Source organism: Anabas testudineus, chromosome 19 (assembly GCF_900324465.2).
Source record: "Anabas testudineus chromosome 19, fAnaTes1.2, whole genome shotgun sequence".
NCBI lineage: Eukaryota > Metazoa > Chordata > Actinopteri > Anabantiformes > Anabantidae > Anabas > Anabas testudineus.
Window position 1 is genome coordinate 12,264 of NC_046628.1, and position 70,424 is coordinate 82,687.

At 44.3% G+C, this 70,424-nt stretch overlaps 26 non-coding genes across 26 annotated transcripts; 8 read left to right on the top strand and 18 right to left on the bottom strand.

Moving 5' to 3' along the window:
* Window positions 1-16,524: 16,524 nt before the first annotated feature.
* trnav-aac lies at window positions 16,525-16,597 on the bottom strand. Its single transcript has one exon. It is a non-coding gene; the product is annotated as a tRNA-Val (tRNA).
* Window positions 16,598-16,902: 305 nt separating this feature from the next.
* trnav-cac lies at window positions 16,903-16,975 on the bottom strand. The gene has a single exon. It is a non-coding gene; the product is annotated as a tRNA-Val (tRNA).
* A 795-nt stretch (window positions 16,976-17,770) lies between these two features.
* trnaf-gaa lies at window positions 17,771-17,843 on the top strand. Its single transcript has one exon. It is a non-coding gene; the product is annotated as a tRNA-Phe (tRNA).
* Window positions 17,844-19,000: 1,157 nt separating this feature from the next.
* trnav-aac lies at window positions 19,001-19,073 on the bottom strand. The gene has a single exon. It is a non-coding gene; the product is annotated as a tRNA-Val (tRNA).
* Window positions 19,074-19,378: 305 nt separating this feature from the next.
* On the bottom strand, window positions 19,379-19,451 carry trnav-cac. The gene has a single exon. It is a non-coding gene; the product is annotated as a tRNA-Val (tRNA).
* A 791-nt stretch (window positions 19,452-20,242) lies between these two features.
* trnaf-gaa lies at window positions 20,243-20,315 on the top strand. The gene has a single exon. It is a non-coding gene; the product is annotated as a tRNA-Phe (tRNA).
* A 1,157-nt stretch (window positions 20,316-21,472) lies between these two features.
* trnav-aac lies at window positions 21,473-21,545 on the bottom strand. The gene has a single exon. It is a non-coding gene; the product is annotated as a tRNA-Val (tRNA).
* Window positions 21,546-21,849: 304 nt separating this feature from the next.
* On the bottom strand, window positions 21,850-21,922 carry trnav-cac. Its single transcript has one exon. It is a non-coding gene; the product is annotated as a tRNA-Val (tRNA).
* A 794-nt stretch (window positions 21,923-22,716) lies between these two features.
* Window positions 22,717-22,789, top strand: trnaf-gaa. Its single transcript has one exon. It is a non-coding gene; the product is annotated as a tRNA-Phe (tRNA).
* A 1,157-nt stretch (window positions 22,790-23,946) lies between these two features.
* On the bottom strand, window positions 23,947-24,019 carry trnav-aac. Its single transcript has one exon. It is a non-coding gene; the product is annotated as a tRNA-Val (tRNA).
* A 305-nt stretch (window positions 24,020-24,324) lies between these two features.
* On the bottom strand, window positions 24,325-24,397 carry trnav-cac. Its single transcript has one exon. It is a non-coding gene; the product is annotated as a tRNA-Val (tRNA).
* A 785-nt stretch (window positions 24,398-25,182) lies between these two features.
* On the top strand, window positions 25,183-25,255 carry trnaf-gaa. The gene has a single exon. It is a non-coding gene; the product is annotated as a tRNA-Phe (tRNA).
* A 1,157-nt stretch (window positions 25,256-26,412) lies between these two features.
* trnav-aac lies at window positions 26,413-26,485 on the bottom strand. Its single transcript has one exon. It is a non-coding gene; the product is annotated as a tRNA-Val (tRNA).
* A 306-nt stretch (window positions 26,486-26,791) lies between these two features.
* On the bottom strand, window positions 26,792-26,864 carry trnav-cac. The gene has a single exon. It is a non-coding gene; the product is annotated as a tRNA-Val (tRNA).
* Window positions 26,865-27,648: 784 nt separating this feature from the next.
* On the top strand, window positions 27,649-27,721 carry trnaf-gaa. Its single transcript has one exon. It is a non-coding gene; the product is annotated as a tRNA-Phe (tRNA).
* Window positions 27,722-28,878: 1,157 nt separating this feature from the next.
* trnav-aac lies at window positions 28,879-28,951 on the bottom strand. Its single transcript has one exon. It is a non-coding gene; the product is annotated as a tRNA-Val (tRNA).
* Window positions 28,952-29,257: 306 nt separating this feature from the next.
* On the bottom strand, window positions 29,258-29,330 carry trnav-cac. The gene has a single exon. It is a non-coding gene; the product is annotated as a tRNA-Val (tRNA).
* Window positions 29,331-30,116: 786 nt separating this feature from the next.
* Window positions 30,117-30,189, top strand: trnaf-gaa. The gene has a single exon. It is a non-coding gene; the product is annotated as a tRNA-Phe (tRNA).
* A 1,157-nt stretch (window positions 30,190-31,346) lies between these two features.
* trnav-aac lies at window positions 31,347-31,419 on the bottom strand. Its single transcript has one exon. It is a non-coding gene; the product is annotated as a tRNA-Val (tRNA).
* A 306-nt stretch (window positions 31,420-31,725) lies between these two features.
* On the bottom strand, window positions 31,726-31,798 carry trnav-cac. The gene has a single exon. It is a non-coding gene; the product is annotated as a tRNA-Val (tRNA).
* A 787-nt stretch (window positions 31,799-32,585) lies between these two features.
* Window positions 32,586-32,658, top strand: trnaf-gaa. The gene has a single exon. It is a non-coding gene; the product is annotated as a tRNA-Phe (tRNA).
* Window positions 32,659-33,815: 1,157 nt separating this feature from the next.
* On the bottom strand, window positions 33,816-33,888 carry trnav-aac. The gene has a single exon. It is a non-coding gene; the product is annotated as a tRNA-Val (tRNA).
* Window positions 33,889-34,194: 306 nt separating this feature from the next.
* On the bottom strand, window positions 34,195-34,267 carry trnav-cac. The gene has a single exon. It is a non-coding gene; the product is annotated as a tRNA-Val (tRNA).
* A 784-nt stretch (window positions 34,268-35,051) lies between these two features.
* Window positions 35,052-35,124, top strand: trnaf-gaa. The gene has a single exon. It is a non-coding gene; the product is annotated as a tRNA-Phe (tRNA).
* Window positions 35,125-36,281: 1,157 nt separating this feature from the next.
* On the bottom strand, window positions 36,282-36,354 carry trnav-aac. The gene has a single exon. It is a non-coding gene; the product is annotated as a tRNA-Val (tRNA).
* Window positions 36,355-36,659: 305 nt separating this feature from the next.
* Window positions 36,660-36,732, bottom strand: trnav-cac. The gene has a single exon. It is a non-coding gene; the product is annotated as a tRNA-Val (tRNA).
* Between the last annotated feature and the right edge of the window lie 33,692 nt (window positions 36,733-70,424).

The window sequence follows — 70,424 nt, forward strand, 5'->3', positions numbered from 1 at the left end:
GTCGCGGGCCGAACAGGATAAACATTTATTGAACACACTAAAACTTTTAAAACTTATCTTTTTTTAACATAAACCTTAAATAACTTATACTATTTTGCTCTCTATAAAAATATAGCCTGTCTAAATTATACAAGTTAGACATAAAGTAAACATTAAAAGAACAAACATTCAAATTTCTTTAATCTTATGTCATTTTATATAAAAAATAAACTTACATTTTAAATATCCCAAAAGATTTCACTCTCCATAAAAATATATCTTGTCAAAATTATACAAATTCAAAACATGAACATGTTGCATAACAAAACCTGGAAATATAAATAAAATTGGTGCTTTTCAATCGAATCCTTCAGTCTTTGCTCTTAAGTCATTTTATCAGAGCTGCATCTGTTTTTTTCAACAGGTTCGTTTATATTTGGTGTGAGGTTCTGTGTTGTGGAGATTCTCAGGATGGACTGTAGGTTCTCACCAGTGAGACGACTCCTGTGTGCTGTTTTGTTAGTCTTCATCACTGAGAAGAGCTTCTCACTAAGATTTGTGCTACTAAACATAAACAAGGTTCGAGCCGCATTTGGACGGAGCTGGGACATTTCTGCGGGAATGGAGTGAATAAACTGTGCAGGTCCTGCAGTGTCCTACTTTACCTTCAGTCATTACACTGCAGCTAAATCAGCTCCATCTGAATCTGCACAGGTGCAGTTTCCAAATCGACGGCAAAATGATTTTCTTGTTCGTCAAAGTCACCAAAGCTCCATGAGAACTCAGTTTATCAGCAAAGTGCGTATTTCTGAACACCGCTGTAACGATATGGTTCAACATTACTTGGCATCGTCAGGACTAGCTTCATAATAACCTGCAGAATGCGGAATGTTTTCGGCAAGGCAGCTGAAGCGCTGCATTATGGGATCTGTAGTTTATTGTGTTACCAGCGCTTCATATCGCCGGGCCATTAATAACAATAATATAGAAATGATCTCGCGGGCCGGATATAATTACACGCCGGGCCGGATGTGGCCCGCGGGCCTTGACTTTGACATATGGGGTTTAGAGGAATTAATTACTGAAATTAATTCAGAATGATCTACGGGGAGGAAGCAGTCTAAGTACGAGCATGGTCTTGCAGATGAATCTAGAGTTGTTGTACAGTCCATGCTATATGCAGGGAGGATCTGATCAATTTTTTCTCTAATAGTTATGATTTTATTTGTAAAGAAATTCATGAAATCATTGCTGCTGAGAGTTGACGGAATACTAGGCTCAACCAAGCTATGACTCTTTGTCAGCCTGGCTAAAGTGCTGAAAAGAAACCTAGGGTTGTTCTTATTTGCCTCTATTAATGAGGAGTAATATGAAGTTCTAGCTTTACGGAGGGCTTTTTTATATATTATTAAACTATCTTTCCAGGCTAGGCAATATTCATCTAAATTGGTGGAACGCCACCTCCTTTCCAGCTTACGTGATTTCTGCTTTACGGATTTGTGAATTGTACCATGGAGCTAACTTCCTCTGACTCACTAGCTTCTTTTTCAGAGGAGCAACAGTATTAAGTATTGTTCCAAGTGAAGCACCATTACTATTAACAAGATAGTCCACTTGTGCTGGAGTAACATTGAAATAACTGCCTTCCTCTGTGTTGGTACATGGCTCTGAAATAAAAGATGGAATCAGTTCCTGAAATTTGTCAACAACATTTTCACATAAACATCTACTGTAGTGAATCTTATCAGTAGGTTTACTAAAGTTTGGTAGTGTAAATTCAAATGTTGTTAAGAAATGGTCAGATAAAAGAGGGTTTTTGGGAAAAACTATTAACTGATCAACTTCCACACAGTATGTCAGAATAAGATCAAGGGTGTGGTTAAAACAGTGAGTGGGCTTATTTACATTTTGGGAAAAAGCAATGGAGTCTAATAGTGAATTAAATGCAGTGTTGAGGCAGTTATCATCAACATCTACATGGATATTAAAGTCACCCACTATAATGACTTTATCTGCACTAAGAACCAAGTCAGATAGAAACTCTGAGAATTCAGTTAAAAACTCAGATGAATTAAAACTATGTTTAGGTCTGGGGTTGATTAACAAACTTGAGTGGAAGATTGCTGCTACTCCTCCAGCCCGACCTGTGCTTCTAGGAACATGATAATTAACATGACTTGAGGGGGTCAACTCATTCAGAGAGACATATTCATCCTGCTGCAGCCAGGTTTCAGTAAGACAGAATAAGTCTATTTGATAGTCAATTATCAAATCATTCATTAACAGGGATTTAGACAAGAGAGATCTGATATTTAACAGTCCACATTTGATTGTTGTCTTTTTATTTTGTTCTGAGAGAGGTGTCGTCTTTATTTTTATTAGGTTTTTATGAATAACTCCTCTTGTGTTAGTTTTAGATATAAATAATTTAGGTACTCAGGGAGCAGACACTGTCTCTATGGGGTTATAGTAGTTTTGGGGGGGTGATGGCTGTAAGGAAGCTGCAGAGAGGTGTGTAAGACTGTGTAACTGCGTCCTGGGCTCCACTCTGACATGTCAGGGTTTAGGTCGTCTAATAAACTCTGCCATATTCCTAGAGAGTTGAGACGCACCATCTAAAGTTGGATGGATGCCGTCTCTTCTTTCCTCTGTGGCAGTGCACCATGACTGGTAAGCAAAACTGGCGCTGCGGGATAAACCGAACGCCGGGTTAAGGCGCCCGATGCCAACGCTCATCAGACCCCAGAAAAGGTGTTGGTCAATATAGAGCAAGACAGTGGCCATGGAAGTCCGCTAAGGAGTGTGTAACAAGTCACCTGCCAAATCAACTAGCCCTGAAAAGGGATGACACTGGAGTGCCAGGCCTATACCCGGCCGTCGCTGGCAACAGGAGCCACTAGGGATACACCGCGACAAGTAGGAGGGCCTCTGCGGTGAGCACGGAAGCCTAGGGCGCTGGCCTGGGTGGACCTTCGGGATAAAGGATTGGCTCTAAGAGCTGGGTTGGTCGGGCTGGGGTGCGAAGCAGGGTTGGGCTCAAGCCACAGCTGGGGAAATAGTTGCCCCATCGCCCTCCTCTCTCCGCCGCCGGAAGTGCAGTGCACGGCCCGTCCGCTGCGCCTCGTGAGAAGCCGGGCGGGGGTTTTCACGGGGCGGAGTCCAAAGCCGTGTGGAAAGCGGGCTGGTGGAGGGGATGGCGTTTGGCAGCTTGACTCTTGGTTGAAATCACTGTAAGTGCTGATCGTCCATGTGCTGAAGGCAGCTGCGCCAGGTGTGACCATGCCTGCCATTGTTTCAAGTGTCACTAAAGTGTCAAAAGCCTTCACATATTCAAATGTCAAGGCCTTAAGTTGCTTCAACACCTTAATTCGTTTGCTTTGGTCCGAATCAGTTGATGACTTTGTAACATTGTATCAGTTTCTCCTCCGTTTGGTTTCTTTTCACACTGAGTAAAAATCCAAACGAACCAAAACACGTAACTTCAAACTACGTGAGAACGTCCTCACTGCTTATTGGTCAGATGTTTCTGCCGCGGGAACAAAAAAGGTAAATACAGGAAGAAGGTGAAGTGTTGTTCTACTGTACGTTTGTGTGACAGGAGAGAGATGATTTTTAACTATAAATGTTAACACAGATTGGTCCTTGATCCCGTTGATTGTTTTTTACGTTACATCGCTTGCAGAGTCATCAGACCTGGTGTCTGTGAGACACTTCACCTCCTCACGTCTCCACATTTGTCCTCCATTAATCAGACAGCATGTTTTTGGTGGACAAACAAAAAAGAGGAAAATCTACACACTACACAGAGTCCTCAAATCATACGATTCATAGCGTTTGGTCCCGTTTTGGTTCGGTACGCGTTCTCACCAGGAGGACCGCACCAGAGTTCGCTAGATGATGCGGATCGAGACCACCTCATTTTGGGGGTCTCGGTGCGGTTGTTTTGGTGCGCACTTGAGTGCGATTGCCGTGTTCACACCGGACAAAACGAACTGCACTAAGAGGGAAAACGAACTTGAGTCAGATTCAATCGAACTAAATCCTGTAGGTGTGAAAGCACACTTAGTCTCATTTCATCTCTCATGCATAACTGTAACTGTATCATGAATTTTAATAAAGTCGTCCTCCGTGTTGCAGTATCAGTAACTTCAGTCACCTCAATGCTGTATTAACAATAGATCCTTATATTTGCCAAAAATAAAGAGTGAGCTTTTTTTCATTTGCTTTGTTTCCCTTTAGGCTGTCGAATTTACAGTTTATTTGGACACATTGCATTGTTTTATTTTTTCCTGTACACTGGTGCTGTCATTTTTAACAATCATATATAAAGGTTGAATTTTCAAAATCAAAACAAATATCTGCTTCGGTTGTGCTTGGCAAGCTTTTAGTCTCTGGTTGTCACAAAAAAACGCAACAGATATTTCACATTCTCCCCTCTGCTGACTATACTCTTTTTCATTTGTCTGTTTGGCACTTTTCCCAAACAAATCAAATTTTCCAGCATGTTCAAGAGTTTTATTACAGTTCTAGATATACAAAAACATTTCCTTTTACATTTTCTCCACTTGTAAGCAGCTCACTGTGTGATGACATTGCCTGCCATACCACAAAAGTGGATTAAAATTCCTTCCCCACAAAATTACTTTCTATTCACCCATACACAAACATTTCAATTCCTCATCTACTGCCTCATCTATGTCCTTTGCAGCTCCCAGGAGGAAAGTGTCCGTTTCTCCCTCAGGAAACTTCATCTTGTAATGGCTTGGGATTTTTCCTGGAGTGGTTCAGTTTCCTCCCAGATGTCTCCATGGAGGGGTGGCACTTGCATGGGTGAGTTTGTGCATCATCTATCCCATTTGTTCTGCCGTTCTCGCCAGGATTCTCCTGCCCTCTTCTGCTGTGATTAGCTCGCCATGGTAATCACATGTAATGGACCCTTTGGCAAAGGGTCTGACGGTTACAACTCCTGTACAGAGAAGAGAACAGTTTTTTCTTTATTATATACTTGTCCAAATCAGATAGAATCACAGGGATTAACCCACCTCATCCATATAAGGATGGGTTCCCTGTTGAGTCAAGGTTTCTTCCTATTGCCTTCTCAGGGAAGTCTGCCATGTCTGCCCAGGGGATTAAACTCGGTGCGTGACCTCATCCCAACAGTCTGGGTCGGCTTGGAAAGGCTGATCGCTGGCGGCTCCGGCCATTGCATATAATTTTTAATCCGTTAAGTCATTAGTATATATACTTACACTGTTACATTTCCCTCCTCCGTTCAGCTAAGGCAGTGTTGCCAGAAGTCTCTGCATTTTTGTTTTTTCCTGTTTGTGTTTTCCCCGACATGTCTCCGCTGGTTTGAGTGGCAGCACGTGTGTGTTTTTTTAGCAGGTGTTTTGTATTTGTCATTACTGTGTTTTGTATTTAAGTTGGTGTGTGCTCTTTGTGCTTTGCTAGTGTGTCAACTGTCTTCCTCGTTTGCTTCCTGTTCCCTCCATTCACCTTATCCCAGACTTCTGGCTTTTCATTCACGGTTTGTGAGTTTCAGTACAATTAGTTTGTTTGTTAGTGTAGATTTACGTAGCTTCTTGTTCCGGCGTTTGATGCTATTTAGTTTTCTAATCTGTTTGTTTCAGCATTTAGCTGCATTTTCTTTTCTTGTTAGTTCGAGCTTTGGCTGTCTTGTTTGTTAAGTAATCCCAGCATTCGCTGTGGTTTTGTTTTCCAGTTTGTATTACGATTACTGTGTTTTTCTTTGTGATTAGTGAGTATCTAGTTTTCCTGCATTATGCAGCGTACCTTTAGTTGTTTTCCTCCTTTTGAGGTTTTTGTTTGTTCCTTTTTGTTTTACATTACATTACATCTGTTCTATATTTTTTGGTAGGTATTTTGTTAACAAAACTTGTTGGGAAATCTCACTCTGTTTGTCGTCATCTGCTACTGGGTTCGCTTGTTAGCCCGTTCGTAACAGAACACACTAGCCAACATGGACCCAGCAGAGAGGCAGCAGTTACAGACTGCGATCCAGTCCCAGGGGGCCAGGGAGAAATGTTAGGTCACCTACAGAACCAGACTGATGCTAATATTTTGACCCTGTTAGTGCGGTTGCGGACCAGGCGCTGTTCCTGGCTAGTTCTCTCTCTGCTGAGTGCAAATTGGCTCCTCCTGAACGTTTTTTCAGGGGTGCTACCAAGTGGCTGGGCTAAGACTTTTGTTTGAGCTTCAGCCAAATTCATTTGCTACCGAGCGGCACGGGTAGCCTTCACACTTTCTCTCCTCGGTGGAAGAGCACATGATTGGGGAATAGCTGAATGGGAGAAACAGAATGAGTGCTGTTCCTCTTTCGATAAATTTGCAGAGGAACTGACCTCAAAATTCAATCCGTCTGCCCATTGCTGAGTGGTTGCAGCAAGGCTGTTCCACCTCTCCCAGGGTGCTCGGTCCATCATAGACTATACCATTGAGTTTCACACCCTGGCGGCCCAGAGTCATATTATACATGTTACTCAGCGTAAGACTGTTCCCACTAGGTTGTTGGTGTCAGGAAACCACCAGGAGTTTTTGGAGCTAATATAGGCTGACTGTTTATATCATAAATTCCCACTACAGGTCTGTGTTTTTCACTTGTGACCTTGTGACCCAGAACCCATCACCTACCCATGTCCTATCTGTGAACGCTTGTCCTGTCTATCTCTTGCCTTCTTTCAGTCACACATGCCTCTCCTGTTAAGTTTAATGTTAGGCATATACCCCCAGTTTTTGCTAAGAGGTAGTCAAGAGCCATCTCGTGCTTTAGTAATGTTAATCTGTGTGATTTATCATTAGCAGCCAAATAATGGAATGGCTTCATTTGCAAAAGCTGACATTGAATATGTGATGTTATGAATGTGATCAGCTAAAAATGTAACCCCGTGCCACGGAAATAGACCAATGCCCCATTTTTCACCCAAAGAAACATGCTAATGATATGATTCAATGTTCGCAAATTGTGCCATTTCAGTGGTCTTGTTTCCAATTCAAACATTCAATGCCAATTTGCAGGTGGTCCTTGGTTGACTAATACATTGGAATTCGGTCCATACAACTTAGTTTTCTGCCATTGAATGTTGAAACACCAACTATGAGCACGGATAAAACTTTCAGATAGCGTTTCTGCATCAAACCCCCAGGGTTACCAGTCAGTGTTGTCAAATAGTTGTCTCTTTTGTCGTAATAGATTCTTTCTTTTTGGTGTTGTACTGTCACCTGTTCCTGGTGTCACCTGACCCTGTATGGGTGACATGGCGCTGTCACTTCTTCCTTCTGGTTTCCTGATTTTATCTCTCGATGCAGGTGTTTAGTAGTTGCTGTCCTTTCCTTGATTGCTTGCTTTGTCGTTCCCTTTGACTGATAACCCCCATTGTTATCATACCAATGAGGAAAACTGCTGTCACTATCCTCCAGCACAGCCTCCTTTCAGCTCCCGGCCACCATTGTGGCATTTGGAAATGGTTTGCAGTGAGATGCATGGATCCAAGTATCTCTTTCTGCTTCCCGGACCACAGTTGGCGTGGTCAGCAACACTTGATATGGTCCTTTCCACCGAGGCTGGTGCCAGTGCTTCCTTCTCAGGTCTTTCACTACAATCCAGTCCCCTGGCTGGATGTTGTGGAGTTGGCCCACTGCAGGCTCAGGAAGGGCAGCTTTGACCTTAGGATATATAAGCTTTAGAGTACGGTCATGCGCACAACAGTAGTTTACCATCTCCTCATCCATGCCTGCCAATGTCAACCTATTTTGTGGAGACGGTGTATGAGTCATTCTCATTGGTCGACTGGTGAATATTTCATATGGAGAAAGTCCTATTGCTTTATGTGGGCGACCCCTCATAAACATTAATGCCAAAAGGTAAAACTTTAATCCATGACAACTGTGTTTCAGCCATCAGTTTCTTCAGTTTGGTTTTAACACTAGAAGTACGATAGATGGGTCAAATGACAATATGCCTAGGAGCCCAGCAGTGTGGTCAAATGACCACCTGGCTATCACAAATTAAGGAGGGGAACGAGGCAGGTCTGAACCGGAACAGGATTTATTAAGCCACACTACAAAAACTAAGGGGGGTGTCAACTGACACTACAAAACAGGCGGGAAAACACGATTACAAAGTGACAACGTAAAACTAACAAAATGGCTGAAAACAAAGTGACAAATCAGGATATCAAAGTACAAAACAAAACCACTTCTCAAAGGCAGGAAAACACTCACGGGAAACACAGGTAATAATATCAAGAATTCAGAGGGGGGAACGAAGTCCAGGGAATCCAGGGGGGAAGCAGACAGGGCTGAGGAGGACGGGCAGGAACAGGCAGATTTAACAACAGGCATGGAAAACAGGCTGGAAACAGGTTGGGAGCGACGACGAACTGACAGAGGGGAAAAGGGCTGAGGAGAGTTTTGTAGGGGAAAGTGGGCACAGGTGAGTCCAATGTTCAGCTGATTGCTGTGAGCAGAGGGAGAGAATGGGCTGGTGGGCGGAGTCCAGAGGGAGAGTGAGGTGGAGAAGTGAGGGAAATCCTCAGCTTGGCCTGATGCCAGGCCGAAACGGTGACACTGGCCACCTGTGGACAGCTGTTTTATTATGTTAAGACAGTCGTTACCGGCACACGTCGGGGTGGGGGCAGATGGGGGGAGGGTTGTCGCTGACTCACAAGAGGAAAGGAGGCACGCTGAAGCTCTGGCTCACCAAGCCATCTTATGGAGAGATCCACACACGTCTTCTTCTTCCTTCTCCAAAGTGGGATGACAAGTCGTCTTTGGTGCTTTATCCGTTGGTCACATAACACATACATAGAACTAACGAACGCATCCACACAGTGTGACACGGAGCGGGACTGGACACCGTAATACGCCGTCGAAGCAGTTCTCCAAAGCGGGACGACAAGTTGTCTTTGCCGCTAAACTGGGTGCAGTTCTCCAGTGCAGTGTTATGATGCCAATGTTAGAGTGATGACATTCTTTCATGCACCAGAGAACTGTTGCACATTTCCCACTTCTGAATGGTGAATGGCCCGCCTGATTTGGGCCATCAGGTGGGCCATTCAACCCATGGGTCAGTGGCCCTACAAAAATTATCAGCAAAAACTGAAAAACCGGGTGCATACCACAGTCTATATATCCAATATCCATCATCCCCCCTTTTGACACATTGTCAGGACCTTGAGTCAACTTTGCTAAGAAAGGGAAAATGGATCTCGGTAGTACTGGGAGACCCTGTGGATTCACCCAGACACCTGAGGAAAGTTTTTTGCAACCCTTCCTTGTCCAAGAAGCTTGTTCGCCAGCATCAGTCCCTGCTTGCAACAAATTTGACATCATAAAGGGTAAAAACATCCTAGACAGAAACGGGCATTTGCAGAATTGGGGAGACAGGAGAGAGTGAAGCTGCTTTTGCTGCTGCATCCACCGCAGCATTCAACTCTAAGCAGCAATGATTTCATGAATTTCTTTACAAATAAAATCATAACTATTAGAGAAAAAATTGATCAGATCCTCCCTGCATATGTTATGGATTGTACAACAACTCTAGATTCATTTGTAAGACCATCCTCGTACTTAGACTGCTTCCTCCCTGTAGATCATTCTGAATAAATTTCAATAATTAATTTCGTCTCTTAGACCCAATCCTAGACTCCTTAAAAATGTCTTACCTTTGATCAGCACGTCCATACTAGATCAGATTAATCTATCTTTACAAATAGGCTACATACCACAGGCTTTTATTTGCTGTAGTCAAGCCCCTACTCAAAAAGCCCACTATGGACTCAGGGGTTTTAGTGAATTGAAAAGGTGGTTTCTAAGCAATTGTATGACCACCTGCGCAGCAATAACTTGTATGAAGATTTCCAGTCAGGAATTAGAGTACATCATAGCACAGAAACAGCACTGGTAAAGGTCACTAATGATCTTCTATTAGCATCAGACAATGGTCTACTCTCGATACTCAAAATGATACACAGCTATACCTATTTATGAAACCAGGAGAAACTAATCAATTAGTCAAACTTGAAGCATGCTTAAAGAAAAATAAAGGCCTGGATGTCCTCCAATTTCATTCTCCTAAATCCAGACAAGATGGAGTTTTTTTTATTTGGACCTAAAAATCTCAGAGACACTATGTCTAATCACATTCTCACCCTTGGTGACTTTTGACAAGTTTGTTTGATGCAAAATGTTCAGCTAAAATGTTAATAATTATGTGTATAGTAATATTAAAATGTTTCTGTTAACATAAATCGCTAATTTGATAAGTTTAAATAATCTTGCGATATGTGTAACCTTACTTCCGGTTTTGCGGGAAATCACGTTAGTAATTTCTTGTTTACTACGGTATACGGGAGAAACTAGGCACATGCAGGCGCCATGTGAATCCAATGCCATCTGCTAAGAAATACCATAGACGCAATGCTGTAAGTTTGTATTTTTGTTGGTTGACACTACAAACGTTATATTTGCATATGTATTGTGTTAAAAATGAGAGAGCATACAATGTTGTATTTGATTGATATTCAGTTCAAGTTTCGGTGCTAGCATTCATAGACTGAATGCTTTCCTTTGTATTGTGTTTTTATAGTTTTTACCACACATGACCATATAAACACGCGCACTTTCCTGTGAAGAGAACACATTAAAACTGCACTTTAATGAAGTGAATCTTCTTCATTTGACGTCTGATTAGCTCCGTGTTTAGTCAGAGTTTCAACACCCTGTACGAGAACACTAGAGTAAAAAGGCATAAACTTCATGTATTTCTACAAGCAACAAAATGGCTAGCAGACGAAGCAAGTCATCAGCATCAAGCATCAAGAGTGGCAAGACGTCTTCATCAACAGCAAGTGCAGCTGCCATCGCTAGAGCTAAAGCAGAAACTGCCAAAGTACGAGCATCATACTCTAGCAAAGAAGCTAAGCTAAAAATGGAAAAGGCTGCCAGAGAGGCGGAAAGCCTCACAAGAGAGGCAGAAAGCCTCAAAAGAGACGCACAGTATCAGCTGGAAAGGGTAAGGATTGACGCAGAGTTAGAAGTGCTGAATCTACAAAAAGAGGCTGATGCAGCTATAGCAGAAGCAGATGTATTAGAGAATGCTGTAGGACTGCTGGTCTTAGATAAAACTGAAGAATCTGTCTCAGAAAGAGTTGAGGAGGAATGCATAAAGGAATATGTGGATTCACAAAACAACCTTCAACGACAATCCTCCAAACCTCAAATCCCACCTCACACAGATGTAAAGGAAAACCATATAAAATTGCACTTACCTGCAAAAGGGGACTTAAATCCTACACATGAATTAAGGACTCACAATGGCAACAGCTTAGATGAGAAGTTATCAAGCCCCATCATGAATGCGGATGCATCGCCATACACACCACAGTATATTCCATCGTCTGCCAGACAGCTTTTGCGAGAGCGGAGTGGGACTGGTGGAGGGGGCCCCAAGGGGGGCCTGCTGGCCTCAGTCCCATCCGCTTCTCCGGCGCTGTTCCCACTGTGATTCGGGTTTGGCCAAGCCCTCTTTCTCTGTCGGTCCTGTGGTTCTTAGGGCGGCCCTCACCGATTCTGAGTCAGAGATGAATGTTCAGATGGTTAAAAAGGTGCGGAAAGGTTTGGCTGCAACCATGCTGGGGAAGGCTTTTCTAAATGAGGGTGGTGGGAATCGCAGGGGTCGCAGGCAACCGAAAAGCTGATTTCTCTATTTCTTGCCATGATTATAGTTTCACAGAACTTTGCCGGTGTGCGCCAGTTTGACTGTGTGTGCATGTTGTGTGAGACTATGGCAGGTGACATCCTGTGCTTTCAGGAGTGTAGGTAGGGAATGGATTTCTTGGTGAGAATGCGTGCGGTCTGGAGGGGGGAGTTTTATTACTCTGCTGGGCCGAATAATTCAGCGGGTGTGGCAATCTTTATTAGGCCGGGGGTGTGTGATGGCCAGGTGTTGGTTCACAACAATGCGGGGGGGCACCTGTTGGTGGTGGATATCCTCCGGGGGGGTGGAGCATCTCCGGGTTATGACCTTGTATGGTCCAAACGGTGAGGTGGAGCGGGCAGCTTTCTTCCATCGCTGCCAGCAGTGGGTGGATGCTCACCAACTGAACATCCACCCACTGCCGGCATGCTCAGTTGGTGAGCATCCACCCATAGGGGATTGGAATGTGGTATTAACGAGGGCTGATGTGGGTGTCCATAACACCTTTAAGAGACGGCTGTTTTGGACTGGATGTGTGAGAGTGATTCGGTGGAAAGCGTGGCGAATCCTGAACCCAAATGCTAGAGTGTACTCCTGCAGGTGGTGTTGGGCAGGTTAAAACAATCGGGGATCGATCTGTGCATGTTGGCAACCAGTCTGGTCTCGCACCTGGCTTGTGTCCGATATGCGTGGGACTCATGAAGTGATCATGCCTCGCTGATGGTGACTCTGGCAGGGGGCAGTCTGCAGTGAAATGGGGGTATGTGTGCTTTAACTCTGCACATTTAGTAGATGACGTGTGTTGGCGTAAGCTGAGGTCTTTTCTCTCTGCTTTGTGCGATGAAAGTGCGTATTTGACCGACATCATAGAGTGGTGGGAGAGTGCTAAGGTCAGGATTAAGCGGCGCTGCATTGCGATGGGCAGGGAGAAAAGACAGCGGGACCGGCAGGTGTAGGCTGAGCTGAGGGAGGGAGTGATGAGGGAGACGGTTATCTTGGTTTGAGAGAGCGGCTGAGGCAGATGGATGAGGAGAAATGCAGGGGCGCGTTGATACGGAGCAAAGCTCAGTATATGTTAGAAGGGGAGCGCTGCACTGCCTTTTTCCTGGGGCTGGAGAAAAAGCGTCAGGCTAAGACATTCATTTCAGAACTGAGGACTAGTCAGGGCACGTTGCGCAAGGATGAGGTCAATGAGCAGGTTGTGCAGGACTTTTACACTGCGCTGTATGCGTACCAGCCTGTGGCTCCTGCACAGATTGAGACAGTTTTAGGAGCCATTGGCAGCTCTCTCTGTGATGAGGAGGTGGCACTCTGTGAGGGGGAAATCGGGCTGGATAAGGTGAAGCTGGCTGTGGCTGCTCTCAACCATGCCAAGAGTCCTGGCTCGGACGGTCTCACGGCTGAGTTTTATCAATGTTATGTTGACCTTTTGGGACCTGTTCTTTGCAGACTGTTTTTCGCGATGCAGGAGGAGCAGCGGTGTGCAGAGTCATTTTTGAAAGGTGTGATCACTCTGGTATACAAGAAAGGTGACAGGGCAGATCTGGTGAACTATAGGCCAATTAATTCAATTCAATTCAATTCAATTTTATTTGTAGAGCGCTTTTTACAATTGACATTGTCACAAAGCAGCTTTACACAACCAAAGAACAGTACATGAACAGTGTATGTGTATGAGTCATAATAATGTGATTGTCCCTGATGAGCAAGCCGAGGGCGACAGTGGCAAGGAAAAACTCCCTGAGAAGGCAACAGGAAGAAACCTTGAGAGGAACCAGACTCAACAGGGAACCCATCCTCATATGGGTGATTACATGCTGTGTAGGCAGCAGTCCAGTATAACAGTTAAAGTCTTTTAAGTTAATATGGAGTCCAGTTAGTTATTGCAGGCAGACTTGTTCCATTCCTTGACTATCGAGCGTTGAGTCGAGACCTCCAAGAAACAGCTTCCGACGTCCGCCGAGGCCGGGACCGACATCATAGTAGCTTGTGACCAATCCAGTCTCCAAACGCATCCCAAAGGGCAAACGGTGGATCCAGGCGACGAGATCTCCAGCCAGAAGTTGGGCATCAGGACGAGTCAGACAGGTCCAGAGGGCAAAGGGTGGAATGACGTGTAGCTCGACAGAGAGACAGGAAGAGGGAAAAGAGAGAGGGAGAGGGAAAGAGAGAGAAGAGGAGAGATTGCAGTTAGTTGTATTCACAGTCAGATAAAGTTTGAGGTGAATGTATATTTAGTGTAGTGCAGCAGGGACTCCGGCAGGACTAATTATGACAGCCTAACTAAAAGGGTGGGTTCAGAAGAAAACAGACATGAGGGCGCACTGGGATGTAGAGCAACCAAACACTTCACCATCAACAAACCCGAGTGATCAGTGAGAGTTGGGAAGACAGCATCTAAACATACCAGTTCACCATAATGCTCTACGTCCATGAGTCCTTCCCAGATCTATTTACTCAAATGCTTGACTAAATAGGTAGGTTTTCAGCCTAGACTTAAACACTGAGACTGTGTCTGAGTCCCGAACGCTATTTGGAAGGCTATTCCATAACTTTGGGGCTTTGTAAGAAAAAGCTCTGCCCCCAGCTGTAGTTTTTAGGATACGAGGTACTGACAGGCAGCCAGCATCCTTTGAGCGAAGTAGGCGTGGTGGATCATAAGACACTAGCAGTTCACTTAGATAATGCGGCGCAAGACCATTTAATGCTTTAAATGTCAAAAGTAGTATTTTAAAATCAATGCGAAATTTCACGGGGAGCCAATGAAGTGTAGATAAGATAGGCGAGATGTGATCGTATCTTCTGGTTCGAGTGAGGACTCTCGCTGCTGCATTCTGAACTAACTGAAGCTTGTTTATGCACCTGGTTGAACAGCCAGACAGTAAGGCATTACAGTAGTCCAACCTAGAGGTGATGAAAGCATGGACTAATTTTTCTGCATCATTTAGTGACAAAATATTCCTTATCTTGGCAATATTTCTGAGGTGAAAGAAAGCTGTCCTGGTGACATTATCTACATGAGCTTCAAATGAAAGACTGGAATCTAGAATCACACCAAGGTCTTTGACTGTTGCACTAGATGTAACGGAAAGGCCATCTAGAGTTACGGTGTGGTCTAACATCTTGCTTCTAGCTGCAGATGATCCTATAACTAGTACTTCTGTCTTATCAGGATTTAGCAGAAGGAAGTTAATTAGCATCCAGTCTCGTATATCCTTTACACATTGCTCAACTTTATTAAGCAGTTTGATCTCATCTGGTTTTGATGAAACATATAACTGTGTGTCGTCAGCATAACAATGAAAGTTAATACCATGTTTACGGATAATGTTGCCCAGAGGAAGCATGTAGAGGGAAAAAAGCAGGGGGCCTAAAACTGAACCCTGTGGAACACCAAACTCCACTGGAGAGCATGTGGAGTAATCGCCATTTAGATCTACATACTGATAACGATCAGTCAAATAGGACCTAAGCCAGGAGAGGGCCGTTCCCCTAATTCCAACAACATTTTCTAGTCTGTGAAGGAGAATACTATGGTCAATGGTGTCGAAAGCTGCACTGAGATCGAGTAGCACAAGCATAGAGACACAATTAGCCTGCTCAACACAGATTATAAGATTCTGGCTAAGCTGTTGGGGTTCAGGCTTCGAGATGTGATTGGGTCTGTGGTCACTCTAGCCATGATCATGTAAAACTCACCTTCGGCAAAGACAAACTAGCAAGGGTCGCTAGCTAGTTCCCCTAGCTAATGGAAAACAAGAAAGACTGATTAGGTGGCATTGAAATTAAGCTGTAGTCTGGAAAAAATGCAATGCTTTCGCATGGCTCTACCATCCCACATTGTGCATGACAGCATGCATTTGACCCGGGAGCTTCCTAAGCCTTCCCAGGTCAACGTGGCCACAGAGCTGCAAGGACAGGTGTCATTTGCAATGACTAGCAGCGGTCGCTTGCCCAGCTTACTCCATACGTGTGCCAGAAAGGCCCATCGCAATAGACATGACTGTGTTTAGAGGTAAGCCTTGCATATCAACACAGTTAGCAGTATCTTGCTTGCTTCTCGCTTTCATGCATCAGGAAAACTGAACAGAGAGCACACTGTGCGCTAAGTCTCCTCTGGTAGACCCTGGGAGCTTCCTGAGCCTGAGGGGGTTTCCGTATGATAAGTAACATACACACCTCTTACCTCTAAACACAGTCACGTCCATGATGGGCTTTCTGGCACAAGTATTGACTAAGCTGGGCAAGCGACTGCTGCTAGTCAGTGCAAATGACACCTGTTATTGAAGTTCTGTGGCCACGCTGGCTTGGGAAGGCTCAGGAAGCTCCCAGGGAAGTTACTTGGATGAGTAGCAAAACGCTTCAACCTAACAGGAAGGAAGTCCAGTTGCCATGACTCAACTTCCAGATATCTGGAGTCAATGTGGTTGAACCCCCGAGCAGGTGTCAGTTACAATGAATAGCAGCCACCCTGGGCCCAGCTTTCTTGATTGTTATGGGCAAACGGCCCCTTACAGTGTTAAGAAGGAGCCCGTTGAAATAAGGCAGACGATCACAACGCTGGTTGCATCCGTAAATTACACTTGGTTTGCAGCTTGTGTATTTGTAAGTGTTCATCTGGAGAATTTTACTACAAGTTCAACCACATTGACTCCAGATATCTGGAAGTTGAGTCATGGCAACTGGACTTCCTTCCTGTTAGGTTGAAGCGTTTTGCTACTCATCCAAGTAGCTTCATCAGTCTGACGATAGTCGGTCATGCAAATGAGTGTATGCGGTTCAGCGGACGAATCTTCACCGACATTGACTCCAGAGAAAACTAACAGTCTTGTTTCTGCCTGGTGTTGAACCAGGGACCTTTTGCGTGTTAGGCAAACGTGATGACCACTACACTACAGAAACCCAATAATTTCAAACAGAAACTTACAGGGTGGCCTGGTCCACAAACAATTGCAAAATCACACCATTCTAGCCATGATCACGTAAAACTCACCTTCACCAAAGGAAAACTTGCAAGGTTCGTTGGCTTGTTACGCAGGTAGTTCCTGGAAAAGACTGATTTGTTGGCATTGAAATTAAGCTGCGGTCTGGAAAGAACATCTCGATGCTTGCGCGCATCTCCAACACCCCACATTGTGCAAGACAGGATGTGTTTGCTTTCCTTTCTCTGGATTGTAGCTACCTATTTCAGGGAAAACTGCAAGAGCTGTTTACGCCTGGTGTCGAACCAGGGACCTTTCACGTGTGAGGCGAACGTGATAACCACTACACTACAGGAACTCACGCTTGGCTGCAGCCTTTTTCAAGGTAGAATCCGTGCCCTGACGGCTCACAGCATCACCAAAGTTTAGCCATGTCTGTGTGCATCTCACCTATTGCAAAGCAGAACTTTGAATGAGTTGTTACCTAGTTAGGTAATCCCAGTTAACGCTGGAAAAATAAAAAAGACTTGGTGCTGTCCAAATCTATGAGAAGACTACAGACTGTATACTGACGCATTTGCCCCAGCCAGACACACCAACAATGACAGTTAGCCCAGTTGATTGCCAAAGGTTCTTGCTTGCTTCTCGCTTTCATGCATCAGGAAAACTGAACAGAGAGCACACTGTGCGCTAAGTCTCCTCTGGTAGGCCCTGGGAGCTTCCTGAGCCTTCCCAAGCCAGCGTGGCCACAGAGCTTCAATGACAGGTGTCATTTGCGCTGACAGCAGTCGCTTGCCCAGCTTAGTCAATACTTGTGCCAGAAAGCCCATCATGGACGTGACTGTGTTTAGAGGTAAGAGGTGTGTATGTTACTTATCATACGGCAACCCCCCCCCCCCCCCCCCGCACAACAACATAGAGGGATGTGGGTTCTATGGGCGAAAAAGACGCCACCGTTGCTTCTGGTTATCATAGTGGTCAGTAGCTGTGCCTGTCATGCGAAAGACCAGATTTCATTTCCCGGAAGGGGAGCGCTTCTTTCATTGGTCTTAGACTAATACATTTTCACTCTACTTCAAATCTTATACCTCTCATGTTCCAATCACGATGCTGGGATTTGCAATTCATAACCACCAAAAACTTGACTTAAAGTGCCGAAGTAGCTCAGCTGGGAGACCGTTAGACTGAAGATCTAAAAGTCCCTGGTTCGATCCCTGATTTCGGCAGTTGCCCTTCGGCTTTTGGCTAACCTGCGCAATGAAGCTGTGTTCCGGAAAAGAACTTGATTCTTGCACGCAACTCCATCATCACTCTAGCCATGATCACGTAAAACTCACCTTTGGCAAAGACAAACTCGCTAGCTAGTTACGCAGTTCCCCTAGCTAATGGAAAACACGAAGGACAGCTGCAAGGACAGGTGTCATTTGCAATGACTAGCAGCTGTCGCTTGCCCAGCTTACTCCATACGTGTGCCAGAAAGGCCCATCGCAATAGACATGACTGTGTTTAGAGGTAAGCCTTGCATATCAACACAGTTAGCATCACTGGATCACAATGCGCATAGATGGCATTTGCTCCGACTGTGAGCCTTTCCACTTGTTTTACGAACTGGTATACTCTGTAGCACAGAGGGATCGTTTGGATTTAGCTTCTCTAACAAAACTGTGGGACACTGTGTCCTTTTCCAGCATTGTGCGCACACTGAAGAGGCCTTGCTATTGTTAAAGGGCTTCAGCTCAAAAGATACTCAAATCTTGGAGAGCAGGATTCCCGGTGCAACTTTGGTCAGTCCAAGAAAAGGCCACAATTCTTCCAAGCCTTCTGTGACGTGATTAAGTAAGACCTCAAAGTTAAATGTAGTGTCCAATTAAGCACCTTTGGCAATGTTACTTTGCAAATCCAAATTGCTGCCTCAGAGCGTGTTTGCATAAAGTGAAGCCTTTCTCACCATTCCTCTGTCATTTTTGAATCCTGCCAGATTGGCATTGCTCGAGCAGGTGTCAGTTACAATGAATAGCAGCCACCCTGGGCCCAGCTTTCTTGATTGTTGTGGGCGAACGGCCCCTTACAGTGTTAAGAAGGAGCCCGTTGAAATAAGGCAGACGATCACAACGCTGGTTGCATCCGTAAATTACACTTGGTTTGCAGCTTGTGTATTTGTAAGTGTTCATCTGGAGAATTTTACTACAAGTTCAACCACATTGACTCCAGATATCTGGAAGTTGAGTCATGGCAACTGGACTTCCTTCCTGTTAGGTTGAAGCGTTTTGCTACTCATCCAAGTAGCTTCATCAGTCTGACGATAGTCGGTCATGCAAATGAGTGTATGCGGTTCAGCGGACGAATCTTCACCGACATTGACTCCAGAGAAAACTAACAGTCTTGTTTCTGCTTGGTGTCGAACCAGGGACCTTTTGCGTGTTAGGCAAACGTGATGACCACTACACTACAGAAACCCCATAATTTCAAACAGAAACTTACAGGGTGGCCTGGTCCACAAACAATTGCAAAATCACACCATTCTAACCATGATCACGTAAAACTCACCTTCACCAAAGGAAAACTTGCAAGGTTCGTTGGCTTGTTACGCAGGTAGTTCCTGGAAAAGACTGATTTGTTGGCATTGAAATTAAGCTGCGGTCTGGAAAGAACATCTCAATGCTTGCGCGCATCTCCACCACCCCACATTGTGCGAGACAGGATGTGTTTGCTTTCCTTTCTCTGGATTGTAGCTACCTATTTCAGGGAAAACTGCAAGAGCTGTTTCTGCCTGGTGTCGAACCAGGGACCTTTCGCGTGTGAGGCGAACGTGATAACCACTACACTACAGAAACCCACGCTTGGCTGCAGCCTTTTTCAAGGTAGAATCCGTGCCCGACGGCTCACAGCATCACCAAGGTTTAGCCATGTCTGTGTGCATCTCAGCTATGGCAAAGCAGAACTTTGAATGAGTTGTTACCTAGTTAGGTAATCCCAGTTAATGCTGGAAAAATAAAAAAGACTTGGTGCTGTCCAAATCTATGAGAAGACTACAGACTGTATACTGACGCATTTGCCCCAGCCAGACACACCAACAATGACAGTTAGCCCAGTTGATTGCCAAAGGTTCTTGCTTGCTTCTCGCTTTCATGCATCAGGAAAACTGAACAGAGAGCACACTGTGCGCTAAGTCTCCTCTGGTAGGCCCTGGGAGCTTCCTGAGCCTTCCCAAGCCAGCGTGGCCACAGAGCTTCAATGACAGGTGTCATTTGCACTGACTAGCAGCAGTCGCTTGCCCAGCTTAGTCAATACTTGTGCCAGAAAGCCCATCATGGACGTGACTGTGTTTAGAGGTAAGAGGTGTGTATGTTACTTATTATACGGCAACCCCCCCCCCCGCACAACATCATAGAGGGATGTGGCTTCTATGGGCGAAAAAGACGCCAACGTTGCTTCTGGTTATCATAGTGGTCAATAGCTGTGCCTGTCATGCGAAAGACCAGGTTTCATTTCCCGGAAGGGGAGCGCTTCTTTCATTGGTCTTAGACTAATACATTTTCACTCTACTTCAAATCTTATACCTCTCATGTTCCAATCACGATGCTGGGATTTGCAATTCATAACCACCAAAAAGTTGACTTAAACTGCCGAAGTAGCTCAGCTGGGAGAGCGTTAGACTGAAGATCTAAAGGTCCCTGGTTCGATCCCGGGTTTCGGCAGTTGCCCCTCGGCTTTTGGCTAACCTGCGCAATGAAGCTGTGTTCCGGAAAAGAACTTGATTCTTGCACGCAACTCCATCATCACTCTAGCCATGATCACGTAAAACTCACCTTTGGCAAAGACAAACTCGCTAGCTAGTTACGCAGTTCCCCTAGCTAATGGAAAACACGAAGGACAGCTGCAAGGACAGGTGTCATTTGCAATGACTAGCAGCTGTCGCTTGCCCAGCTTACTCCATACGTGTGCCAGAAAGGCCCATCGCAATAGACATGACTGTGTTTAGAGGTAAGCCTTGCATATCAACACAGTTAGCATCACTGGATCACAATGCGCATAGATGGCATTTGCTCCGACTGTGAGCCTTTCCACTTGTTTTACGAACTGGTATACTCTGTAGCACATAGGGATCGTTTGGATTTAGCTTCTCTAACAAAACTGTGGGACACTGTGTCCTTTTCCAGCATTGTGCGCACACTGAAGAGGCCTTGCTATTGTTAAAGGGCTTCAGCTCAAAAGATACTCAAATCTTGGAGAGCAGGATTCCCGGTGCAACTTTGGTCAGTCCAAGAAAAGGCCACAATTCTTCCAAGCCTTCTGTGACGTGATTAAGTAAGACCTCAAAGTTAAATGTAGTGTCCAATTAAGCACCTTTGGCAATGTTACTTTGCAAATCCAAATTGCTGCCTCAGAGCGTGTTTGCATAAAGTGAAGCCTTTCTCACCATTCCTCTGTCATTTTTGAATCCTGCCAGATTGGCATTGCTCGAGCAGGTGTCAGTTACAATGAATAGCAGCCACCCTGGGCCCAGCTTTCTTGATTGTTGTGGGCGAACGGCCCCTTACAGTGTTAAGAAGGAGCCCGTTGAAATAAGGCAGACGATCACAACGCTGGTTGCATCCGTAAATTACACTTGGTTTGCAGCTTGTGTATTTGTAAGTGTTCATCTGGAGAATTTTACTACAAGTTCAACCACATTGACTCCAGATATCTGGAAGTTGAGTCATGGCAACTGGACTTCCTTCCTGTTAGGTTGAAGCGTTTTGCTACTCATCCAAGTAGCTTCATCAGTCTGACGATAGTCGGTCATGCAAATGAGTGTATGCGGTTCAGCGGACGAATCTTCACCGACATTGACTCCAGAGAAAACTAACAGTCTTGTTTCTGCCTGGTGTCGAACCAGGGACCTTTTGCGTGTTAGGCAAACGTGATGACCACTACACTACAGAAACCCCATAATTTCAAACAGAAACTTACAGGGTGGCCTGGTCCACAAACAATTGCAAAATCACACCATTCTAACCATGATCACGTAAAACTCACCTTCACCAAAGGAAAACTTGCAAGGTTCGTTGGCTTGTTACGCAGGTAGTTCCTGGAAAAGACTGATTTGTTGGCATTGAAATTAAGCTGCGGTCTGGAAAGAACATCTCGATGCTTGCGCGCATCTCCACCACCCCACATTGTGCAAGACAGGATGTGTTTGCTTTCTTTCTCTGGATTGTAGCTACCTATTTCAGGGAAAACTGCAAGAGCTGTTTCTGCCTGGTGTCGAACCAGGGACCTTTCGCGTGTGAGGCGAACGTGATAACCACTACACTACAGAAACTCACGCTTGGCTGCAGCCTTTTTCAAGGGAGAATCCGTGCCCGACGGCTCACAGCATCACCAAAGTTTAGCCATGTCTGTGTGCATCTCAGCTATGGCAAAGCAGAACTTTGAATGAGTTGTTACCTAGTTAGGTAATCCCAGTTAACGCTGGAAAAATAAAAAAGACTTGGTGCTGTCCAAATCTATGAGAAGACTACAGACTGTATACTGACGCATTTGCCCCAGCCAGACACACCAACAATGACAGTTAGCCCAGTTGATTGCCAAAGGTTCTTGCTTGCTTCTCGCTTTCATGCATCAGGAAAACTGAACAGAGAGCACACTGTGCGCTAAGTCTCCTCTGGTAGGCCCTGGGAGCTTCCTGAGCCTTCCCAAGCCAGCGTGGCCACAGAGCTTCAATGACAGGTGTCATTTGCACTGACTAGCAGCAGTCGCTTGCCCAGCTTAGTCAATACTTGTGCCAGAAAGCCCATCATGGACGTGACTGTGTTTAGAGGTAAGAGGTGTGTATGTTACTTATTATACGGCAACCCCCCCCTCCCCTGCACAACATCATAGAGGGATGTGGCTTCTATGGGCGAAAAAGATGCCAACGTTGCTTCTGGTTATCATAGTGGTCAATAGCTGTGCCTGTCATGCGAAAGACCAGGTTTCATTTTCTGGAAGGGGAGCGCTTCTTTCATTGGTCTTAGACTAATACATTTTCACTCTACTTCAAATCTTATACCTCTCATGTTCCAATCACGATGCTGGGATTTGCAATTCATAACCACCAAAAACTTAACTTAAAGGGCCGAAATAGCTCAGCTGGGAGAGCGTTAGACTGAAGATCTAAAGGTCCCTGGTTCGATCCCGGGTTTCGGCAGTTGCCCCTTGGCTTTTGGCTAACCTGCGCAATGAAGCTGTGTTCCGGAAAAGAACTTGATTCTTGCACGCAACTCCATCATCACTCTAGCCATGATCACGTAAAACTCACCTTTGGCAAAGACAAACTCGCTAGCTAGTTACGCAGTTCCCCTAGCTAATGGAAAACACGAAGGACAGCTGCAAGGACAGGTGTCATTTGCAATGACTAGCAGCTGTCGCTTGCCCAGCTTACTCCATACGTGTGCCAGAAAGGCCCATCGCAATAGACATGACTGTGTTTAGAGGTAAGCCTTGCATATCAACACAGTTAGCATCACTGGATCACAATGCGCATAGATGGCATTTGCTCCGACTGTGAGCCTTTCCACTTGTTTTACGAACTGGTATACTCTGTAGCACATAGGGATCGTTTGGATTTAGCTTCTCTAACAAAACTGTGGGACACTGTGTCCTTTTCCAGCATTGTGCGCACACTGAAGAGGCCTTGCTATTGTTAAAGGGCTTCAGCTCAAAAGATACTCAAATCTTGGAGAGCAGGATTCCCGGTGCAACTTTGGTCAGTCCAAGAAAAGGCCACAATTCTTCCAAGCCTTCTGTGACGTGATTAAGTAAGACCTCAAAGTTAAATGTAGTGTCCAATTAAGCACCTTTGGCAATGTTACTTTGCAAATCCAAATTGCTGCCTCAGAGCGTGTTTGCATAAAGTGAAGCCTTTCTCACCATTCCTCTGTCATTTTTGAATCCTGCCAGATTGGCATTGCTCGAGCAGGTGTCAGTTACAATGAATAGCAGCCACCCTGGGCCCAGCTTTCTTGATTGTTGTGGGCGAACGGCCCCTTACAGTGTTAAGAAGGAGCCCGTTGAAATAAGGCAGACGATCACAACGCTGGTTGCATCCGTAAATTACACTTGGTTTGCAGCTTGTGTATTTGTAAGTGTTCATCTGGAGAATTTTACTACAAGTTCAACCACATTGACTCCAGATATCTGGAAGTTGAGTCATGGCAACTGGACTTCCTTCCTGTTAGGTTGAAGCGTTTTGCTACTCATCCAAGTAGCTTCATCAGTCTGACGATAGTCGGTCATGCAAATGAGTGTATGCGGTTCAGCGGACGAATCTTCACCGACATTGACTCCAGAGAAAACTAACAGTCTTGTTTCTGCCTGGTGTCGAACCAGGGACCTTTTGCGTGTTAGGCAAACGTGATGACCACTACACTACAGAAACCCCATAATTTCAAACAGAAACTTACAGGGTGGCCTGGTCCACAAACAATTGCAAAATCACACCATTCTAGCCATGATCACGTAAAACTCACCTTCACCAAAGGAAAACTTGCAAGGTTCGTTGGCTTGTTACGCAGGTAGTTCCTGGAAAAGACTGATTTGTTGGCATTGAAATTAAGCTGCGGTCTGGAAAGAACATCTCGATGCTTGCGCGCATCTCCACCACCCCACATTGTGCAAGACAGGATGTGTTTGCTTTTCTTTCTCTGGATTGTAGCTACCTATTTCAGGGAAAACTGCAAGAGCTGTTTCTGCCTGGTGTCGAACCAGGGACCTTTCGCGTGTGAGGCGAACGTGATAACCACTACACTACAGAAACTCACGCTTGGCTGCAGCCTTTTTCAAGGGAGAATCCGTGCCCGACGGCTCACAGCATCACCAAAGTTTAGCCATGTCTGTGTGCATCTCAGCTATGGCAAAGCAGAACTTTGAATGAGTTGTTACCTAGTTAGGTAATCCCAGTTAACGCTGGAAAAATAAAAAAGACTTGGTGCTGTCCAAATCTATGAGAAGACTACAGACTGTATACTGACGCATTTGCCCCAGCCAGACACACCAACAATGACAGTTAGCCCAGTTGATTGCCAAAGGTTCTTGCTTGCTTCTCGCTTTCATGCATCAGGAAAACTGAACAGAGAGCACACTGTGCGCTAAGTCTCCTCTGGTAGGCCCTGGGAGCTTCCTGAGCCTTCCCAAGCCAGCGTGGCCACAGAGCTTCAATGACAGGTGTCATTTGCACTGACTAGCAGCAGTCGCTTGCCCAGCTTAGTCAATACTTGTGCCAGAAAGCCCATCATGGACGTGACTGTGTTTAGAGGTAAGAGGTGTGTATGTTACTTATTATACGGCAACCCCCCCCCCAACATCATAGAGGGATGTGGCTTCTATGGGCGAAAAAGACGCCAACGTTGCTTCTGGTTATCATAGTGGTCAATAGCTGTGCCTGTCATGCGAAAGACCAGGTTTCATTTCCGGAAGGGGAGCGCTTCTTTCATTGGTCTTAGACTAATACATTTTCACTCTACTTCAAATCTTATACCTCTCATGTTCCAATCACGATGCTGGGATTTGCAATTCATAACCACCAAAAACTTGACTTAAAGGGCCGAAATAGCTCAGCTGGGAGAGCGTTAGACTGAAGATCTAAAGGTCCCTGGTTCGATCCCGGGTTTCGGCAGTTGCCCCTCGGCTTTTGGCTAACCTGCGCAATGAAGCTGTGTTCCGGAAAAGAACTTGATTCTTGCACGCAACTCCATCATCACTCTAGCCATGATCACGTAAAACTCACCTTTGGCAAAGACAAACTCGCTAGCTAGTTACGCAGTTCCCCTAGCTAATGGAAAACACGAAGGACAGCTGCAAGGACAGGTGTCATTTGCAATGACTAGCAGCTGTCGCTTGCCCAGCTTACTCCATACGTGTGCCAGAAAGGCCCATCGCAATAGACATGACTGTGTTTAGAGGTAAGCCTTGCATATCAACACAGTTAGCATCACTGGATCACAATGCGCATAGATGGCATTTGCTCCGACTGTGAGCCTTTCCACTTGTTTTACGAACTGGTATACTCTGTAGCACATAGGGATCGTTTGGATTTAGCTTCTCTAACAAAACTGTGGGACACTGTGTCCTTTTCCAGCATTGTGCGCACACTGAAGAGGCCTTGCTATTGTTAAAGGGCTTCAGCTCAAAAGATACTCAAATCTTGGAGAGCAGGATTCCCGGTGCAACTTTGGTCAGTCCAAGAAAAGGCCACAATTCTTCCAAGCCTTCTGTGACGTGATTAAGTAAGACCTCAAAGTTAAATGTAGTGTCCAATTAAGCACCTTTGGCAATGTTACTTTGCAAATCCAAATTGCTGCCTCAGAGCGTGTTTGCATAAAGTGAAGCCTTTCTCACCATTCCTCTGTCATTTTTGAATCCTGCCAGATTGGCATTGCTCGAGCAGGTGTCAGTTACAATGAATAGCAGCCACCCTGGGCCCAGCTTTCTTGATTGTTGTGGGCGAACGGCCCCTTACAGTGTTAAGAAGGAGCCCGTTGAAATAAGGCAGACGATCACAACGCTGGTTGCATCCGTAAATTACACTTGGTTTGCAGCTTGTGTATTTGTAAGTGTTCATCTGGAGAATTTTACTACAAGTTCAACCACATTGACTCCAGATATCTGGAAGTTGAGTCATGGCAACTGGACTTCCTTCCTGTTAGGTTGAAGCGTTTTGCTACTCATCCAAGTAGCTTCATCAGTCTGACGATAGTCGGTCATGCAAATGAGTGTATGCGGTTCAGCGGACGAATCTTCACCGACATTGACTCCAGAGAAAACTAACAGTCTTGTTTCTGCCTGGTGTCGAACCAGGGACCTTTTGCGTGTTAGGCAAACGTGATGACCACTACACTACAGAAACCCCATAATTTCAAACAGAAACTTACAGGGTGGCCTGGTCCACAAACAATTGCAAAATCACACCATTCTAGCCATGATCACGTAAAACTCACCTTCACCAAAGGAAAACTTGCAAGGTTCGTTGGCTTGTTACGCAGGTAGTTCCTGGAAAAGACTGATTTGTTGGCATTGAAATTAAGCTGCGGTCTGGAAAGAACATCTCGATGCTTGCGCGCATCTCCACCACCCCACATTGTGCAAGACAGGATGTGTTTGCTTTTCTTTTCTCTGGATTGTAGCTACCTATTTCAGGGAAAACTGCAAGAGCTGTTTCTGCCTGGTGTCGAACCAGGGACCTTTCGCGTGTGAGGCGAACGTGATAACCACTACACTACAGAAACTCACGCTTGGCTGCAGCCTTTTTCAAGGGAGAATCCGTGCCCGACGGCTCACAGCATCACCAAAGTTTAGCCATGTCTGTGTGCATCTCAGCTATGGCAAAGCAGAACTTTGAATGAGTTGTTACCTAGTTAGGTAATCCCAGTTAACGCTGGAAAAATAAAAAAGACTTGGTGCTGTCCAAATCTATGAGAAGACTACAGACTGTATACTGACGCATTTGCCCCAGCCAGACACACCAACAATGACAGTTAGCCCAGTTGATTGCCAAAGGTTCTTGCTTGCTTCTCGCTTTCATGCATCAGGAAAACTGAACAGAGAGCACACTGTGCGCTAAGTCTCCTCTGGTAGGCCCTGGGAGCTTCCTGAGCCTTCCCAAGCCAGCGTGGCCACAGAGCTTCAATGACAGGTGTCATTTGCACTGACTAGCAGCAGTCGCTTGCCCAGCTTAGTCAATACTTGTGCCAGAAAGCCCATCATGGACGTGACTGTGTTTAGAGGTAAGAGGTGTGTATGTTACTTATTATACGGCAACCCCCCCCCAACATCATAGAGGGATGTGGCTTCTATGGGCGAAAAAGACGCCAACGTTGCTTCTGGTTATCATAGTGGTCAATAGCTGTGCCTGTCATGCGAAAGACCAGGTTTCATTTCTGGAAGGGGAGCGCTTCTTTCATTGGTCTTAGACTAATACATTTTCACTCTACTTCAAATCTTATACCTCTCATGTTCCAATCACGATGCTGGGATTTGCAATTCATAACCACCAAAAACTTGACTTAAAGGGCCGAAATAGCTCAGCTGGGAGAGCGTTAGACTGAAGATCTAAAGGTCCCTGGTTCGATCCCGGGTTTCGGCAGTTGCCCCTCGGCTTTTGGCTAACCTGCGCAATGAAGCTGTGTTCCGGAAAAGAACTTGATTCTTGCACGCAACTCCATCATCACTCTAGCCATGATCACGTAAAACTCACCTTTGGCAAAGACAAACTCGCTAGCTAGTTACGCAGTTCCCCTAGCTAATGGAAAACACGAAGGACAGCTGCAAGGACAGGTGTCATTTGCAATGACTAGCAGCTGTCGCTTGCCCAGCTTACTCCATACGTGTGCCAGAAAGGCCCATCGCAATAGACATGACTGTGTTTAGAGGTAAGCCTTGCATATCAACACAGTTAGCATCACTGGATCACAATGCGCATAGATGGCATTTGCTCCGACTGTGAGCCTTTCCACTTGTTTTACGAACTGGTATACTCTGTAGCACATAGGGATCGTTTGGATTTAGCTTCTCTAACAAAACTGTGGGACACTGTGTCCTTTTCCAGCATTGTGCGCACACTGAAGAGGCCTTGCTATTGTTAAAGGGCTTCAGCTCAAAAGATACTCAAATCTTGGAGAGCAGGATTCCCGGTGCAACTTTGGTCAGTCCAAGAAAAGGCCACAATTCTTCCAAGCCTTCTGTGACGTGATTAAGTAAGACCTCAAAGTTAAATGTAGTGTCCAATTAAGCACCTTTGGCAATGTTACTTTGCAAATCCAAATTGCTGCCTCAGAGCGTGTTTGCATAAAGTGAAGCCTTTCTCACCATTCCTCTGTCATTTTTGAATCCTGCCAGATTGGCATTGCTCGAGCAGGTGTCAGTTACAATGAATAGCAGCCACCCTGGGCCCAGCTTTCTTGATTGTTGTGGGCGAACGGCCCCTTACAGTGTTAAGAAGGAGCCCGTTGAAATAAGGCAGACGATCACAACGCTGGTTGCATCCGTAAATTACACTTGGTTTGCAGCTTGTGTATTTGTAAGTGTTCATCTGGAGAATTTTACTACAAGTTCAACCACATTGACTCCAGATATCTGGAAGTTGAGTCATGGCAACTGGACTTCCTTCCTGTTAGGTTGAAGCGTTTTGCTACTCATCCAAGTAGCTTCATCAGTCTGACGATAGTCGGTCATGCAAATGAGTGTATGCGGTTCAGCGGACGAATCTTCACCGACATTGACTCCAGAGAAAACTAACAGTCTTGTTTCTGCCTGGTGTCGAACCAGGGACCTTTTGCGTGTTAGGCAAACGTGATGACCACTACACTACAGAAACCCCATAATTTCAAACAGAAACTTACAGGGTGGCCTGGTCCACAAACAATTGCAAAATCACACCATTCTAGCCATGATCACGTAAAACTCACCTTCACCAAAGGAAAACTTGCAAGGTTCGTTGGCTTGTTACGCAGGTAGTTCCTGGAAAAGACTGATTTGTTGGCATTGAAATTAAGCTGCGGTCTGGAAAGAACATCTCGATGCTTGCGCGCATCTCCACCACCCCACATTGTGCAAGACAGGATGTGTTTGCTTTTCTTTTCTCTGGATTGTAGCTACCTATTTCAGGGAAAACTGCAAGAGCTGTTTCTGCCTGGTGTCGAACCAGGGACCTTTCGCGTGTGAGGCAAACGTGATAACCACTACACTACAGAAACTCACGCTTGGCTGCAGCCTTTTTCAAGGGAGAATCCGTGCCCGACGGCTCACAGCATCACCAAAGTTTAGCCATGTCTGTGTGCATCTCAGCTATGGCAAAGCAGAACTTTGAATGAGTTGTTACCTAGTTAGGTAATCCCAGTTAACGCTGGAAAAATAAAAAAGACTTGGTGCTGTCCAAATCTATGAGAAGACTACAGACTGTATACTGACGCATTTGCCCCAGCCAGACACACCAACAATGACAGTTAGCCCAGTTGATTGCCAAAGGTTCTTGCTTGCTTCTCGCTTTCATGCATCAGGAAAACTGAACAGAGAGCACACTGTGCGCTAAGTCTCCTCTGGTAGGCCCTGGGAGCTTCCTGAGCCTTCCCAAGCCAGCGTGGCCACAGAGCTTCAATGACAGGTGTCATTTGCACTGACTAGCAGCAGTCGCTTGCCCAGCTTAGTCAATACTTGTGCCAGAAAGCCCATCATGGACGTGACTGTGTTTAGAGGTAAGAGGTGTGTATGTTACTTATTATACGGCAACCCCCCCCCCAACATCATAGAGGGATGTGGCTTCTATGGGCGAAAAAGACGCCAACGTTGCTTCTGGTTATCATAGTGGTCAATAGCTGTGCCTGTCATGCGAAAGACCAGGTTTCATTTCCCGGAAGGGGAGCGCTTCTTTCATTGGTCTTAGACTAATACATTTTCACTCTACTTCAAATCTTATACCTCTCATGTTCCAATCACGATGCTGGGATTTGCAATTCATAACCACCAAAAACTTGACTTAAAGGGCCGAAGTAGCTCAGCTGGGAGAGCGTTAGACTGAAGATCTAAAGGTCCCTGGTTCGATCCCGGGTTTCGGCAGTTGCCCCTCGGCTTTTGGCTAACCTGCGCAATGAAGCTGTGTTCCGGAAAAGAACTTGATTCTTGCACGCAACTCCATCATCACTCTAGCCATGATCACGTAAAACTCACCTTTGGCAAAGACAAACTCGCTAGCTAGTTACGCAGTTCCCCTAGCTAATGGAAAACACGAAGGACAGCTGCAAGGACAGGTGTCATTTGCAATGACTAGCAGCTGTCGCTTGCCCAGCTTACTCCATACGTGTGCCAGAAAGGCCCATCGCAATAGACATGACTGTGTTTAGAGGTAAGCCTTGCATATCAACACAGTTAGCATCACTGGATCACAATGCGCATAGATGGCATTTGCTCCGACTGTGAGCCTTTCCACTTGTTTTACGAACTGGTATACTCTGTAGCACATAGGGATCGTTTGGATTTAGCTTCTCTAACAAAACTGTGGGACACTGTGTCCTTTTCCAGCATTGTGCGCACACTGAAGAGGCCTTGCTATTGTTAAAGGGCTTCAGCTCAAAAGATACTCAAATCTTGGAGAGCAGGATTCCCGGTGCAACTTTGGTCAGTCCAAGAAAAGGCCACAATTCTTCCAAGCCTTCTGTGACGTGATTAAGTAAGACCTCAAAGTTAAATGTAGTGTCCAATTAAGCACCTTTGGCAATGTTACTTTGCAAATCCAAATTGCTGCCTCAGAGCGTGTTTGCATAAAGTGAAGCCTTTCTCACCATTCCTCTGTCATTTTTGAATCCTGCCAGATTGGCATTGCTCGAGCAGGTGTCAGTTACAATGAATAGCAGCCACCCTGGGCCCAGCTTTCTTGATTGTTGTGGGCGAACGGCCCCTTACAGTGTTAAGAAGGAGCCCGTTGAAATAAGGCAGACGATCACAACGCTGGTTGCATCCGTAAATTACACTTGGTTTGCAGCTTGTGTATTTGTAAGTGTTCATCTGGAGAATTTTACTACAAGTTCAACCACATTGACTCCAGATATCTGGAAGTTGAGTCATGGCAACTGGACTTCCTTCCTGTTAGGTTGAAGCGTTTTGCTACTCATCCAAGTAGCTTCATCAGTCTGACGATAGTCGGTCATGCAAATGAGTGTATGCGGTTCAGCGGACGAATCTTCACCGACATTGACTCCAGAGAAAACTAACAGTCTTGTTTCTGCCTGGTGTCGAACCAGGGACCTTTTGCGTGTTAGGCAAACGTGATGACCACTACACTACAGAAACCCCATAATTTCAAACAGAAACTTACAGGGTGGCCTGGTCCACAAACAATTGCAAAATCACACCATTCTAGCCATGATCACGTAAAACTCACCTTCACCAAAGGAAAACTTGCAAGGTTCGTTGGCTTGTTACGCAGGTAGTTCCTGGAAAAGACTGATTTGTTGGCATTGAAATTAAGCTGCGGTCTGGAAAGAACATCTCGATGCTTGCGCGCATCTCCACCACCCCACATTGTGCAAGACAGGATGTGTTTGCTTTTCTTTTCTCTGGATTGTAGCTACCTATTTCAGGGAAAACTGCAAGAGCTGTTTCTGCCTGGTGTCGAACCAGGGACCTTTCGCGTGTGAGGCGAACGTGATAACCACTACACTACAGAAACTCACGCTTGGCTGCAGCCTTTTTCAAGGGAGAATCCGTGCCCGACGGCTCACAGCATCACCAAAGTTTAGCCATGTCTGTGTGCATCTCAGCTATGGCAAAGCAGAACTTTGAATGAGTTGTTACCTAGTTAGGTAATCCCAGTTAACGCTGGAAAAATAAAAAAGACTTGGTGCTGTCCAAATCTATGAGAAGACTACAGACTGTATACTGACGCATTTGCCCCAGCCAGACACACCAACAATGACAGTTAGCCCAGTTGATTGCCAAAGGTTCTTGCTTGCTTCTCGCTTTCATGCATCAGGAAAACTGAACAGAGAGCACACTGTGCACTAAGTCTCCTCTGGTAGGCCCTGGGAGCTTCCTGAGCCTTCCCAAGCCAGCGTGGCCACAGAGCTTCAATGACAGGTGTCATTTGCACTGACTAGCAGCAGTCGCTTGCCCAGCTTAGTCAATACTTGTGCCAGAAAGCCCATCATGGACGTGACTGTGTTTAGAGGTAAGAGGTGTGTATGTTACTTATTATACGGCAACCCCCCCCCCAACATCATAGAGGGATGTGGCTTCTATGGGCGAAAAAGACGCCAACGTTGCTTCTGGTTATCATAGTGGTCAATAGCTGTGCCTGTCATGCGAAAGACCAGGTTTCATTTTCCTGGAAGGGGAGCGCTTCTTTCATTGGTCTTAGACTAATACATTTTCACTCTACTTCAAATCTTATACCTCTCATGTTCCAATCACGATGCTGGGATTTGCAATTCATAACCACCAAAAACTTGACTTAAAGGGCCGAAGTAGCTCAGCTGGGAGAGCGTTAGACTGAAGATCTAAAGGTCCCTGGTTCGATCCCGGGTTTCGGCAGTTGCCCCTCGGCTTTTGGCTAACCTGCGCAATGAAGCTGTGTTCCGGAAAAGAACTTGATTCTTGCACGCAACTCCATCATCACTCTAGCCATGATCACGTAAAACTCACCTTTGGCAAAGACAAACTCGCTAGCTAGTTACGCAGTTCCCCTAGCTAATGGAAAACACGAAGGACAGCTGCAAGGACAGGTGTCATTTGCAATGACTAGCAGCTGTCGCTTGCCCAGCTTACTCCATACGTGTGCCAGAAAGGCCCATCGCAATAGACATGACTGTGTTTAGAGGTAAGCCTTGCATATCAACACAGTTAGCATCACTGGATCACAATGCGCATAGATGGCATTTGCTCCGACTGTGAGCCTTTCCACTTGTTTTACGAACTGGTATACTCTGTAGCACATAGGGATCGTTTGGATTTAGCTTCTCTAACAAAACTGTGGGACACTGTGTCCTTTTCCAGCATTGTGCGCACACTGAAGAGGCCTTGCTATTGTTAAAGGGCTTCAGCTCAAAAGATACTCAAATCTTGGAGAGCAGGATTCCCGGTGCAACTTTGGTCAGTCCAAGAAAAGGCCACAATTCTTCCAAGCCTTCTGTGACGTGATTAAGTAAGACCTCAAAGTTAAATGTAGTGTCCAATTAAGCACCTTTGGCAATGTTACTTTGCAAATCCAAATTGCTGCCTCAGAGCGTGTTTGCATAAAGTGAAGCCTTTCTCACCATTCCTCTGTCATTTTTGAATCCTGCCAGATTGGCATTGCTCGAGCAGGTGTCAGTTACAATGAATAGCAGCCACCCTGGGCCCAGCTTTCTTGATTGTTGTGGGCGAACGGCCCCTTACAGTGTTAAGAAGGAGCCCGTTGAAATAAGGCAGACGATCACAACGCTGGTTGCATCCGTAAATTACACTTGGTTTGCAGCTTGTGTATTTGTAAGTGTTCATCTGGAGAATTTTACTACAAGTTCAACCACATTGACTCCAGATATCTGGAAGTTGAGTCATGGCAACTGGACTTCCTTCCTGTTAGGTTGAAGCGTTTTGCTACTCATCCAAGTAGCTTCATCAGTCTGACGATAGTCGGTCATGCAAATGAGTGTATGCGGTTCAGCGGACGAATCTTCACCGACATTGACTCCAGAGAAAACTAACAGTCTTGTTTCTGCCTGGTGTCGAACCAGGGACCTTTTGCGTGTTAGGCAAACGTGATGACCACTACACTACAGAAACCCCATAATTTCAAACAGAAACTTACAGGGTGGCCTGGTCCACAAACAATTGCAAAATCACACCATTCTAGCCATGATCACGTAAAACTCACCTTCACCAAAGGAAAACTTGCAAGGTTCGTTGGCTTGTTACGCAGGTAGTTCCTGGAAAAGACTGATTTGTTGGCATTGAAATTAAGCTGCGGTCTGGAAAGAACATCTCGATGCTTGCGCGCATCTCCACCACCCCACATTGTGCAAGACAGGATGTGTTTGCTTTTCTTTTCTCTGGATTGTAGCTACCTATTTCAGGGAAAACTGCAAGAGCTGTTTCTGCCTGGTGTCGAACCAGGGACCTTTCGCGTGTGAGGCGAACGTGATAACCACTACACTACAGAAACTCACGCTTGGCTGCAGCCTTTTTCAAGGGAGAATCCGTGCCCGACGGCTCACAGCATCACCAAAGTTTAGCCATGTCTGTGTGCATCTCAGCTATGGCAAAGCAGAACTTTGAATGAGTTGTTACCTAGTTAGGTAATCCCAGTTAACGCTGGAAAAATAAAAAAGACTTGGTGCTGTCCAAATCTATGAGAAGACTACAGACTGTATACTGACGCATTTGCCCCAGCCAGACACACCAACAATGACAGTTAGCCCAGTTGATTGCCAAAGGTTCTTGCTTGCTTCTCGCTTTCATGCATCAGGAAAACTGAACAGAGAGCACACTGTGCGCTAAGTCTCCTCTGGTAGGCCCTGGGAGCTTCCTGAGCCTTCCCAAGCCAGCGTGGCCACAGAGCTTCAATGACAGGTGTCATTTGCACTGACTAGCAGCAGTCGCTTGCCCAGCTTAGTCAATACTTGTGCCAGAAAGCCCATCATGGACGTGACTGTGTTTAGAGGTAAGAGGTGTGTATGTTACTTATTATACGGCAACCCCCCCCCAACATCATAGAGGGATGTGGCTTCTATGGGCGAAAAAGACGCCAACGTTGCTTCTGGTTATCATAGTGGTCAATAGCTGTGCCTGTCATGCGAAAGACCAGGTTTCATTTCCGGAAGGGGAGCGCTTCTTTCATTGGTCTTAGACTAATACATTTTCACTCTACTTCAAATCTTATACCTCTCATGTTCCAATCACGATGCTGGGATTTGCAATTCATAACCACCAAAAACTTGACTAAAAGTGCCGAAGTAGCTCAGCTGGGAGAGCGTTAGACTGAAGATCTAAAGGTCCCTGGTTCGATCCCGGGTTTCGGCAGTTGCCCCTCGGCTTTTGGCTAACCTGCGCAATGAAGCTGTGTTCCGGAAAAGAACTTGATTCTTGCACGCAACTCCATCATCACTCTAGCCATGATCACGTAAAACTCACCTTTGGCAAAGACAAACTCGCTAGCTAGTTACGCAGTTCCCCTAGCTAATGGAAAACACGAAGGACAGCTGCAAGGACAGGTGTCATTTGCAATGACTAGCAGCTGTCGCTTGCCCAGCTTACTCCATACGTGTGCCAGAAAGGCCCATCGCAATAGACATGACTGTGTTTAGAGGTAAGCCTTGCATATCAACACAGTTAGCATCACTGGATCACAATGCGCATAGATGGCATTTGCTCCGACTGTGAGCCTTTCCACTTGTTTTACGAACTGGTATACTCTGTAGCACATAGGGATCGTTTGGATTTAGCTTCTCTAACAAAACTGTGGGACACTGTGTCCTTTTCCAGCATTGTGCGCACACTGAAGAGGCCTTGCTATTGTTAAAGGGCTTCAGCTCAAAAGATACTCAAATCTTGGAGAGCAGGATTCCCGGTGCAACTTTGGTCAGTCCAAGAAAAGGCCACAATTCTTCCAAGCCTTCTGTGACGTGATTAAGTAAGACCTCAAAGTTAAATGTAGTGTCCAATTAAGCACCTTTGGCAATGTTACTTTGCAAATCCAAATTGCTGCCTCAGAGCGTGTTTGCATAAAGTGAAGCCTTTCTCACCATTCCTCTGTCATTTTTGAATCCTGCCAGATTGGCATTGCTCGAGCAGGTGTCAGTTACAATGAATAGCAGCCACCCTGGGCCCAGCTTTCTTGATTGTTGTGGGCGAACGGCCCCTTACAGTGTTAAGAAGGAGCCCGTTGAAATAAGGCAGACGATCACAACGCTGGTTGCATCCGTAAATTACACTTGGTTTGCAGCTTGTGTATTTGTAAGTGTTCATCTGGTGAATTTTACTACAAGTTCAACCACATTGACTCCAGATATCTGGAAGTTGAGTCATGGCAACTGGACTTCCTTCCTTTTAGGTTGAAGCGTTTTGCTACTCATCCAAGTAGCTTCATCAGTCTGACGATAGTCGGTCATGCAAATGAGTATATGCGGTTCAGCGGACGAATCTTCACCGACATTGACTCCAGAGAAAACTAACAGTCTTGTTTCTGCCTGGTGTCGAACCAGGGACCTTTTGCGTGTTAGGCAAACGTGATGACCACTACACTACAGAAACCCCATAATTTCAAACAGAAACTTACAGGGTGGGCTGGTCCACAAACAATTGCAAAATCACACCATTCTAGCCATGATCACGTAAAACTCACCTTCACCAAAGGAAAACTTGCAAGGTTCGTTGGCTTGTTACGCAGGTAGTTCCTGGAAAAGACTGATTTGTTGGCATTGAAACTAAGCTGCGGTCTGGAAAGAACATCTCGATGCTTGCGCGCATCTCCACCACCCCACATTGTGCAAGACAGGATGTGTTTGCTTTCCTTTCTCTGGATTGTAGCTACCTATTTCAGGGAAAACTGCAAGAGCTGTTTCTGCCTGGTGTCGAACCAGGGACCTTTCGCGTGTGAGGCGAACGTGATAACCACTACACTACAGAAAACCACGCTTGGCTGCAGCCTTTTTCAAGGGAGAATCCGTGCCCGACGGCTCACAGCATCACCAAAGTTTAGCCATGTCTGTGTGCATCGCAGCTATGGCAAAGCAGAACTTTGAATGAGTTGTTACCTAGTTAGGTAATCCCAGTTAACGCTGGAAAAATAAAAAAGACTTGGTGCTGTCCAAATCTATGAGAAGACTACAGACTGTATACTGACGCATTTGCCCCAGCCAGACACACCAACAATGACAGTTAGCCCAGTTGATTGCCAAAGGTTCTTGCTTGCTTCTCGCTTTCACCACCTGGGTTTCGGCAGTTGTCCCTCGGGTTTTGGGTAACCTGCGCAATGAAGCTGTGGTCCGGAAAAGATCTTGATTCTTTTCTTTTCGATTCGTGCATTACACTTTTTTACTACAAGTTCAACCACATCGACTTTGACCCTCTTGTGGGCTGCGACGAGCAGCCATTCAGCTTTCGCTGAGTGGTATGCGCTGAATGAACATCTTGAGCCGGAGCAAGCCGGTCATCAACGCGGTCTTCGCGCCCCTAGGATTCCTGGCACGATCGTAGAGACACCCGCTCTAGACCAAGACGTCCTTCAGCCACAGCTGTCACTGCATGTCTGTCAGCTCTGCTGCAATCACCTCCTCGTCCTCAGCATCTCCCACCAGCAGTCACGTGGCCTTCCCCCCTGCCACTCTGCTTCTGGAAACCTGCACCTGGTCTAACCCACCTGTCGAGCCCCCCTGCAAGCAAAGGTGGCAATGACGGGATGCGGGAAACGTGCCACTCTGCTGCACACAACTGCTCTTTTCAGAGTCAACTGCCTTTCAGTAGAGAGCAATCTCCTGACATCCTGTCTCCCCTGAGTTTTTTGCGGCTGGGTACGTTGATGCACACATTTCCCCCTCACATGTGAATTCCTCTGCGCTCTGTTGTGGAAATTTTCTGTTCTGGTGAGTAAGGAAATGGAGACTTCTGCTGGCTGCCAAGGTTTTATTCTTTGCAAAGAAGGTCAATCAAACACACGAGCGGTTAGAATGAAGAAAGACCTGGAAGTCTGCCGGTGTTGGCACAGATGAAATGTCTTCCTCTCCTGCCAAATTGACGCTTCATCCTCACACCTCTCCTTTATATGGCCTCCCCACCTCTCACCCACTTGTGCGTGTTAGTGGTGGTTTTTCTCTCTGGCGTGTATCAGACAACGATTCAGTTTTTCTGGATTCACAGGCCTTTTGCATTTACCCTCCCATGGGCTGCGACGAGCAACCACTCAGCTCTCACAGCGGCAGAAAGGTCTCTCCTCTTGCTGTCAGCCATGTTCACAGAGGCCCAAGAAAGGTGTGCTTGTCCGCTCTCAGAGTGCTACTCAGTGTGGCGAAGTCGGCTTCCTTTAAACAGGTGTAAATAAAAAAAGGTTACACACTGCAGTTCTCCTCTTCTCCTCCTACATTCACGGAGTGGTGGAGACAGGGATGCCGTCTCAGGCAGATACAGCTGCTCTGCAGACAGAGTTAACAAAACTACAGGAGAAAGGAGCCATTTCATCTTACATTACAGCTTCATAGAAATAACATACACAAACTCTATCAGTCAGGATTTAGGCCTCATCACAGCACAGAGACGGCACTTGTTAAAGTAGTAAATGACCTCCTATTGGCCTCTGATCAGGGTAGCGTCACTATGCTTGTGCTACTCAACCTCAGTGCAGCTTTTGACATCAATGACCATAGTATTCTCCTTTACAGACTAGAAAATGTTGTTGGAATTAAGGGAACGGCCCTCTCCTGGCTTAGGTCCTATTTGACTCATCGTTATCAGTATGTAGATCTAAATGGCGATTATTCCACATGCTCTCCAGTGGAGTTTGGTGTTCCACAGGGTTCAGTTTTAGGCCCACTGCTTTTTTCCCTCTACATGCTTCCTATGGGCAACATTATCCGTAAACATGGTATTAACTTTCATTGTTATGCTGACGACACACAGTTATATGTTTCATCAAAACCAGATGAGATCAAACAGCTTAATAAAGTTGAGCAATGTGTAAAGGATATACGAGACTGGATGCTAATTAACTTCCTTCTGCTAAATCCTGATAAGACAGAAGTACTAGTTATAAGATCACCTGCAGCTAGAAGCGGTGTGATCTAGAAGGTTAGATCACACCGTAACTCTAGATGGCCTTTCTGTTACATCTAGTGCAACAGTGAAAGACCTTGGTGTGGTTCTAGATTCCAGTCTTTCATTTGAAGCTCATGGAGATAATATCACCAGGACAGCTTTCTTTCACCTCAGAAATATTGCCAGGATAAGAAATATTTTGTCACTAAATGATGCAGAAAAATTAGTCCATGCTTTCATCACCTCTAGGTTGGACTACTGTAATGCCTTACTGTCTGGCTGTTCAACCAGGTGCATTAACAAGCTTCAGTTAGTTCAGAATGCAGCAGCGAGAGTCCTCACTAGAACCAGAAGATATGAGCACATCACCCCTATCTTATCTACACTTTATTGGCTCCCTGTGAAATTTCGCATTGATTTTAAAATACTACTTCTGACATTTAAAGCATTAAAACGTCTTGCGCCGCAGTATCTAAGTGAACTGCTAGTGTCTTATGATCCACCAGGCCTACTTCGATCAAAGGATGCTGGCTGCCTGTCAGTACCCCGTATCATGAAAACTACAGCTGGGGGCAGAGCCTTTTCTTACAAAGCCCCAAAGTTATGGAATAGCCTTTCAAATAGCTTTCGGGACTCAGACACAGTCTCAGTGTTTAAGTCTAGGCTGAAAACCCATTTATTTAGTTGAGCATTTTGTAAATAGATCTGGGAAGGACTCATGGACGTAGAGCATTATGGTGAACTGGTATGTTTAGATGGTGTCTTCCCAACTCTCTCTGATCACTCAGGTTTGTTGATGGTGAAGTGTTCGGTTGCTCTACATCCCAGGGAGCCCTCATGTCTGTGTTTTCTTCTGGCCCACCCTTTTAGTTAGGCTGTCATAATTAGTCCTGCCAGAGTCCCTGCTGCACTATTCTACATATACATTCACCTCAAACTTTATTCCTGTTACTGTGAATACAACTAACTGCCATCTCTCTCTTACTCTACCTCTCTATTTCTCTCTTCCTGTCTCTCTGTCGAGCTACACGTCATTCCACCCTCTGCCCTTTGGACCTGTCTGACTCGTCCTGATGCCCAACTTCTGGCTGGAGATCTCGTCGCTCGGATCCACCGTCTGCCCTATGGGATGGGTTTGGAGACTGGAGTTGGTCACACACTACTATGAAATCGGTCTTGGCCTCGGCAGACGTCGGCAGCTGTTTCTCGGAGGTCTCGACTCAACGCTCGATAGTCCAGGAATGGAACAAGTCTGCCTGCAATAGACTAACTGGACTCCACATTAACTTAAAGACATTAACTATTATATTGGACTGCCTGCTGCCTACATAGCATGTAATCACCCATATGAGGATGGGTTCCCTGTTGAGGTTGGTTCTTCTCAAGGTTTCTTCCTGTTGCCTTCTCAGGGAGTTCTTCCTTGCCACCGTTGCCCTCGGCTTGCTCATCAGGGACAATCTCATTTCATGATTCATACACATTCACTGTTCATGTACTGTTCTTTGGTTGTGTAAAGCTGCTTTGTGACAAAGTCAATTGTAAAAAGCGCTCTACAAATAAAATTGAATTGAATTGAATTGAATTTCCAGAGTTCGAATAGGCGAGATAAACAAGGGCTTTTACTTGCGCTACTTTCTTGTTCCAAAGAAGATGGGTGGAATGGGACCCATTCTCGATCTGTCTCTCTTCAACAAACACATTATAAAGAGACCATTTCACGTGCTCACCATGAAGCATGTGAAGGAGTGTGTTCGTCCCGGCGATTTGTTCACTGTGCTCATCCCAAAGCGCAGGAAATTCCTGCATTTCCCCCTTCCAAGGGGCTCAGTTTTAGTACAACTGTTTGCCTTTCTGCTATTCTCTTGTCCCACACACATTTTCCAAGTATGTAGAAGGAGCCTTGGAGCTGCTACGCAGGAAGGGAATGAGAGTCTTATTTTATCTATATAACCTGATGGCTTCCTCCAGAGAAAACACAGTGCTTCACACACAGCTTATGGAACACCTGTCTCTGCTGGGGTTTGCCATAAATTGGAAAAAGAGCTTCCCACTGCCCCAGTTGATCGTTTATCTGGGAGTGTGTCTGGATTCATACGTATGACAGCGGAACTCTCTCCCGCAAGATGGGAGGCGATCGTTTCTCTCCTATCGCGCATCTTGTCTCACTCTGTAGTGACATCTCTGTCAGTGTTGCATTTACTGGAACAGTCACGTGGTGGTTCCCCTCGATTTTCTTCATATGAGGAAGACCTAGAGGTAGTTTTGCCATCTCAGACTGGACCTGATCCGTCACATGTGGATCAGGCCCATGTGTTAGGGCGGTGTTAGGGCTACTGGAAACAGCCATAGGTCCACTGCTATATTTCCACATGAACCTATGCTCCATCAGAGCGGTTTATATCCCCGCCAAAGAGAACCGAGCTGCAGATCTAATGTCGCAAGGCGGACCGCTGCCCAGCGACTGGAAACTCAATCATACGATCTTCCAGGAGTTGTGGGACAGGCTCCGGAAAGCAGAGGTAGACCTGTTTGCATCCTGCAAAAATGCACAGTGTGCTCTGTGGTTCGCAAAGGACGCATGGGATGATCCTCCACTCTGAGTGGATGCTTTCTCTCACCACCCATAGCCCAGGGTCCTTCTCTATGCCTTTAATTCAATTCAATTCAGTTTTATTTGTACAGCGCCAATTCACAACAAAAGTTATCTCAAGGCACTTTACAGTGTAAGGTTTAAGACCTTACAGAAAATATTTATACAAAAAATTACAGAGAAAATCCAACAATCCTATTTGAGCAATCTTTGGGCAGCAGTGGAGAGGAAAAACTCCCTTTAGAGGAAGAAACACTCTCATAGTGGGCGACCATCTGCCTCGAGCGGTTGGGGTGAGTGGAAAGAGAAGAGAGAAAAGAACAGCAGGCAATAAAGACAACAACAAGCAGCAAGAACATTGGGCAGGTCAACTGGGAGATGTACAGCTCCAGGCTGAGGATACCTGCAGAAAAGTACAGAGAGAGGGAGACAGAGAGGAGGAAACACAACTAAAAGAGAGAGAAGACACAAAGTTAATGACATGCAATGGTGGCATTTGCATTGATATAGGAGAGAGGAGAGAGGAGAGGAGCTCAGTTTATCAATAGAGTTCCCCCAGCAGACTGATAGCAGCATAACTAAGAAATGGTTCAGAGTCACCTGATCCATCTCTAACTATAAGCTTTATAAAAAAGGAAAGTTTTAAGTCTAGTCTTAAATGTGGAGAGGATGTCTGCCTCCCGAACCTGAACTGGGAGCTAGTCCCACAGGAGAGGTGGCTTGATAGCTAAAGGCCTCCCATTCTACATTTGGAAACTCTAGGAACCACAAGTAAACCTGCAGTCTGAGAACGTAGAGTTCTGCTTGGAACATATGGAACTATGAGTTCTTTGAGACAAGATAGAACCTGATTAGTAAAGGATTTATAAGTGAGGAAAAGAATTTTAAATCCAATTCTGGATTTTACAGGGAGCCAATGGAGAGAAGCTAACATTGGAGAAATATGATCTCTCTGGCTAATTCCAGTCAGATAAGATAAGATAAGATAAGATAAGATATTCTTTATTGATCCCACATTGGGGAAATTCAATTGCTACAGCAGGTCAGTGCAAAAAGAACAACAGTAATGTGCAAAAAGAATGAGAGGGTGTGCAAAAATGCAAAAGTAATAAACATTTTACGAGAATCTACAACTATATGCACTATTACGACTCAACATATATAATATGTTATACGTAAAGAAAAAAAAAAAAAAAAGTAAAAACAATACAGTCAGATGGGCTATGGACCGGTTTTGTACATGTATATTTAAACTGTGGCATTGTACAGTCTAACAGCTGTGGGAATGAATGACCTGCGGAACCGCTCCTTCCTACATGGAGGGTGTAACAGTCTGCAACTGAAGGAGCTGCTCAGTGCCTCCACTGTCCGATGTAGTGGGTGAGAGGTGTTGTCCATGATGGATGTTAGCTTGGCCAACATCTTCCTTTCACTCACTTCCTCCACAGAGTCCAGTGGACAGCCCAGGACAGAACTGGCCCTCCTGACCAGCTTGTTGAGCCTCTTTCTGTCCCGGTCTGTGCTGCCTGCTCCCCAGCAGACCACGGCGTAGTGGATAGCAGAGGCTACCACAGAGTCATAAAATGTCCTTAAGAGAGGCCTGCACACTCCAAAGGACCTCGGTCTCCTCAGAAGGTGGAGGCGAATTTGGCCCTTCTTGTACAGGGCATCGGTGTTGTGAGTCCAGTCCAATTTCTTGTTGAGGTGAACACCCAGGTACTTAAAACTGTCTACTACCTCAATGTCCAAACCCTGGATGCTCACCGGTGTGTGTTGTGGTGTTCTCCTCCTGAAGTCAATCACCATCTCCTTTGTCTTACTGGTGTTCAAGCAGAAGTGGTTGCGCTCACACCAGTCCACAAAGTCCACAATGACTGACCTGTACTCCAGCTCGTTCCCCCCCGACACACAGCCAACAATGGCCGAGTCGTCAGAGAACTTCTGGAGGTGACAACTGCTTGTGTCTTACGTGAAGTTCTATGTGTAAAGGGTGAAAAGGAACGGTGAGAGCACCGTCCCCTGAGGAGCCCCAGTGCTGGAAACCACCACCTCTGACACACAGTTGTGTAGCCTCACATACTGTGGCCTGTTGGTGAGGTAGTCGATTGTCCATGCAGCCAGTCGTCCGTCCACTCCTGCCCCTTCCAGCTTCTCTCTCAGCAGAGCTGGCCGGATGGTGTTGAAGGCGCTGGAGAAGTCAAAGAATATGACCCTCACAGCGGTTCCAGCATTCTCCAGGTGAGTCAGCGCCCGGTGCAGCAGGTAGATGACAGCGTCATCCACCCCGATGTTCGGCCTGTAGGCAAACTGCAGCGGGTCCATCGTGGTGCTGACCACTGAGCAAAGGTGGCTGAGGATGAGCCTCTCCATGGTCTTCATCAAGTGGGAGGTCAAGGCTACTGGTCTGTAGTGATTTGGCTCCTTAGCGTGCCCCATCTTAGGAACCGGAACCACACGGGAGGTCTTCCACAGGATCGGGACCGTCTCCAGACTCAGGCTCAGGTTGAAGATGTAAGTGACCACCTCAGAGCTGGTCAGCACAGTCCCTGAGCAGTCCGGGTCCGATGCCGTCTGGACCTGCAGCTTTCCTGGTCTTAAGTCGCCTCAGTTCTCTCCTCACCTGATTAGAAGTGAGGCAAAGGGGGGTGGAGGTGGGGGGCAGAGATGGGATGGTTGTGGATGGGGGTGGTGTGCAATGGTGAGAGTGCGTGGGGGTGGGTGTAGCTGCTGTACTGGAGATGTGTGAAGTGGGAGGGGGAGGGCTGGAATCAAACCTGTTGAAGAACAGATTTAACTCGTTGGCCAAGCCCTGATCTTCATCAGATGCCACCGTGCCTGCTCTCTGTCCGTGGCCAGTGATGGTCTTTAGGCCTCTCCACACATCTCGAGCGTTGTTGTTCTCCAGCCGCTCCTCCAGCTTCCTCCTGTAGCTGTTCTTGGCCTGTCTGATTTTGCATTTGAGTTCATGCTGAACCTCTCTGTCCCCTGAAATAAAAGCCCTCCTCTTCTCCTTCAGTAGGGCTCTCAGCTCAGGGGTCACCCAGGGCTTGCTGTTAGAGAAACACCGCACCCTCCGAGTTGGTACAGTGTTCTCTACACAGAAGTTGATGTAGTCATTGATGCAGTGGGTCAGGCTGTTGATGTCATTTCCGTGAGAGCTGCAGAGTGTCTCCCACTCAGTGGTCTGGAAACAGTCTCTCAATCTCTCACTAGCCTCATCAGTCCACACTCTCACTGACTTCTTCTGGGGTGGTTCTCTTCTCGCCCAGGGTTTGTATTCAGGAAGCAGATGCACCAGGTTGTGATCAGAGCGGCCGAGTGGGGGGAGGGGGTTGGAGTCGTATGCGTCCTTAACGTTCGCATACAGTAAGTCCAGCGTCTTGTTCTCCCTGGTGTGGCACTTAACGTACTGAGTGAAAGTGGGGAGAATGGAGGAGAGCGAGGCGTGGTTGAAGTCCCCGCTGATGAGAAGCAGCGCCTGCGGGTGCCGGGTCTGCATGCTCCGTGGAGTCGCTCGCAGGCTGCCGCTGCATCGGCCGATGGAGGGATGTACACGTTAAACACTATAACATGAGAAAACTCCCTCGGGATGTAAAACGGCCGAATGCCCACAGCGAGAACTTCGATGTCACGGGTGCAAAGCTGTTCCTTAACAGAGACGTGCGCCGGGTTGCACCATCTCTCGTTAATAAACACCGCCAATCCTCCTCCTTTCTTCTTACCACTATCTCCCGAACTCCTATCCGCCCGAACCAGTGTGAATCCATCCAGGGCGACCACCGAGTCCGGTGTCGATTCGTTCAGCCACGTCTCAGTGAAACACATGAGGCTACACTCCCTGTACTCCTGCTGTAACCGGGTCAGCGCCGTCAGCTCGTCCATCTTGTTGGAGAGGGAACGGACGTTTCCCATAATGATGGATGGAACGTATGGTTTGTAACTCCATCTCCTCTCCCGAAGCCTTCGTCCTGCTTTGCAGCCTCTCCGTTTCCTCCGTATTTCAGGTGGAACCTCAGGTCTTACGTTGTAGAGAGGTGCAGGGCCGTGCAGAGTTAACAGCTGATCCCTGGAGTAAACAATGGAGCCATGTGCGAAGCTGAGGGGATCCGCCAACGCACCCCCAAAAAAGTTAAAAAACAATGAAAAACAGAACACAAAAGTAATAAAATTGGTCTCCCTATGTGCAGACTTGCAAAAGGCAATGACCACATAAAAGAAAACCCGTAAGGCGGGCCAAGAAACAATAGAAAAGAATAGAAAAGGAAAAAGAGAAGAGAGAGCTGCCGTAACTAGCTGCTGCTCCTGCAGTGCCATCTTGGAAGAACTCTGGCTGCAGCATTTTTGATTAACTGGAGGCTTTTTAAGGAGTTATTGGGACATCCTTTTAATAATGAATTATATATAGTCCAGTCTGGAAGTAACAAATGCATGGACTAGCTTTACAGCATCACTTTGGGACAGGATGCTCCTAATTTTAGCAATGTTTCTCAGGTGAAAAAAGGCAGTTCTAGAGATATCTTTGATATATGAAGTGAAGGAGATATCCTGATCAAAGATAACTCCGAGATTTCTTACAGTATTACTTGAGGCCAATACTAAGTCATCAAGGGTGAGAACGTGATTAGAAATAGTGTCTCTGAATTTTTTAGGCCCAAACAGTATAACCTCTGTCTTGTTTGGATTTAGGAGAAAGAAATTGGAGGACATCCAGGTCTTTATGTCTTTTAAGCATGCTTGAACTTTGACTAATTGATTAGTTTCTCCTGGTTTTATAGATAACTATAGCTGGGTATCATCTGCATAACAATGGAAATTTAAAGAGTGTTTCCTAATAATATTGCCTAAGGGGGACATATATAAAGTGAAAAGAATTGGTCCAAGCACAGATCCCTGTGGAACTCCATAGCTAACTTTGCTGTGCATAGAAGATTCATCATTAACATGTACAAACTGAAATCTATCTGATAGATACAATTTAAACCACTCTAGTGCTGTTCCTTCAATCCCAATGACATATTCCAGTCTGTGTAATAAAATGTTGTGATCTATAGTGTCGAATGCAGCACTAAGATCTAACATGACGAGTATAGAGCGTAGTCCATTGTCTGATGCTAATAAAAGATCATTAGTAACCTTTACCAGTGCTGTTTCTGTGCTATGATTTACTCTAAATCCTGACTGGAAATCTTCATACAAGTTATTGCTGCGCACGCGGTCATACAATTGCTTAGAAACTACCTTTTCAAGAATTTTAGAGATAAAGGGCAGATTGGATATTGGTCTATAATTCATTAAGACCCCTGAGTCCAGAGTAGGCTTTTTGAGTAGGGGCTTGACTACAGCAACCTTAAAAGCATGTGGCCTATTTGTAAAGATAGATTGATCTGATCTAATATGTATGTGCTGATCAAAGGTAAGACATCCTTGAGGAGTCTAGTTGGGATTATTTTTAAAAACATTGCTTAACAAATGTAAAAACATTTCACATATTTTGGTTCCTATAATTCTTTGTGGGAAGGTTTTTATGAGGTTGGCATAGGAACATTAACTGTTCAATGTTCCTAAAACAACAACAAAAAAAAAATATATACATATATATATATAGAAAATAAATTAAAATACCGCTTTAAAATGATTTGGATTTAATTAAAATAATGTCATATTTAATTTCTGCCATTGCCAATTATGACTTTTTAAATGTTCCTGTAACTTGAGTGTATTACATTAGGCTAGTTAATATTACTAGCCTAATAAAAAAGAATAAAAACACATACCTGCATTGTCATCTTATGTATGTACCTAAATACAAGTTTCAATGTACAAGTAATACTGACAACTGAACATATTTTTACATATCATCTAGAGGGAGTGCAGTAACGACCTATAGAAAAAATAAGTGCATTGACTTAAGTAAAGGTCTTGATGGATCTAAATCTAAAATCTGTAACACTACCCTGCAGCCCTCTGTGGGGAGCATACTTGACAGTGTCTGCAATGAAGTGCTCAAAGACTTGCTGGGTCACAGCTAAATGTGTCTTATGGCATGCATCTTTAAAGAACAGACAAAAAGAAAATTGAAATAGTACTGGTATTAAACCCATATTATTTATACATTGTTATGCGTTTGTAAAAACTTCATATTAAAAATAAATGCATCAGCTCTCTGTTTAAATGCTGAATACGACACCGAAGTTCATATTTTGGCCTTTGTATCAAATTTTGAAGTCAATCTGTTTTACTTAAACCTACCTCAAATGATGGAACACCATACTCAAACCACACTGCTGTTTGGAGTGTGATTTGTCAAAATATCAAAATATATAGTGCAGGCTTCAATATCATTAAAATAATATACTGTACCTCTCACAGAGTTTGAAGCTAATATTCTTTCTTGACATTTGGTGAGTTTGACATTTTCTTGATTTCTTAATGTGTTGCCATCCTATACCAATTGGGAATACTTCCACTGCATCTTGCATGCTTACCTTTTATGACTTTACAAATAAGTCTATAAACTTCTTTTTTCCTCTTTTTTCTCCCGTTCAGATTATAGTTTGCCCAAAGAGCATTGGTGCCAGTTTTAGTTCCCAAGATCCCCCCAAGAGACTAACCTGGGAAGAAAAAATAAAAATAAATTAAAAATACTACTATTTGACCAACATAAAGAGCTTCTACACAAACATAGCAAATATAGCAAACATATTTAGGCCCATTAATATTTTTATAAGGACAGAATTTAGATCCTTTGGCTATGTACAACACAAAGGTGGATTTGAAATGGCAGATACGTAGCTTTGCGACTGGATGCTGATGTTGCAGTGGAATAACCTTTTAGCTTTTACTTGTACTTAGTACTTTCTACTATGAAATAAATGCCCCAATCAATATCATTATCAAATAAATATGGGAAATTGTTGTATTTAAAAAAGGCAAATAAAGAAAATACCCAGCATGAAAGGGAAGAAATGGTAGAACACCAGCAGCTCGATGTCTTGTCCAGTGCTCCTTATCAGGAATCTCTTTTCTTTTTACTCTCATTGTCATGCGGTTTTTTGACTAATAACAAAAAGACCCTAAGATATAAAAAATGAACAAGACACTGGTCTGTGCTTATACGGTGCTTTTTGACTTAACTGGTACTCAGAGCACTTTACACTGCATCTCATTCACACACACAAGCACACACTAACACACCAATGGCAGAGCTGCTATGCAGCTGACCTGACTCACCGGGGCAACTTGGGGTTCAGTATCTTGCCCAAGGACACTTTGACATGTGACGTGGCAGCCAGGGAATCAAACCACTGATCCTATGATTAGCAAACAACTGCTCCACCTATTGAGCCACAGCCACCCCTATGGTTGAGGGTGGTTATGGTTAACAATCATTGTGGTCAACTCTAGGAAAAATATACAGCCCCTCTGCACTACACATACAGTATTAGTGAAGGGAGTGGCACTCCAGAGGAAAGGAGAAAGATGTAGAGACCTACAGGATATGTTGTGATAACTCTAACAACTGTTGTCAATGAAGCTAACAGCATATTTATGGTAGCAGGTTGATTTTTAAGTGGACAATAATGACTCATTTCTTGTGATCTAATCTGCACGTGCACATGACCAAACTGTAAATGGAAATACCTCTTGCATTAATTTCAGCCAATTAGATGGCACCATGTCCACAGTATTGTCTTGCAGATATTTAATTACTTCAAAGTTGTTCAAAGATTGCTGTAAAAACAAATGTAAAATTGTTACAACTTCTTGTACATATTTGTTAGTACATTTCATTAAAATCATAAAAATTGTCAGGCATGTCTGATAGAATAGAAACACTATTTCACAATTAAATTCACAAATGACATAAATATACAAGAAAAAAATCGGGGGGAGTGACATGAAGACTTATTAAACTACCCTCACACCCTAAAATCTAAAAACACATTTAAAAAACAAAACCAACACTCATGTTAACTATGTAAAATACAACAAGTGACTTTTACAGCTTTAAACTAATGCATTAACGTAAGGATCTACCAAATACTGTTAAAAGGAATGGAACACAGCAAGCACAATCCGTGAACTATGGTTTTCCTCAATCACAACTGCTTTCCTGTTCAAAGTTTCTCAGGCAGTGTTTTCACCCTCCTGCAACTCAGTTGGGCTTTGTAAGCACCAATCAATCTTGAGTCCCAAGGTTCCTCAAAGCATGGCTCTAACTGACCATACACATGACATAGCAGGATCCTGTTACTGTGTTCTGCCTCACATGAGATGGCAACAACTTTACATCGCTAAGAATGTAAATATTGTTGGGCCGATGGGTTTGTACAGTTGACTTTGGTTTTGTTTTCATTTTAACGTATACTTTATTGATCCCCTTGGGGAAATTCGTTTTGGACAGCTGCCAGACTGAGTTGGCTACTATGGGGTTTCGGTGTCTTGTCCAAGGACACCTCAGCTAGTAGCCAGTAGGAACCGGGAATCGAACCACTGAGCCTGGGGTCTGTAGGCGACTGCTCTACCACCTGAGATACTGTCTGCTTCCTCAAGACGATTCACAACCTGTGAAAGTGGGTTGCACCCAGGGCTAAGAGACTTAGAGTGAGCACTCAAAATTAGATTAGGTCTTAAAGGAACAACACAAGTTCTGTTTGGACAGACTCTTACGAATGGTGATGACCTGGGAGAGAAAAGTTAAAAAAAAAAGAAAAAAAAGAAAAGAAAATCTTAGAACTTTTGGACAGAAGTTAAAAGAATATTATTTCTATCGATACTCACTAAACTAAATCATAGATGGATCATAGAATCTATTTAGGGCACTGGTTCAGGTTATATCTCTTCGAACAGATTTTTTGATGTTAATAGTGATACCTATTCCTCCGCTTCTATACCTCTTATTATTATTATTATGTTATTCAGATTTATTTCTGATTTATATACCTTTTAAGGTTTGAAAGAAATGTTACTACATTCCATGTACCAACACAGATGAAGGCAGTTATTTCAACGTTACTTCAGCACAAGTGGACTATCTTGTTAATAGTACTGGTGTTTCTCTCGGAACAATACTTAATACTGTTGCACCTCTGAAAAAGAAGCTAGTGAGTCAGAGGACGTAAGCCCCATGGTACAATTCACAAATCCGTAGCTTAAAGCAGAAATCACGTAAGCTGGAAAGGAGGTGGGGTTCCACCAATTTAGATGAATATTGCCTAGCCTGGAAAGATAGTTTAATAATATATAAAAAAGCCCTCCATAAAGCTAGAACCTCATATTACTCCTCATTAATAGAGGCAAATAAGAACAACCCTAGGTTTCTTTTCAGCACTGTAGCCAGGCTGACAAAGACTCATAGCTCTGTTGAGCCCAGTATTCTGTCAACTCTCAGCAGCAATGATTTTATGAATTTCTTTACAAATAAAATAACTATTAGAGAACAAATTGATCAGATCCTCCCTGCATACAGCATGGACTGTACAACAACTCTAAATTCATCTGCAAGACAACGCTCGTACTAAAACTGCTTCCTCCCTGTAGATCATTCTGAATTAATTTCAGTAATTAATTCCTCTAAACCATCAACATGTCTCTTAGATCCCATCCCGACTAGACTCCTCAAAGATGTCTTACCTTTGATCAGCACGTCCATATTAGATCAGATCAATCTATCTTTACAAATAGGCTATGTACCACAGGCTTTTAAGGTTGCTGTAGTCAAGCCACTACTCAAAAAGCCAACTCTGGAATCAGGGGTCTTAGCGAATTATAGACCAATATCCAATCTGCCCTTTATCTCTAAAATTCTTGAAAAGGTAGTGTCTAAGCAATTGTATGACCACCTGCGTAGCAATAACCTGTATGAAGATTTCCAGTCAGGATTTAGAGTACATCATAGCACAGAAACAGCACTGGTAAAGGTCACTAATGATCTTCTATTAGCATCAGACAATGGACTACTCTCTATATTCGTCATGTTAGATCTTAGTGCTGCATTCGACACTATAGATCACAACATTTTATTACACAGACTGGAATATGTCATTGGGATCAAAGGAACAGCACTAGAGTGGTTTAAAACGTATCTATCAGATAGATTTCAGTTTGTACATGTTAATGATGAATCTTCCATGCACAGCAAAGTTAGCGATGGAGTTCCACAGGGATCTGTGCTTGGACCGATTCCTTTCACTTTATATATGTCCCCCTTAGGTAATATTATTAGGAAACACTCACTAAATTTCCATTATTATGCAGATGATACCCAGCTATAGTTATCTATAAAACCAGGAGAAACTAATCAATTAGTCAAAGTTCAAGCATGCTTAAAAGACATAAAGGCCTGGATGTCCTCCAATTTCTTTCTCCTAAATCCAGACAAGACAGGGCCTAAAAATCTCAGAGACACTATGTCCAATCACGTTCTTACCCTTGATGACTTAGTATTGGCCTGGTATCTTATCTTGAAGAACATAGTTCCATATCTTCCAAGCAGAACTCTACGTTCTCAGACTGTAGGTTTACTTGTGGTTCCTAGAGTTTCCAAATGTAGAATGGGAGGCAGAGCCTTTAGCTACCAAGCCCCTCTCCTGTGGAACCAGCTCCCAGTTCAGGTTCTGGAGGCAGACACCCTCTCCACATTTAAGACTAGACTTAAAACTTTCCTTTTTTATAAAGCTTATAGTTAGAGATGGATCAGGTGACTCTGAACCATCTCTTAGTTATGCTGATATAGGTTATTCTGCTGGGGGACCTCTACTGATAAACTGAGCTCCTCTCCTCTCTCCTTTCTCCTGTATCAATGCAAATGCCACCATTGCATGTCATTAACTTTGTGTCTTCTCTCTCCTTTAGTTGTGTTTCCTCCTCTCTGTCTCCCTCTCTCTGTACTTTTCTGCAGATATTCTCGGCCTGGAGCTGTATCTCCAGAATCCAGTTGACCTGCCCAATGTTCTTGCTGCTTGTTATTGTCTTATTGCCTGCTGTTCTTTTCTCTCTTCTCTTTCCACTCACCCCAACCGGTCGAGGCAGATGGCCGCCCACTATGAGCCTGGTTCTCCTGGAGGTTTTTTCCTCTAAAGGGAGTTTTTCCTCTCCACTGTTGCCTAAAGCTTGCTCAAATGGGATTGTTGGGTTTTCTCTATAATCTTTTGTATAAATATTTTCTGTAAGGTCTTAAACGTTACACTGTAAAGTGCCTTGAGATAACTTCTGTTGTAAATTGGCGCTATACAAATAAAACTGAATTGAAGTGAATTGAAAAGAGCATGGAGCAGAACAACGTCCGTGACATGTGGAGAGGACTGAATACATCTTGGGCCATGAAAAAGGTGAAAATGGTCACCAGGTCACTGGAGACCAGGCCTTTGCAAATGACCTAAATCTGTCATTCAATAGATTTGATTCTGCCAATGACGTTGGTGGTGCAGCAACACAGCAGCAGCCACCACAATGGTGATTCATGCATGTGATGAGTATGTGCGGGTGCACAAACATGTCCCCTGGTGCTAACAGTGACTTTAGCCACAGTCACAGGAATGGGACATTGCTGCCATCCCATACTAGGTCTAGCAAAAAGCAAGAAGAGACTGGAATATGCCCCCACGCCCGCCCCAGGGTCAAGAGGTCAGAGGCCATCCAGAGATAACCATGCTTAGCCCCCCAGTAGCCCCCTCTCCACTGTTCCCTAAAGCTTGCTCAGAGGGGATTGTTGGGTTTCCTATATAATTTTTTATACAATTATACTTTGTAAGGTCCTAAACGTTACACTGTAAAGTGCCTTGAGATGACTTCTGTTGTGATTTGGTGCTTTACCAATAAACTTGAATTTGTTTCCTCCTCTCTGTCTCCCTCTCTCTGTACTTTTCTGCAGGTGTCCTCGGCCTGGAGCTGTACATCTCCAGAATCAAGTTGACCTGCCCAATGTTCTTGCTGCTTGTTGTTGTCTTATTGCCTGCTGTTCTTTTCTCTCTTCTTTTAGTAGCTCTTGTACTTTGTGACACATTCAGAACACAAAATAAAAAGTGGCTGGATAGCATAGTGGTAACATCTCCGCCCTGCATTTGAGGAATGAATGAATTTCTGTGGTAGTTTTAGAAGAAGTGTAAAGCTGATTGGCAAAACGTTTAAATCATTATAAAGACTGTAATGTAAACTGTAAACTGCACTGTACCTATAATCATGAAAGTTAACTGTGATATGATAGAGCAAAGCACACTTACTGTGTTCCTCTTGTGTTGTTGTATGTATGTATGTATGTAGTGTTAGAAATACAGCCAGGTAAATAATGACGTTAGCAAATGAAAATCAAAACAAGGAAACACACACCTGACATTTTATTCTGTATACACCTTTATACAGGGACCTTTGTACATCTGTAAAAACATTATGCATTATGTCAAACTGTATTCAGTGTATTTCAGCAACAACAAGGACACTGTAACCCAACCTCTGCTATGTCATATGTGTATATTTTTCAGTCTGAAAAGCTGTTTAATTTGATTCCTTTAATTACTGTTTTTCTAAAAGATGCTAGAACATTCATACTCGAATACTGTTAGTTTCATCGTACACTTTTGACTGTGCTCATTAAAAAATATAGTATATAATATAGTTTATTAGTTACGTGATCACAACCCAAAGACCTGTCTATCTGTCTATCTATCTAACTAATGAATACTTACTCTTTGACCTGTGAACTGTCTTTTACCACATTTAACATCATCATCTGAACTGTTGTCCACCATTGAACAACTGTGAATTTGTCAAATAAGCAATCTGCTCTGTGTTCTTGACTCCTGTAATTATGAACTTGACAGTAAGTGTTTGACTGACTTACTGTCTTTACTGTCACCTTTTATGAATTAGCTGACGAATGAGTTACACAACTGAGCTGTATACATGTATACATATACGTATTCTTTTCTCTTTTAAAGCCAACACTTCCTTTAAATATCTAAATTAGTTTAAATTTAAAAACTCATCTTTGGAACCTGCAACATTTCTACCACTAAATCTTTTTAGTGGTAAAAATTTCCAACTAAACTCAAAGTGGTACTCAAAGTTACATCAGGTGTAAACATAAAAAATACCACATGGTTGTTTATTTCAGACCTCTGATATTTTAGGTAATGTGTTGATGTCTCTTCAACACAGCTCAGAGTTCACAGAGTAGAACCTAATTTAAAACAGTTACAACAACACTTATGCAGCTGTTATCTGACCTCAGTGTGGTTAAATGCTGCATTAACACACCAACACCCTTATGTCTGCTAACAGCTACATTATGAACCTTAGGTGGATCTACAGGAGGGAAGGTGTAATAGTCCCACGTTGTCATTAATAATAAACTGGACTTCCTTCTTCTTAGCTTGAAAGTTTTCTCTACTCATCCAAGTAGCTTCTTTAGTCTGAGAAGCTGATAGTTAGTTGGATTTATACTCCAAGCTGGTTTCCCTTCACACCTGAAAAGTGGGATATGTTTTACATGTACTAACACTGTGTTGAACTGATACTTTGTACCTCATTTCAGCTGTCAACTTTTCTGATCAAAGAGAACTAACGAGGCCGACTGGACAGAATGTGACCTTACATGTTAACAAAACAGATGATGAAGATAATGAGCTGATTTTAAAATTTATATTTGGACCTTTGAGCGTCCTAACGTTTATCCTCGTCTCCAATGACCAGAAGTGACTATTCTGAGTAAGGTCACATTTGGAGATCAGGATTCAGGAGCAATAACAGTGGAATATTTCAGGTTGACTGTAACACAAGAACAGCAGTTCTGAAACAAACATTCAAAGTGACTGTTAGTGGTGTCACCTTTTCTCTGCCTCTGACAATCATATGATTCATCCACTTTAAAAATCTGTCTGCATTTGTTTTTAAGATATGTGCTGACATTATTTGTTTATTTTTTCCTTCTCCAGAGATGACAAGTGATGATTTTTACATTAATATTTTTGAGCAGAACAATGTCACCCTGGAACTCAAATAGAGAAACAAGAGAAGAATCATAGTCAAACGCACACAGAGTGAAGATTGTCCGAACAAGCTGATAGCTTAGTGGAACAACTCTAATATCTTTATTAGTGTAAGCTTCCTGCAGATGCCCTGCAGATGAAAACGGATTCATCACCTTAATCAAAGTAAGAAAAACATTATCAGGAATTTACTGTGTCAAGGTGCTGCAGGTACTGATCTCCATCCAGGAACACTGAGAGAATATCAGATCACTGTCTATGGTAGGTGTTTTATATGTCAGATTTTATGTGTTTTATTGCTCACATTTGTTTCTTTATGGACAGAAAACCAGCACAAGGAGTGTTGAAAGCTAAATTTATAATGTACCACTTTTTACTTGTCCCTGAGAAGGGAGAAAATCAATAAAGATATGAGTCTACAAGATCGAAGTAGACATGATTCACATAGTGTCTTTTTCATTAATGCAGTATCATTAATATCTGTATAGCACTGATTGTCAGTTCAGGCAATATGAATTTATGATTATATACATACAAAATCATGAAAATGTACATCTTAGTAAGATTAGTCGAAATAATGGCAGGTATTCAAACCCTCCAAACACGATTGTCATGTTACAAGTTCAAGATTTCATATATGCAGAATCATGGACTCCAATATACCAATAAAAATGCAATCAATAATTCATATCATCATATGTGCCTTACATGTAGCTGATTTTATGAATATGAAACATATGAAATCATGAAAATATACAATGAGTCAATTATCATAATTATGTTGGAGTTTATGAATTTCTGAATGTGGTCATATGCAACAACAAAAGTCAAAGCAAACATGGTGTGTCTTTTCCATTATTGCAGTATCATTAATACCTTTATAGCATTGTGTTACATAAATATAAATATATAAATGTACAATGTTAATAATACAATATAAATGCATGATTATGTACATACAAAATCCTGAAAATGTACATGTTACAATCATTTTGTCTTTATCAATTATATAAAGTATCATTACTATCTGTACATCCTAAAGCAATATGAATTCATTATTAAGCACATAAAACATGTGCATTCTGATAATCATGTATGAATTTCTGAACAGTATTTTTCTGCTCTCCATTAATTTGCCTCCAGATGACTGAGCATGTCTCAGCCAGGTAGTCAGCAGTGGGGTAGGTCAGGGATAGTTTTAAATCACTGACAGTTACACTCCAGGTCAGAAATTTTAATATGGAAATATCTAAAGTTTTTAAATGATACAGCTCTGTGCAGAGTAAAGTATTTTGTCTCTATCATAATATAACAAGAAACTGCTTTGCTGTGACACCTCAGAATTTTAACTTGAACCCAGAAACCCTGTCCAGAGGGAAGCGTGGAGGGCGGCAATGTTACCACTACACTACCCAATGGCTGTAGTGTAATGTCCTCTCAAAAGCCATGATTAATGCTAACTTAATCACATAAATATGTCTCAAGAGTATCTGGTAATTATGAAATACTGATCTTTTTTTTGGTACATGTAAATGCAATGTGGGCACAATGCAATTTAACAGGTTTTCTATGTTTTATTGTGAATAAAATATAGACTCGTGAATTTTATAAATCATTTTGTTAGGTTTCTGTTTATGCAGATTATACAAGGCATCCCAACTTTTTTTGGAAGCGATAGGCAAACATCCTGTAAAAATGTAAGAAATCTTGATTTCAGTTTAAAAAGAAAAAAGTGGTTATGATTATATCAGTATTTTGTAATTCAGTAATACAAAAATCTAATCATACAAAATAATCTCTTCTTCTTCTTCTCTTTCGGCTTTCCCATCAGGGGTCGCCACAGCGAATCATCCTCTTCCACCTCACTCTGTCATGAACATCTTCTACCCTAACACTAGCCAACCTCATGTCCTCTGTTATAACATCCATATATCTCCTCTTTGGCCGTCCTCTTGTCCTCCTGCCTGGCAGCTCCATCTCCAACATCCTTCTACCAATATACTGACTATCCCTCCTCTGAACATGTCCGAACTACCTCAGTCTGGCCTCTCTGACTTTGTTGCTAACACATGCAACGTGAGCCGTCCCTCTGATGTACTCGTTCCTTATTCTGTCTAACCTGGTCACTCCTAAGGAGAACCTCAACATCTTCATCTCTGCTACCTCCATCTCAGCCTCTTGTCTCTTTCTCACTGCTACCGTCTCTAACCCATAAAGCAGAGCTGGTCTCACCACTGTCTTGTACACCTTTCCTTTGAGTCTTGCTGACACTCTTCTGTCACAAAACACTCCTGACACTTTCCTCCACCCGCTCCAACCTCCGCTCGCCTCTTCACCTCTTTTCCACACTCCCCATCACACTGAACTGTTGAACCCAAGTACTTAAACTCCTGCACCTTCTTCACCTCAGCCCCCTGTAACCTAACGCTTCTACCTTGATCCCTCTTGTTCAGACACATGTATTCTGTCTTACTACGACTGACCTTCATGCCTCTTCTTTCCAGAGCAAACCTCCACCTCTCTAGCTGTTCCTCTACCTGCTCTCTACTCTCACTGCAAATCACAATGTCATCCGCAAACATCATTGTCCAGGGAGATTCCTGTCTGACCTCATCTGTCAGCCTGTCCATCAGCATAGCAAACAAGAAGGGACTCAAAGCTGATCCTTGGTGTAGTCCCACCTCCACCTTGAACTCCTCTGTCTGACCTACAGCACATCTCACCACCGTCATACTTCTCTCATACATGTCCTGAACTACTCTGACGTACTTCTCTGCCACTCCCGACGACCTCATACAGTACCACAGCTCCTCCCTCGGCACCCTGTCATACGCCTTCTCTAAATCTACAAAGACACAATGTAGCTCCTTCTGACCATCTCTGTACTTTTCCATCAACATTCTCAAAGCAAAAATGGCATCAGTGGTGCTCTTACGGGGAATGAAACCATACTGCTGCTCACAAATCTCCACCTTCTTCCTAAGCCTGGCTTCCACTACTCTTTCCCACAGCTTCATTGTGTGGCTCATCAACTTTATTCCTCTATAGTTGCTGCAGTTCTGCGTGTCACCCTTGTTCTTAAAGATCGGAACCAGAACACTTCTCCTCCATTCCTCAGGCATCTTCTCACTCTCTAGAATCCTATTGAACAAACTGGTTAGAAACTCCACTGCTGTCTCTCCTAAGCACTTCCACACCTCCACAGGTACGTCATCAGGACCAACAGCCGTTCCACTCTTCATCCTTTTCAAAGCCTTCCTGACCTCATCTTTTCCAATCTCTGCTATTTCCTGCTCCACAACATCCACATCTTCCTCCCTTCTTTCCCTGTCATTTTCCTCGTTCATCAGCTCCTCAAAATACTCCTTCCATCTTTTCTGCACACTCTCCTGGGTTGTTAGCACTTTTCCATCTCTGTCCTTAATCACCCTTACCTGTTGCACATCCTTCCCATCTCTATCTCTCTGTCTGGCTAGCCTGTACAAGTCCTTCTCTCCTTCCTTTGTGTCTAACCTGTCATACAGCTCATCGTAAGCTTTCTGTTTGGCCTTTGCCACCTCCCTCTTCACTCTACGCTGCGCTTCCTTGTACTCCTGTCTACTTTCCTCAGTCCTTTCTACATCCCACTTCCTTCTAGCCAACCTCTTCCTCTGGACACATTCCTGTACTTCCTCATTCCACCACCAAGTGTCTTTACCTTCTTTCCTCTTTCCAGATGACACACCTAGCACCTTCCTACCTGTTTCCCTGATACAAAATAATCTCTTAGTGACTTAAATTATGCAAATTACCTGCCAAAATGTATTTGATTAAATTTATTCCAATACTTTATTAAACATTGTTTTACCAGGTTTATGCAAATATTATGCAAATAGGGGGTGGAACAATAACTACAATTTTGAAGTCTACAAATTCCTGATTTTGTCAATTATTTTTGTGCTTGTGTGTTCAGATTTAGCCATTTGAGATAGGGAAAATGAAAGTGTGCATTGAGAATTTGCATTTACCACTGGTGTTAATATATTTGGAATCATTAATGGAATGACTTCATGAATTTCTTTACAAATAAAATCATAACTATTAGAGAAAAAATTGATCAGATCATCCCTGCATATAGCATGGATTGTACAACAACTCTAGATCCACGCTCGTACTTAGACTGCTTCCTCCCTGTAGATCATTCTGAATTAATTTCAGTAATTAATTCCTCTAAACCATCAACATGTCTCTTAGATTCCATCCCGACTAGACTCCTCAAGGATGTCTTACCTTTGATCAGCACGTCCATATTAGATCAGATCAATCTGTCTTTACAAATAGGCTACGTACCACAGGCTTTTAAGGTTGCTGTAGTCAAGCCCCTACTCAAAAAGCCTACTCTGGACTCAGGGGTCTTAGCGAATTATAGACCAATATCCAATCTGCCCTTTATCTCTAAAATTCTTGAAAAGATAGTTTCTAAGCAATTGTACGACCACCTGCGTAGCAATAACTTGTATGAAGATTTCCAGTCAGGATTTAGAGTACATCATAGTACAGAAACAGCACTGGTAAAGGTCACTAATGATCTTCTACTAGCATCAGACAATGGTCTACTCTCTATACTCGTCTTGTTAGATCTTAGTGCTGCATTCGACACTATAGATCACAACATTTTATTACACAGACTGGAACATGTCATTGGAATCAAAGGAACAGCACTAGAGTGGTTTAAATCGTATCTATCGGATAGATTTCAGTTTGTACACGTTAATGATGAGTCTTCCATGCACAGCAAAGTCAGCTATGGAGTTCCACAGGGATCTGTGCTTGGACCGATTCTTTTCACATTATATATGTCCCCTTTAGGCAATATTATTAGGAAACACTCAACAATTTCCATTGTTATGCAGATGATACCCAGCTATATTTATCTATGAAACCAGGAGAAACTAATCAATTAGTCAAACTTCAGGAATGCTTAAAAGACATAAAGGCCTGGATGACCTCCAATTTCCTTCTCCTAAATCCGGACAAGACAGAGGTTATACTGTTTGGGCCTAAAAATCTCAGAGACACTATGTCTAAACACATTCTCACCATTGATGACTTAGTTCTGGCCTCAAGTAATACTGTAAGAAACCTCGGAGTTATCTTTGATCAGGATATCTCCTTCACTTCATACATAAAAGAAATCTCTAGAACTGCCTTTTTTCACCTAAGAAACATTGCTAAAATTAGGAGCATCCTGTCCCAAAGTGATGCTGAAAAACTAGTCCATGCATTTGTTACTTCCAGACTGGACTATTGTAATTCCTTATTAATGGGATGTCCCAATAACTCATTAAAGAGCCTCCAGTTAATCCAAAATGCTGCAGCCAGAGTTCTGACTGGAATTAGCAAGAGAGATCATATTTCTCCAACGTTAGCTTCTCTCCATTGGCTCCCTGTTAAATCCAGAATTGAATTTAAAATTCTTCTCCTAACTTATAAATCCCTTAATAATCAGGCTCCATCTTATCTTAAACACCTCATAGTTCCTTATCTTCCAAGCAGAACTCTCCGTTCTCAGACTGCAGGTTTACTTGTGGTTCCTAGAGTTTCCAAATGTAGAATGGGAGGCAGAGCCTTTAGTTATCAAGCCCCTCTCCTGTGGAACCAGCTCCCAGTTCAGGTTCGGGAGGCAGACACCGTCTCTACATTTAAGACTAGACTTAAAACTTTCCTTTTTTATAAAGCTTATAGTTAGAGATGGATCAGGTGACTCTGAACCATCTCTTAGTTATGCTGATATAGGTTATTCTGCTGGGGGACCTCTACTGATAAACTGAGCTCCTCTCCTCTCTCCTTTCTCCTGTATCAATGCAAATGCCACCATTGCATGTCATTAACTTTGTGTCTTCTCTCTCTTTTAGTTGTGTTTCCTCCTCTCTGTCTCCCTCTCTCTGTACTTTTCTGCAGGTATCCTCGGCCTGGAGCTGTACATCTCCAGAATCCAGTTCATCTGCCCAATGTTCTTGATGCTTGTTGTTGTCTTTATTGCCTGCTGTTCTTTTCTCTCTTCTCTTTCCACTCACCCCAACCTGTCGAGGCAAATGGCCGCCCACTATGAGCCGGGTTCTGCTGGAGGTTTCTTCCTCTAAAGGGAGTTTTTCCTCTCCACTGTTGCCTAAAGCTTGCTCAAATGGGATTGTTGGGTTTTCTCTATAATTTTTTGTATAAATATTTTCTGTAAGGTCTTAAACCTTACACTGTAAAGTGCCTTGAGATAACTTCTGTTGTAAATTGGCGCTATACAAATAAAATTGAATTGAATTGAATTGAATTGAATTAAGATAAAAAATACAAAAATATTGCCTGTCTAATCATCCAAATTTGGAGTTTTTAGGTTGCAATGGGCTTCTACTTTCTGGGGGTCAAATAAGTAAATGTTCTTAATGTCCTTTTGGTGCATACAAGAAGCTGAATCCAAGAACAATCCATTCCTCACTCTGACACTTGGACCACATACAACAATACACTATGTTCATCAGATAATAATTGAGAAGGACTTAATCATCTCAACTGAGTGGAAGGAAACTGTCTTCACATGTTACAATACAAATAAATTGCTGATAAACTGAATTATCATAACCACTTTTTGATCTTGAAACAAATGAATTTGTCATTCCAATACTTTGGAAGGGACTGTACGTAAACATGAGATTGCAGACACAAGTGCTTTACAGGCATACTCTCTACTGCCCCTAGTGGAAAATATTTACAAATTTGACCCTAACTGTCACAGGTTTATGAATTCTTGAAAACCAGTTTTCGTATGGCCTGGAATGAACAGGGCTGCCTATGAATCTTTGCACCCTGATAATGGGTAGCAGACCTCATTTTTTGCAGTTACTATTCAAGTTCATATAAAGTGATTCCTGGAATGAATATTGACTAATTCAAGACTTTGTATGCATATCCTCTTTACATAACCAGAGGATCTCCACGCCTAACCCTAACCATACTCATGGGCTCTCTAAGGTTCAATCCTAATCCTAATCCTAATCCTGAACCTAACCCTAACCTAACCAAATGGAATTCTCTAACCAGACTCTGGAATCAACCTGAGATTATCATTGAAGCCTACAACCTGAAACGGAATAACCTATGACCTATGGTGCCTTGGAGCCTGGGGTGACATGCATTGGCCCGTGCATTGCCGTTGACTCTCTATTCCAAACCACACTCGGCACAAGCTGGGGCAGGGAGAGTCATTTGAGGAAAATCAATTTCCCTAACCCATAAACCTGTCGGTTACAATGATTTATCACTGTGAATGCTCAGTATTGTTTTCCTAATCTTTGTTATTATTCTTCCATAGAGGCTGAGGATTCTGGAATATGAGTTGTTGTGGTGGCGGGATGAAAAAACATGACAGGATAAGGTCTATGAGGTGTCTGATTTCTGAGTAGTTCATGAGGAAGTCCTTTTCTGTGAGGGTTTTGATGGCTAATTTGGTGATTAACATGACACGCTCTGGGCATCCTGCTGTGTTCAGGCATTTAAACAGATAATCTGCTTTTCCACGCAGGTCTAGATATTCCTCCCACAGGGCTTCAGAAAAAAGCCCATACCGCTCAAAACAGGGACAGCGGGGAAGTGTTGTTCGGCCATTAAAGGGATCAGAGGGTTCCATCGCAGATCGTTCTGTCACAATTAGGGGAAAGGGACGAGGGACGAAAATCAGAAAACAGGGAACTAAGCGGGGTATCAATAGACACTACAAAATCACAATGAAAAACAACAAAAACTACCAATATGGCAGGAAACAAAGTAACAAAATAAGACACCAAAGTACAACAGAAAACCACTGCTCAATGGCAGGCAAACAACTCACAGACAGACCAGAGTTCAGAGGGGCTAAATCCAGAGGATCCAGGGGACTGAGGAGGATGGTTAGGAGCAGGGTTAGGAGCAGGACTGGTAGCAGGAGCAGGGCTGATAGCAGGAGCAGCAGGGCTGATAGCAGGAGCAGGGTTGATAACAGGCTGGTAGCAGGTTGGGAATAGACGACAATCTGACAGTGGGGGGAGAACTGAGGAGAGTTTGTTTTAGTGCGAGGGGAACACAGGTGGAGCCAATATGTTATATTACATATATATGTAATAATTAATGACTGGGAGAGCAGGGAGAGAAGTGGCTGGTGGTGGAGACCAGAGGGTGAGAGGAGGAAAACCCACAGTTGGGCAGGTGCCAGGCTGAAACTGTGAAGACACTGGCTTGGTTGTGAATGAAAATGAGGTCCAGCTGTGTGTTCTTTTCTGTGGTAGCAGCAGTAATGACTTGTTCATATCCTCTGGACCTAAACATCTCCAGTATTGGCTTGCTAGCATAAGACAAAAGATTCTCATTGAAATCACCACAGACAATAATATGATGACAGTCCATGATCTCAAGAACCTCCAGAAGACTTCCTAGGTTAGATAAGAAGTATTGTAAGCTGTAGTCAGGAGGTCTGTAGACAGCGGCAACCAGTGCAGGCAGTGGAGCTTCAACATTTAAGGACACAAACTCAAGGTCAGTCACATTATGTACATACTGTTTATCCTGCACTTGAATGTGGTCTTTCATTTAAGCAACTCCACCTCCACCTCTGTGTGCCATGTTTGGAAACTGTGTGTAGGACAGGTGCCTGTTCCATTTGAACATGTTGTAGCCGTCAAGGTTCCTCTGCAACAAAGGAACATTGTAGGTGAGTTTCTGTGAGACACAAGACATCTGCAAGACACAACTCACGATGGTTTTTTTATGTCTGTGATATGAGATGCTGGCCCTTCTGTGTTATGGTGAACAATGGTCAGGGTGTCATGTCTGCTCAGTGCTGGGCTTATCTGAAGAAGAGGCATCATTTCATCCAAGTTCATTTGTCTCATGGTTTCCAGGGCAGCAGTGATTTCTGGGTTGGCATAGATTTTAATCTCGTCCATGTCCAGTAGATGTCGTCCAGTGAGAGATGTCACCCTGTTGAGAGCAACATAAGCCATGCCAGCTTCAAAGATGTGCTTCAGTGACACTACAGCTGATGTTGTGGTCATACCTGAACCTTGTGAATTGTACATGCAAATGTCAGCTTGACTTTTCCTTCCCACAGATCCTGTTCAGCATGTCCGCAAAGGCCACATCATCCTTCTGATGCATAATCTCAGTGAGAGTGATCATAAGTGTTCCTGCCACAGGTCGATCTGTGATGGGTCGTGGACACACAGAGGTTTAGACTGTCTCACTGGTGAAAGCTGATAAAAGTCTCCAACGGCCAAAACAGACACAAACGCTAAAACAGATGCCAGCTGCCTTTGATTTGCTTGGGTCTGGCATCAACATATGCAAAAAGAGGTTTAGACACCATGGACACTTCCTCAATGATAATGATCTCAGCATTTAACTGCTTTAGGTCTGCTCTGACTTCATCCAGCTGGTTACCCAGTCCTTGAAATGGAGGTTTTAGGCTTCTCTGCAGTTTGAGCACTGAGTGCAGTGTTGTTCCTGATATGTTGAAGGCTGCAGTTCCAGTGAAGAACGTCAACAGGACAGTGAGACCTGACATGTCAGCCTCGTCAGAGTGTCTCGGCAGTCTGCTCAGTATCTTAGAGGCCTCAGAATGAATGCATTTGATGAGGTGACACTTTTCTGTTTCAGCACCACCATTGATGTAGAAGAAGAACTGCTCTGGATTCAGACCACACACACATTTTATGCACCAGTCTCTGACTTTATAGAACATACTGGCCTGTTTCTGGTTCAGATTCTGATACATTTGCCGTAGCACAGTGGGATCGATAGCAGGAGGTTCTCTCTTGGCTCGCACTTTGTGTTGTGACATTAGCCTGACGACTGTAGTCTGGAACATTCTCCTGTTCTCTTTCATCCTGTCTCTCTCTTGCTTCCGGCTCATCATTACACTCCAACCTCACAAGTTCCGACTCAGGTGACAGATTAAAGCATTCATTAATCACACCTCTGTTCTGTTTATACTCTTCAATGGCTTCTTCAATCTCTTTACTGTTCTTTTCATATTTGTCCTTGTTTCGTTTGACGATGGCTTTGACAGTCTCAGGACGTTCAGAGTATGGCAGTCATACACAGCCAATGTGGAAGGACTCATATGTGGGTAAGTAAGGTCTTTTCAGCTCCAGGTCTGATCGATGTGGAAGGTACAGCTTTAGTAATGCTCCATAGAATTTCTCTTTTTTCTCTGATGGACAGTAGAATCTGATGACAGCAGGCTTATCAAGTTTTTGCATTTGAATAAACCCCATCTCGTTCAGCAGTGACAAAACGTCTTTACTTTTGTTCTGTTGGCCATAGACAAACCTGCATGTAGCTGCAAAGTCAGCCAAGCACATCACCTCAAACTCTGGTGTTTCTGGTCTGCACTTGTATTTGTCAGTCAGTGGTCATCCACACATTTTCACTTTCTGGTGTTGTGTCCTCTAACTGTGACATGGGACAACTAATTTTCACTGCATTGTCATCAGTCGGTATGAAGACGAAACCACGTGAACACTTTTTCATGTTGATGCCACATGCACCAGCCACACACTCCTGCGCTGCTCTCTCTCTTTTTTGAATATGCCTGCGTGACTGCCCTCATTTCATCACATTCATTGACGCTGTCTGTGTTGGAGATCTGAATGACTGTTTTCAGGTACTCAGACAGTCCACTCTCGTTCTTACACATGTATGAACACAGGTACACCACAACACTTCCAGGGTTTAAGATGTACGACAGATCTAAGTTTCCATCCCAGGCTTCCAGCAGATGTGGATTATATGCGTTTACCCAGCAGTCCTTTGGATCATGCTTCAATATCACTTTGCTGGATTTCATCACCAAACACAGGTATTGTTCATACCACATCGAGTGAGGAGCTGCTCTAAACACAGGGAGGCGACTTCAGGTTCATTCAGTAGTCTGTTCAACGGTCTGAGTTTGTTCTTTGCTTCTTCCAGTGCCACTGACTCATCTTCTCTTTCTATTGGTCTTACTATCATCGTACTGTTGACTGGTGGCTCGGAAAACCCAAAACGACAATCAGCTCCGATGTATTTGAAACATGACTGTGACTTTCTTGTACAGTTCAGGTTGTGTGTGTTGGTCAGGAAGCTTAGCTGTCATGTACTTGGACACAAAATTACACACTGTTCGATCAGCATCTATTTCAAACAAAGGTGCACCTTATACCCACAGAAGACAGTGTATATAAGGGGAACCACAATTCTGAAACTCAAGTCTTATGAAATGATCCACAACTTTCTCGAGGACAGCATTTGATAAGATCAAATCTCTGAACAACGCTTCAACAAGTTTATCAAACATGCGCATCACTGTGATAGGATTGCTTCTTAGTATGTCTGTTTTTTCTGTCAAGCTCGGCTCATCAAAGTTGATATTCAGCATCATCCATTGTTTCACACTCATCATCGTCATCATCATTATCTGGAAGGGTTGGATCACATAACTCAGAATCATCTCTTATAACTATGTCCTCATACTCTGGATGAATGTGTTTGAGTTTAAGCAGAGCCTGCACAAGTTTAGACCAGGTTACAGTCAGGAACATCTGATGACCTCTGTAACACAAGTGCCTCTTCCGTTTCACTCTCAGGACCTGGGACTCACTTCTCACTCTGGGTAAAGCATCAACTGTTTCCTGGACCTCAGATGGGACACACACAACATTACCATGTATTGCTCTCTGTCTGCCTTTGGGAAGAGGAACAATCTTAGCGAATGGGATGCTTGATACTTTGCAATGAGATGTCTCTCCACTATGTTCAGATCAGACAGTTCAGCTGCAATGTGAGCAAGTTCCAAGTTGTTGGCTACAGCAAGGTGTGGCATGGCTCCTTTTTAAGGTGGTTATGACATGTGTGACAAATCCACTCTTTCTTTCTCTCATCAGGCACCTATACACTACATATTTAACAGATGTGGTGTGACTGGGCATCTCAGGGTTGGTGTTTTCACAAAGACCGGTGGCAGAGTTTGATTCAGTAGTAGCATCATCCAACAGAGCTGGGGTCACAGCTGTGTGAGGTGTAGGTCTGCTTTCTGTCTGTTGGATAGCATCATTCAGGTTGTAAAAGTTCACAGGCTTCAGTTCATAGTTACAGGAGGACTGTGTGGCCAAAATGTGGTGACATCTGGTGAGCCTGTCAATCATATCACTGACATGTGTGAATGTAAGCATTACAACAGTACCAGTACTGTTCGATCCCAGAGGTAGAGGACAACCTGTGGCTGTCCTTGAGTGAGGATCAAAAAACCCATACTTGTTTGATCTGGTTCTGAACACTGTGATACATAACCCTGTCATGAGCAGCAATGCGTACTCCACATCTGATAACAAACAGCTCATACCTGCCTCAAGGTCAAGGAAACTGTCCAGAGCTCCAGGTAAAGGTCCTCCAAATGTGCCGTAGCGGGAAGGTTGTGTCATGTCTACATAATACACATGTCTGTGTGCAGAAGCTTCATCAGGGAGCTCATCAGTAGCCAGGTGTCTGTTAGCAGCAAACCTTTTTCTGGCCTCTTTATACATCACATCACCTTTATCCAAAACAAGGTCAAGATCTGCTCTGGTCAAGTTTTCATCCTCATGAAGGAATGCAAGAAAGGTCAGCGAGTTACAGATACACTGGCTGTTTCTGGAGCTACCGTATTTTATTAAAGCCTGGCTGTGGGTTGCACTGTGATTTCCCAATGAATACAGCTCCCGCTGCAATTGTTATTTTATTTGTGTTTTTAACACAACAGGTAAATTTTTCCAGCAGTGAGTCTCAATGCAGATATTTGCTTCAATACAGACCTGGATACGAACCTGGAGAAGCAGTAAGACTCAGGAAGAGCTACAGTGCTCAGTGTTTTTCAGTCCTGTCCAATTACGTAGTAATTGTGTAGAGGCTGCAGAGATACGTGAGGAAGGGAGAAAGAGTTGTATTTAGGTTCTATTTCGTATAGGCTTCGCCCTCTAAGAGCTGTCGCTATTGGGTTTATCCCCGTGCGTGTGCGCAATCGTGAAGAATTTTTTCACGCCATGTGCCAGCACTGGGCTACCTCACTCAGGTCTGCCCACAGAGTATAAAAGCCCTGCGTGACCTGAGCACTGCTCCCCTTTTTACTTCAGCATGCTATGCAGTCACCCTGTGAAGACAAGAAGATGAGTTCTACTCAAAATTCCACCGGCGGGATCCGGCTGTGCCCAGAATGCAAAACCGCCTTCATCCTGGATGACGACCTCCATGCTCGCTGCGAGATCTGCCTCGGCCCCGACCATGCCGAGCTAGCCCTCACTCCTCGGGCCATGTGTCCCTATTGTGCACGTCTGCCCCTGGTGGAGAAGCACCGGCGAGTGGACGCCTTTGCAGTGCTCCAGGAGGACAGCGAGGATGACAGCTGGGCTAAGCCAGTTAGCTTCCACATGCAAGAGGCTATCGACTGCCTGGACCCACCCAGCCCAGAAGGCGAGCTCCATGCAGGGCAAGAGTCCCGTTTTCTCACCCTCCGCCCCTTCCTATCAGAGGAAACTGAAGGCTCCAGTGGCTCGTTACAACCCCTTCACCAGAGTCCACAGGGAGACGGAGCGTGGCTTTCCTGCCGACCTTCTTTGGCCAATGTTGGCCTACTCCGCCATCTTACCGCGACCAAGTAACCACCCGCCTTACCGACCGCACACACTAGTGTGCCTCTCAGACGTTGGCCGCCATCAACGACATTGTCCTGCTCAGCGCCTGTGCTGCCAGCCAAGTTAGCGGACACAATCGGCAAGGCTATGGGTGCCATTCTCGCGCTGTCTTCAACTGCGGTGGTGGCGCAGTCACGCATCATGGCCTGAATGACCATGCTGCAGCATAACATGTGGCTTCACATGTCTCAGCTTCCAGAACAGATCAGGAAGGGCCTTTTGGACGACCCACCAGCCCCGATGGGCTGTTTGGTCCGCTCCTTAAGGAAGCTGTCTCTCACATGCAACAGGCATAAGAGGAGGCAGACAGAGTGAAGAGACTCACATCATGGAGCCGAGCATCAATGTGGTCTCCGCGCCCCCAGGACTCCGTCAACTCTGGTCCCACTACCTCCTCCTCCTCCTTCTCAGCATGTCCCAGCAGCACCCAGGCAGCCTACCCCCCGCCAATCAGCTGCTGGAAACTGTCGACCAGCATGCACGTGATCAAAGCCGCCTGCTGAGCCCCCTCGGCAGACAGCAATGCCACTCTGCGGGATCTGCCGCACACGAGGGCACTTTTCAAAGCCAACCACTTCTTAGTAAAGAGCAGTTTTTTGCGGCCGGTTACGTTGACTCACATGTATATTCCAACACGCTCACACACTCTGTGCCAGCGGTGCAGTTTCAAGATTCAAGATTCAAGATTCAAAAAACTTTATTGATCCCAGAGGGAAATTGTTTTGCCTCATTACCATTGTTCTCAAAACAGACAGAAAGAAAAGGAACCACAACCAGGAAAGATCCAACATCAACATAAATACACAAACATAAATGCACAATAACATCAATACAGAAAAACTCAATATATAAATAGAATACGCAAATAGATAAATGAAATTAGGTCAATATATTCACAGCAAGTTTATGACAGTATCACTTCCCCCACCCCTTACAGAGGGGGGAGGAATTGTACAGAATGATTGCCACAGGTAGAAAGGATCTCCTGTGGCGCTCTGTGGAACATTTAATGTTAATAAATCTTTGGCTGAACGTGCTCCTCTGTCTAACCAACACACTGTGCAGTGGGTGGGAGGGGTTGTCCAAGATTGAGAGGCGTTTGGACAGTATCCTCCTTTCAGCCACAACATGTGGAGGGTCCAGCTCCACCCCCAGAACAGAGCCAGCCCTCCTAATCGGCTTATTTAGTCTGTTAGTGTCTGCCACCTTCATGTTGCCGCCCCAGCAGACCACAGCATAGAAGGTGACACTGGCCACCACAGACTCATAAAACATCCGCAGCATGGTGCTGCA